General features: G+C 35.7%; 4 protein-coding genes and 1 non-coding gene across 5 annotated transcripts; 3 read left to right on the plus strand and 2 right to left on the minus strand.

The window, feature by feature from the left end:
• Positions 1-802: 802 nt before the first annotated feature.
• On the plus strand, positions 803-3235 carry LOC112749713 (protein SEH1). The gene is made up of 8 exons (XM_025798075.2): positions 803-1028; positions 1116-1227; positions 1336-1436; positions 1654-1731; positions 1851-2006; positions 2217-2329; positions 2498-2624; positions 2778-3235. Exons 1-8 carry the CDS (start codon positions 867-869, stop codon positions 2907-2909), a joined length of 981 nt encoding a protein of 326 aa, XP_025653860.1. The 5' UTR covers positions 803-866; the 3' UTR covers positions 2910-3235.
• LOC112749715 (probable WRKY transcription factor 41) lies at positions 3178-4731 on the minus strand. The gene is made up of 3 exons (XM_025798076.3): positions 4296-4731; positions 4053-4181; positions 3178-3950 (listed from the first exon to the last, which is right to left on the minus strand). The coding sequence occupies exons 1-3, from the start codon at positions 4583-4585 to the stop codon at positions 3365-3367; spliced, it is 1005 nt and encodes a 334-aa protein (XP_025653861.1). The 5' UTR covers positions 4586-4731; the 3' UTR covers positions 3178-3364.
• Positions 4732-6361: 1630 nt separating this feature from the next.
• LOC112748006 (uncharacterized) lies at positions 6362-7084 on the plus strand. Its single transcript, XM_025796214.1, has one exon. It carries the CDS (start codon positions 6362-6364, stop codon positions 7082-7084), a length of 723 nt encoding a protein of 240 aa, XP_025651999.1.
• Positions 7085-12260: 5176 nt separating this feature from the next.
• On the minus strand, positions 12261-14306 carry LOC112746910 (MYB-like transcription factor ETC3). The gene is made up of 3 exons (XM_025795025.3): positions 14137-14306; positions 13952-14039; positions 12261-12574 (listed from the first exon to the last, which is right to left on the minus strand). The coding sequence occupies exons 1-3, from the start codon at positions 14201-14203 to the stop codon at positions 12433-12435; spliced, it is 297 nt and encodes a 98-aa protein (XP_025650810.1). The 5' UTR covers positions 14204-14306; the 3' UTR covers positions 12261-12432.
• Positions 14307-67766: 53460 nt separating this feature from the next.
• On the plus strand, positions 67767-67870 carry LOC112753750 (small nucleolar RNA R71). The gene has a single exon (XR_003178119.1). It is a non-coding gene; the product is annotated as a small nucleolar RNA R71 (small nucleolar RNA).
• Positions 67871-72089: the final 4219 nt, after the last annotated feature.

Raw genomic sequence — 72089 nt, forward strand, 5'->3', positions numbered from 1 at the left:
GGTGGAGACTGGATGTAGGTTGCATTGCACAAGGCAACTGAACCAGGATATATGGCTGTGTCATCTTCTTTCTCCCTGTTCTGACTCTGTTTTTCACGATTCATGAGATAAAACCAAATTGTTTCCTGCATAATCTATCTCGCAGACAAAACAGAAGCTAAGTTTCAAGTTTTAATTCGAGGATTTATTAATCAAGTTAAAAGAAAGCCATAGATTCAACCCCTTCTCTAGACCATTAAGAACCTTTAATTATCATAGTTGAATTTATTGTTGTAAGATTCGATTTGATTCTTACATAGATAGTATTCTTACATAGATAGTATTGGTCAAGCTTTAAATTTGTCTAATAAAGATATTGATGTCGACTTTAAGATCATTCATTGGACTAAATTTATTTATTTTGTACTAGTAATTAGTTTATTATCTATTTTTGTATCATTAATTATGTTTAAGATTTTTTTGTGACAGTTATGTTTCAGAATTAATACTTGATTGTTATTAATATATTTGTGAAGATATACTTTTGAACTTTTATTTTAACTTTTTAAATTTATTTTTTATAATTTTATATTTATATTTAATTGTGACCAAATTAACTGATTCAAGTAATAATCTACTTATTGAACTAGTGATCCAATAACTCAGTTGTAGACCAAGTTGATTACCACCAAGAATTTTTAAAGACCTAGTCCTAAACATTAAAAGAACAAACTTATGCAAAACTACAGTCCGTGAAAACTAAAAAATTTACAAGGGAGTGAAAATTTGTTTAATGGCAGTTATTATTTGGCAGTGACGGGTTCCTACGAATTAGTGATTAAAAGAGGGTAGGGCTTGGCAAAGTGTGGTGTGAGAGTTAGAGTTTTATGGCGAAGGAGCTGTTGATCCTCGACAATGGCACAACTTGCTCTTGTTGGAACTACTGTGGCGCTCGACTCGCTGCTGGCTCCGCCGATGGCACCGTTTCCATCTTCGATTTCTGTGACTCCGCTTCTTCTTCCTCTCTTCGCTCCTCTTTCAAATTCAGGGTTCCTCCCTCTTCCTTCCCCCTTTTCACTCCTTTCTTTTTTTCTTTCTTTCTTTCTAATTTTAATATCTCTCATCAAAATGCGTAGGCTCACGAAGGAAATGTCGTGAAGGTTGTTTGGGTTCCTCCTGAATATGGTGATGCGGTTGCTTCTGTTTCTGCTGATGGAGTTGTATCGTTGTGGGAAGAAGTTGCTCAAGGTGTCGTTCATTTCCTTTCTTCCTAAAGTTGGAAATTTTCAATGCTCATAACCTCAAGCATTTTACTTTTTTATATATAATATGTTGTTTTCTTTGTCGTTAATGTAGATTCACAACCTACTCAATGGAAATTTTGCAAAAGCTTCGGGAGTAGTTCAAGCAAAGTCCTTGATGTTCAATTTGGGACCTCTTTGAATAGTTTGAAAATGGTTACTTTTGTAGTTATTCATGATTTCCTTATTATTTATTTTGGAACCATATATATATATTTTTTTCTGAGCCTATCTCAACTCTTACATTTTCTTTGTTGCCTTGATTGGTCTCTGTTTGCATGCTTTTGAAATGAAATCCTTCAATAATGTATAAAAACTAATATACTAATGATGATCTTATGCTAATTCATTTGCAATTTTGTGAACCGTGCAGGTTGTTGCATGCTCAGATGGTCATGTGAGAGTTTATGAGCTATTGGATCCATTGGAACTGAGAAATTGGCAGCTTCAGGTGAAGATGGTTCTTAACCCATCATCCAGTTTATACCATAATCTCGAGTCATTAAATACGACACTTGATGTTTTTATTACTTGATACTAACTTATCATTCTTTTATTATTTCTCTGTAGGCTGAATTCCAGAATGTCATCGAGTCAGTGTCTGCATTTGGAAAGGCTTTGTGCTTCTCTGCCTCCATATCTTGGAACCCGCAAAAAGGTGGAAGCCAAGAATCCAGCTTCCTTATAGGTTTTAATTCCAATACATCCGAGCTTAATTCTTCTAAGGTAACACAAGTCCACACTTTTTCCTTTATTTCATTTTGCTTTCAGATGCATTATCTTAATTTTCCTTAGCATGGTTATTGCTTTATAATGTTTCTTTCTGAATTGACTATTAGCCTCGCAAATTTTACAATCTATGACAAGGGGAAAGATATAAGTAACTTAACATCTTTCTTTGCCTGGGATTATTATAGTTAATATTTTTGTCAACAGGTTTGGGAATTTGATCAGGCTCACCAGAGATGGTTGCCAGTGGCAGAATTGGCACTGCCAGAGGAAAAGGGTGATCGGGTTTATGCTGCAGCATGGGCACCAAATATTGGCAGGTACACGTTATATTTACATGATTAAGAGATTTACAGCATGTAGCATAGGCATCAAAATACTGGGTTGCTATGAAAGCCTGATTCATTGTTGGTCAACTAATGTGGGAAATTTTCAAAACTTATATCATGTTGTAGCTATCTTGAATATTATTGTTTCTTGTACTATAGGCCATATGAAACTATTGCTGTTGCAACTCAAAAGGGACTTTCAATATGGCACCTTGGATTAAACCCTGATCATAATGGGACACTTCCAGTGGAAAGAGTTGCACTATTGCCAGGACATGAAGGCATGGTAATATGATTATAGAATTGACTCTGTTTTTTCTATGTTCAAATCTACTTTTACTTTATCTTTCCAACATCATATGACTGTTTGAGCTTAGTCTTTGGTGGATTATATTGAAGGCATTGTTCACTGATTGTGTTTTGGTAATTTTTTTTTCAGGTGTGGCAGATGGAATGGGATATGAGCGGAATGACGTTGGCTACTACAGGTCACGATGGAATGGTCAGATTATGGCAATCTAACCTCCACGGCGTTTGGCATCAGCAAGCTGTGATGGAACCCACTGCTTAGCAAATAGCCTCCTGTAATAGCCAGCCGTCTTTATGTTGAGAATAATATCATATATTTTAACTTAAAAAGTTGGTTTTTAGGTCAATTTTTAAATCAGCTTTATACCGATCCCTGATATCTAAACCTCTTCAGTAACTTGTAAGTATTGAGACGAGTGGATTTTTTTAAGTATTATTTGTTGAATATTGAATAGGATGAAGTGCATCTGTTGTAGATTTGGTGGACAAGATTCCTGTGTTACACGAAAGCTATGATGGAAGATGGATCATGATTGTACAAACCTTACTGACTTTTCAACAATTAGTATTGCTATTATTGCTGGTTCATTGTTCTACTGTCTGAAGCCCTCCTGATTAATAATACATGCTATGGTTAACAGATAACCAATGCTTTCTTAAAAAAATCCTCATCTTAAATTTCTAAACATAGTATGTGATTTTTAATCTTTAGATCTATTAGTGAGAAAATCTGGAGGCATTGAAACGGAAATTTTGGCCAAGTTCCAGTGGATCAAGCGAGAAATCAAAATCGAAAATTGGAGGATTGGTGGCTGATGTATGGGCGGAAATGATCTCAGAAACATCGAATTCCGAGCATCGATTGCTGTAGATCCCATCAAGCTCATTTGCGCAGAAAGGAGATGGAAAATAGTTTGATTCTGGTGTGTTTGGTAATAACAAATGTGTTTGTGAAAGACTGCCCAAGAAGGGATTATTCTCTAGAATTGAAGGAAGCAAGTTCTGGTTTTCTTGTGTCCTGCATCCAGAGGAGGTCGATGGGGAAGTGAAAGAACATGCCATTTCTTCGTTTCCCGGCTTAGCCGCAGTGACTGACAACATGTTTTGGAAGTTTGTATGGTGTTCTTGTGGTTCTTGTATGTCTGGTGACTTTGCTGACATAGCAGCATTCTTCTTCCCCTTGGAACAGGTATGGCTTCCTTTATAAGTTATTTCAAATATATTGGGATTATCCTCTGATCTCTGCACTTGCTTGGTTGCCCAGCAATCCTTAGTGTTGCGGAAGGTGCACCTATAGTAACTTCTGCAAATTAAATGTTAACAACCTACAGTTAGTTTGATAGAAGAGAAATCATGTGATTATCTTATGGAGCATGATTGGGAAAAAAGGGTTCTGCATTTGCACCTTGGATATTTGGAACCAAGGATGTCTTTCTGTCCATATTTTCTCCAGCTGTACCCATCTTCATGGGATCCTTCAAAGCCATTCTCAGAATTCACCTTAACCTGATTCACCCATTTAGAAATCATTTTTCTGCAACCAATTTTCACAAACAAATTGATTGTACCGTTAGTCATTCATCCATTTATTATATGGTTACCAATAACAATAATGATTTGTGTCTAGTATTCTTCCAAGTAAACTAACCTTTTCTGTGAAGAGTGTTTAAGTTCCTGTTGATGATTGTGGGGTAGAGGGGAGTGTGGTGGGGAGGTTTTAGTTGATTGATGCAATGTGTGGGGCTTGGAAACTGATCCACTCCATCTTAGGATCAATAGAGCTTTGTCATAAGAAGATAATATTTTGTCCACCAGCAAGTCCCTATTGTCAGCACTAGATTCTAACTCTAACTCTGCCTTAAGCTTTCTTGCTACCTCCATCCCTTGAACAAGCTCACTTTTCAATTCGCTCTTCTCCCAACTCCCTTCACACTCCATTTGGTGATTGCTTTGTTTGGACTGAGAAGTGAAATGGAGGGAGTAAGTGACTAGTGAGGGGTGGAAATGAAGGCCCTTTGTATTTAAAGGGTAGCCCCAATGGCCAATTGGCAATAAGTCAAAGTTTGACTGAGAGAGCAACTTTTTAAGCAAAGAATGTTATTTGGTCAGTTAGTATTAGTAATAGAATGCTGACCAAGTCTAGTCCAACTATCTAGATAATTTGTTGACGAATGATTGATTCATTTGATTGGCCCTTGTTGCTCATTATTGCAACAAGATATGGTTTGGAAATTTGAACATTGTGTTCACATCCAGATAAATAATCTGTAACACACGAACCTTTCTTTATCTTAAACACTCGTATCAATTAAAAAGATTGCACACTGAGGTATTTCATTTGCAAAATAAAAAATATTTGAAAACGAGTTATTATATATTTATACATATTATTTTGCATATTTTTAATAAATAATGAATAATTAATTTTATCACAATAGAATATCAATTTTAACATAGTTAATTAATCATATTTTTTATAGCAATATAACAAAAATTTTTTATAAATATAAAATACAAATTTTTATATCTAGTTACTTTTTTTATGTACTGCAACTTTTGTGGAAAGCAGGGAGCATACAATATTCAAATTTCAAACCTCATTTCGTGTCGTCACTTTCATATGTTTTTAACGTATCCAACTTTTTTTCTTTTTTTCCTTCCTGGCTTCTAGAGAAGAGGTAGAAAGCGAGGTACTGATGGCTGCATGTTGCTGACAGCCGGTGGCGGATCCAGAAATTTTATAAGAAGGGGTAAATTAAATACAAAAATAAATTAAAATATAACGTAATAAAAAATTAATAAAATATAATTTATAATATATAGGTCAAGATTAATAATTATATTATATAAAAATTAACATTCAACTACATATTTTAGAATTTTGGTATTTTTAAATTTATTTTGTGATATTTCATATAATTAAAATTATCAATTTATTATTTGAAATAAATTTTAAAGTATTTTCTTTTTTAATATATACAATCATATAATCTGCTAAAAATTCACTTTTTATCTTGTTTTAAAGTCTTATTTTAATAATTTTTATTGTTTAAAAAGTCTATTCAATTATTACTATTGCTATAGAAAGAGTCAAAATAAAAATTTTTTTTATAGTTGTTACTTTTTTACATTAATATAAACCTATATTTTTTAATAATTTATATATATATATTTTAAACCTATTTGATAATTGCTACTAATATATTATAATACATATTATAATTTATACATATTAAGTTACTAATATGTAAATTTTTTTTGGTGTGTTAATATAATAATAATAATAATAATAATAATAATAATAATAATAATAATAATAAACTAATAGTATTAATTTTTTATTTAAAAAAAATTGGAGGAGCCATGGCCACCTAGGCCCTGTAAATACGCCATTGCTGAGGCCTGAGAGCCCTGCTCTTTTGCTTTTTTTTTTTTAATTTCACAAATTTTATGAGATATTGGAGAAAAAATAATTTGATAATTTATTTTCTAAATTTAGTACTGGTAATCATATTTTATCTGATTGTTGTATTCCATCACTTAAATTAACAGAAAAAATAAACATCTAAAAATAAATGAAACAGTGGCCTAATAGAATTTAAGATGCTCTGCTAGAGTTTGGGCGCTCTTTAGAGTTCTATCGAGGAAGCAATCCTAATTTTCACAAAAAACTCAGAGCTGATCAAGAGACTGATTGAGATTGGGTTAGAGAATATGGAAGGAAGGGAGACAAACTTGGCTAATGAGGATGATCGTAAAAGGCTTAAAGCAAAAAGGGTAATCTTCTTTGATGATGCTGACATTAAAGGAGGTTTGGAAGCATATAGAAAAAGTGTGATTGAAAGGATCCTCGCAGACAAAGCATTCATAGTTGGTACGATGAAACTAGCAATGTATGCTATATGGAGACAACCGGAGGGTTTTAGAGTCATTGATCATGGAGGTAATACATTCCAGTTCTTCTTTGAAAAACAAGATCTAATCCGGGTAGAAAAGGATATCCCATGGCTCCTCAAAAACTATATCTTGAATATTAAAAGATGGAATAAGGAGATGGAGATTGACATAGAAGAATTCTCTTATGTTCCGATATGGATTCAATTGTGGAGACTGCCAGAATATTGTAAAACATGTGAACTGGGACAAAAAATTGGAGATATAGTGAGAGAGGTCCTAGATGTTGAAAATTTTTTCATGAGGGGGAAGGAGGCAAGGGTGATGAAAGTAAAAGTTAACTTAGATGTAACACAGAAATTGAAGAAAATAGTCACCATAGTAGGTCCTAATAAGAAAATTATGGAGATCCAATTAAAATATGAACGCATAGGATGCTTTTGTTCCTGTTGCGGACATTTGGGGCACGAGGCAAGGAGTTGTAATAATTGGCTGGATAATTCAACTAGTGAAGACAGCAGAGAGAAAGAATGGAGTGACTGACTAAAATCGGACCAACCGGACAATAGAATTAATCCTATAAAGGAGAGTAACAACACCACCAATCTCTCAAATCCTAACATGTCTAAAGATAGATCAAAGAAACCTACTCCTGTTAATTTGCGGAGGAATATGGAATCCCTTTCCATGAAAGAATCATGGGAGAAGAATAAAGAAGTTCAAAAGGGAATAATAAAGGTTGGTGTTAGGGGTGGCAAAACGGGTCGAGTCCGTCGGGCCGATCTGCTAAACCCGCTAAAAAAGGCGGGTCAGGCTAGGATTTGGAGTCTGCTAAATTAAAAAAATTCGCCAAACCCGCACCGCCAAATTGGCGGGTTTTGGCGGGGCGGGACGGGCCGGTCCGCCGGGCCGAAGATTTTTATTTATCTTTTTTTTATTAAATAAAAGAGTGATTACTATTATAAAATTAATAATTATAGAATTTTTAAACACTTTTTTTATTTTTTATTTTTTATTTTTCTTTTAGTTATTAACTTTATTTATTTTATTTTACAATTTCGTATATATGCTCAAATTATGTGACTTATTTTTTAAAATAAAAATGATTCTATTGACAAATATTATTTTAAACAATTTTATTGAAGTTAAAAATTAAAAAAAATTGTAAAAAAAATATATTATAATTTGACTTTTTTTATTTGTATTTGATTTTTAAATTATTATTTTTTGGTTGATTTTAATGAATTTTATTTTTCAAAAAAAAAATCAAGCGGGCTAACCCGCCAACCCACCAACCCGCCATAAAGCGGGGCGGGTTAGCATTTTGAACCCATTTTAGTTGGCGGGATGGGTCAGTCCATCCCGTTTATGGGGCGGGCCTAGGCAGGGCGGGGCGGGTTGAGGCGGGCCAGCCCGCTTTGCCACCCCTAGTTGGGGTGGTATTGAAAGGTAGAAGAAAGGAGCTACTAAGCGAAGAAGATAGTAATAGATGAAAATCTGGCTACTAGTGGACAAAGAAAAACAACCCCTGAATTATTTTCTGTTGTCAACATAGGGAGTGTTTCGGAGAATAAACAAAATATAAACAACAACAACCAGATTCAGATTACTCAAACATACAAAAAGCTACCTAGCAATAAAAGACCCAAACTCAAACACCTAACAAGACAAGTTGTCCAGATTACAAAACAGGGCAGGATTTAAAAGAAAAAATTATGAAGTAGAGGACGAATTGTGGTGTACGGGAGTGGAAGTTAAAGGTATGGAGATCATTGAAACGGGGGAGGGTGCCTACCCAAAAGAGTACCCCAACGCCCATGAAGATGATGATGTAGAACTGGCGGAATTTGAAAAAGACTTTAGCAGTTCACAACATCCAAGAGATCAAGAGATTTCATTATTCCGAAGTCTTGTTTTTATATGAAATAAAAACAACTCTTCGTACGTGAAGATTTAGTGTGAGAAGATGGATTCTGGGGATTGGTATTGTGTGAAACCATAGGGATTTGCTAGAGGATTGGCATTAGCATGGCAAATTGGGACTCAGATTAAGGTGCTAGAATCAAAGAGTTTCTTCATCTACTTTAATTGGATAAATTAAACCCTATTAATAATAAAACCTGGTCTGTTATATCTATCCACTTGCATAGTGAAGAACATCACAGAAACAACTAATACACTAAGATTCTTGAGCTGCTGAATTGGATTGATGGAATGAAATTGATAATAGAAAATTTCAATGCGATTTTAACTCGACATGAGAAGGAAAGAGGCAGATCGAAGACTACAAGCTCACTAGAAGGGTTTAATGTTTTATGAATGAAGGAAGACTGAGAGACATTGACTTTAAGGGAAGTAAATACACCTAGTGCAACAGACAGTACGGTGAGAATCTCATAAGAGAGAGGCTAGATAGATGCTTTGTTTCAAATGATTAGTATGTGAAGTATCCGAGAGCCAAACTGTTGCATTTAGAAGACTCGGGATCATATCATAAACCGATTAATTGACTCAGATCAGCAATATAGGAAAGCAAAGCGGAGGTTTAGATTCCAAAAAAGATGATGTGAGAGTAAAGAAGTCTCAAAGATTGTTCAAGATGCCTGGCAAATCTCATGCTCCGGTTTAGCAATATTTATCCTTTTCACCAAGCTTAAGCACTGTCGGCATAAGCTTGTTGAATGGCAAACTTCTAAACTGAGTAATTCAGCTAGGACTATTTAGATCACAAAGCAGAAAATTGAGGAAGAAAAAGAAAAAGGCTAAGAAGCTGATAAACGCCTAATTCTCTTGTTAGAAGACGAATTGCATGATGCTTATGAGAAGAAAGAAAGGTACTGGAAAGAAAATCAAGGGTGAAATAGCTGAAATGAGGAGATCAAAACACAATTTTTTTACTCTAAATTTTAGTCGAGGAATAAGCATAATAGTTTGACACAGTTGAGAGATGAACAAGGACAATCCAGATCAGATCCAAAAGGTATTTCTGAGGTAGCTCAAAACCTTTTTACTCAATTGTTAATTATTTTCTGCCCAAAAGACCCAAGAGATGATTTAGAAGGACTGAAGAAAAAGGTAGATAATCAGATGAATAATAGGCTGACCAGACCAGTGGATAAAAAGGAAATTAAAAGAGCTGTCTTTTCCATCAACCCCTTCTCTGCCTCGGAGGAGGATGGTTTCACAACAAAGCTCTACCAATTCTACTGGAACACCATAAAAAAAGAAGTAATTCAAGTTGTCCTAAATTTTTTCTCAGGTGGTAAAATGATGAAATCCCTAAATCACACACAAATATACCTAATTCCAAAGGTTCAAAGTGCATAGACAATGAATCAAATCCGACCTATTAGCTTGAGTTCTGTCTTTTATAAAACATTTCAAAGATCCTGGTGCACAAAATGCAATTTTTAATGGACAACATCATAAGCGAAAATCAGAGTCTGTTTATTAAAAGAAATTTAATTAGTGATAATGTACTGATTGTCCACGAATTCATGCACTTTCTGAAGAATAAAAAGGTATGGTGGTTACTATGACCTAACCCTGAAGCTTGACATGAGTAAAGTTTATGATCGGGTTGAGTGGAGTTTTGTTTGGGATGTGCTACAGTAATTAGGTTTTTGTCAAAAGTGGATTGGTTGAATGAAGGAATGTATCACTACGATATTCTATTCTATTACTGTGGAAGGTTTTTCACATGGTTTGTTTAAACCATCAAGGGGTCTCCTTTTTTCCTATCTATTCCTACTTTGTGTACAAGAATTATGTCATCTGCTCCACAAAAGAGAACAAAGACATGATTTCACTGGCCTGAGAAAAAAAATTAACGAAAAAATAACTAATATTAAATATTTAGAATATGTTTAGTTTAGGGTTTGAAATATATAAAATATCTACAAATTTTTTGAATGCTTTAATTTTTGTTTGGCCATTTTTTTTCAAAGTATTATCGCTCACTTTTATCTTAAGTAAAAAATTTTAGGTTTTATGTTCACATATTAGCGTTGGATCGTTAATTAAGAGAATTTATTTTTTTTCTATCAATTTTATCCTTCATGCGTATTATTGTTTTTTTTATAGAATTTTTATTGTTTATATTTATGAGTCTTTTTTTATTATTTATTATTTTTATCTTTTAAATTTTTTTTGGCTTTGTGCAATATTATAATTATAGTTCTTGTATATTATGTTTATTGTTGTAATTTTTTATAATATGAATTATTGATCCATTAGATAGATAAAATTAAACAAAATAATAATAATAATAATAATAATAATAATAATAATAATAATAATAATAATAATAATAATAAAGTTATAAGTAGTAAAAAATTATATTACACTAAAACACACAAACAAGTAAATATAATATTAAAAAATATATATTTATTTATTTTTAATTATTATTGTGCGGATCTGCGGATGCACAGATCGAATATGCGGATGTAGAGCAAATATCCGTGATCTGATTAATATGCAGATCGGATTGTATTCACAATTTTCAAATCGGATATTTACCGCAAATCTGGGGATATAATCCGATCCATGAATATCCCTACAAATTTGCTTCCACCTGTATGAATTTTTTAGAACCCGTTTTCAACTTATTCACGTTTATGCGCTATATAGCATTGATTCATTGTTCTGGCTTCTTTTTTTCAAAAATAATATCTTTTACTTTTAACTTGATGGATATAGCTCAATTTAGAGAGATAGTTTTACGTTGTTAAAAAATTAATTAAATTTTGTCATTTTATATAAAATTTAAATTAAATTGAAATCATATTTTAGAGTGACAAATTTAATATTTAATCTCAAATCACTATTTATAACATATAATTTACAAATATTGATATAACATTTTATAAAATCTAAAATAAAATTAAATTAAAACTAAGTATTGCTTGCTGGCATTACATATGAGCTAACCAACTTTTTTTTACACTGAAAATATTGCTTGCTGGCATTTTCTGTGGAATTTTGGATAGGAATGCATTTTGGTTATATACAAATTAAAATGTATCTTGCACGAGTAGTATTTATTATTTTTATTAAGAAAATATAGGAAACTTGTTTGTGCATGTGTGACAACCCCTAAAACATTTAAACAGATTGTCCAAGCGTCATAACTACGCCAAGGAATACAAACAAATTTGGGCAAGCAACACAAATTAACAGTTACTTTAAACATCTATCTGATCTATAGTAACTAGAGAACAAAGCTGATGCATGTTTACTTGTTTAGCGAGTATAGATAATCTCATACACTCCTAAAATATGGATGGCAACTCGAGAGGGAGCAGGTGGACCATGACCCGGTTACCGGCAGCAAAATATGGGAAATAATGAAGGCTAACATGCATATAAACAGTCGTAGTCACCATTTAATTTATTGTGAGGATATAAATACTATATATAAATCAAATTCGGTACGTTACCAATAACATTTCTGTCAACTTCTGCCAACTCTTGTTTACGACTGTGTTTAATGAAAGTGTTTTTGTGGATGTGTTTAATCAAAATGTCTTTTTTATGATTGTGTTTAATGAAAATGTCTTTACATATGTATTTCCTAGATGGATGTGTCTCCTTATACATATGTTTAAAATATAATAATTAATTATTATTAACAATAAGTTAGCAGATAGTATATTAATACTCTATACTTTTTCTATATAAAATAACAAATTAGATGAACTTGGCAGTTGGCAAATAATTAAGAATGAAAGTAAACTAATGCAACGTTAATTAACTAACTCATTCCATAGTTTCTGCGTGGCACATATGTATATATATGACGAATTGAGGCAAGTGTTCAACTAATAACGCACGAGAAGGAATACAATAAACGAACGTAACAAATACAAAATTTATATACGGGGAGAAAATCACGAGTTATTGGGTTTACGTTGTTGTTGTTGTTGATTATTTGTTCTTCTAAGAGAAAAAGCATCGCCATGTCTCATAATCCAGAATCTCTCAATTTCTTCTGCTTTACGACCTGGAATGCGCCCGGCTATCAAATCCCACCTGTTTGTCATCGTAACAACGTACTAACTACTAAGTACTAAGCTATTAGCTACTTAATTAATTCAATAATAAGTTCCATAAATTAATCACATCTATATATGTATAATTCTAAAGAGGTATCATGATGAGTTATTAAACTACAACTAACAAACCCAACTCCCGTTCCATTATATTGCATGCAGGTACATACATATTATATATTATAATAAAAAATATTATTTGTACACTAAAATCAACTACTAAAATCAGCTACTAATATATTTGTATATATAAATATATGTATAGTTTAATTTATTTTTAATACGTATTTATATTTTAGTATGTATTTTATACTGATAGCTAATTTTGGTGACTGATTTTAATATATACGTAGTATAACTCTATTATAATATATGATAATATACAAAAATAATATTTGTATACTAAAATCAATAACTAAAATTAGTTACTAATGTATTGTGTATAAATATATGTGATTTAATTTATTTTTAATATATATTTATATTTTAATATATATTTTATATTAATAATAAATTTTATGGACTAATTTTAAGGTAGACGTAGCATAATCGGTTAATATATTCATCCGCGGTTGTTGAAATTAGATAGCTGCTTAGGTAAATAAAATGTAAAACAAAGATAGCTAGTAAGGACGTGGGGTGTCTGTGTTAGAAGAGAATAATGTAAGATTGCAACAAACGATGAACTGGGCTATAATACATTTTATCAAAAATATTATTTGTAAGCTAATATCAGGCATTAAAATTAGTTATTATATATTTATATATAAATATATATTATTTAATTTATTTTTAATATATATTTTATATTATAATTTATATTTTATACCAATAAATAATTATTAATTTTAATGTAATATTATTTCATATTCATACACTAAATTAAGGATAAGTAGCTAGGAAGAGAGTAAAATGAACCGGCATATGTATCAAAATAATTTTGTTTATATCAGCTGGTTCATTTTGTTCTTAAGATCAAAATTAACCAAATATATCATTCATTAAATATTAAGTGAAAGCGTAAAAACTAAATTTACCATGAATTATTAACGAAAAAATAGGATTTAACTACTTTGTGTTTTAAAAATATATTTTAAAAATATAATAATAAAATTTTTTAATATTTTTGATGTATTTAATATATTAAAAATGTAAAAGAAAAAATATTTTTTATAAAACATTTTTTTATAGTTTAATCTATGTCTTTAAAAGACAATTTAGGAAAATTCAAAAGAATAAAGAAAATAAAATCTGGATGGTTGTTTGTGACGTTGTGCGTGCCCTACCTACCCACTAACTAAAAAGAAGGAAGATTATTAAAAAATAAAAAAATAAAAATGAAGAAAGATGCATATACCTATCGCCAACAAGGCCATACATCCTGCGAATAAGATCCTCCTCTTGCTCGCTCATTTCTATAAATTCCCACTCATTACTACTCACTTCTGCATCCATTAACATATAAATTAACAAAAAGAAGTGTATGTGTGTATGTGTGTGTGTGGAATGAGATGAGAAGAGAGCGATGAAAATTAAACAAACCTTCAGAGTTAGTACTTGCAGTTGTAGAGAGCTTTGCCTTATTCTTCTGGGAACGGCGCTCCTCCATTATATTTTATGAGAGCCCACAACAGAGCAAATATAATTCTCTTTCTTTTCAAACTGCTGCGAAACAAAACAAAACACATGCCACTTATTATATAGCTTTGGCCATTATTCTTCAGTCAAACTAACTAACACGTAGCTTCAAATATATATAATAAATTTTTTTTCCCCCGATCCCCTAATGTTCAAAGGTACTTCGAATATAATTTTTTTTATATTATAACTTTCAAGTGTGTACCCCGTTGAAGACTAAAATAAAAACAAAAGAGCAAAGTAAAAGTTTAATAATTTTAATTTATATTGGTCAATATTTTTAATTAATAATTTAATTATTTTTAGTTTAATAATTTAATATTATATTTAATAATTAATAAAAAAATAATAAATTATATAGTTTTATAATATTACTCAAAACAAAAAAATTTTATAAATAAATTTAAAATTTAATTTTGATACATTGATTATAATATAAAATATTTTATATGGTTACTTAATCATATTTAATTTTTTAAATAAATATTTACATAATTAAAGTAAAAATTATTTTTTTGTGATGTAATAATATATAAAATTAAAAATACATGTAATTTTTTTTATATTTATCATGTATCGAAATTAAATTCATTAATTTATAAAATAATACCCTTGATTTTTTCCTCTCAAATCCTACTCTCTTTGATATCTTATTACTTTGGGATATATGTATAGTTGTAATAATTTATTTATTAACAACTAACAGTGTCATCCTCTCTTGTCTGTTTAATATTATATTCGACAGTGATATTTTCTGCTTATGTACATATTTCAAGTTTTTATTAATCTTTCCGCTTTAATTTAGAGAAGGGCCATGGTTGAAAATATTAAATATCTCTTACAAGGCAAATCGTTGACAATAATCACAATATCTAGAGAGATCCCAAGATTACCCTCTCAAATCTTCAAGAAGGAAATTAAATAACTTCTTGTGTCCCGGACAGCAGAGGATATAAACGCCATACAACGTCGTCAACTTAATTATAAAAATAAAAAAATAATGATGACCGCTTGGTGAATGCATCATATAGTATAGGAAGGGCTGGTACAAATGCAAAGCAATCTATCTCACTTCATAAAAAGAGAATATACAATGAGTTTGACTAGTAGATATTTCTTTTTCTGTGCTCCAATAAAGTAAGGAAGCAAAGTATTTTAAATAGAACTTGTTTTATAATTAATGTGACTATTCTTTTATAATTAAGTTGCGGTAACGATATAGATAAAAAGATGGATTTAGGTTGAATATTTTATTGCCTTATCTTAGCTATTATGCAACATATCTAGAAACTTGTTTTAATAATACGAATTGGAAAAGTATAGGGTACCAACATATTATCTGCCAACTTCTGCCGACTCTTATTTATAATTGTGTTTTATGGAAGTGTGTTCATGGATGTGTCTAATAATTAATATATTTTAAATACATATATAAAGAGACACATCCAAAATATATATCTATAAAGACACTTTTATTAAACACAGCTATAAAAAACACATTTTTATTAGACACATCCACGAACACACTTCTATGAAACACAATTATAAATAAGAGTTGGCAGAAGTTGGCAGATATGCTGTTGGTAACGTAGCGGAACCGATACGAATTATAATGGATCGGCATTCTAGAATGCACGTCGCTTTCTCGATCACCTTCATTTTCCTATTAATTAACGGCCTTTTATATAAAATCATCATTGATTCTAGAAGACTAGGGATTAGGCAATTTGACTAATGGATCATGAAAGGTACACGTTAGATGGAAAAAAAAAAAAATCAACCACTAAATTAATAATAAATATAATAAAATATCAAATATATATTAAAAATAAATTAAATATTATATATTTATATGATGATTAATTTGATAATTATTTTTGTATATGTTTAATATTTTTATATTATAACAAATTAGAACATAATAAATAAATATATTTTATCTAAAAAAATAAATTTGAATAACAAACACCACTGTTAATATAAAGTTTATATAAAATATTTAATGCTAATAACTTTATTAAATTCAGTAAAAAAATTTACTTTGATAAATTACATTGTATGAGTATAAATTAAATAAATCATTTAATAAATATTTATTGACTTGTGAATCGAGATATAAGACTTACATAATTTTAGCACGTACACTAACGTAAACATATATGGATATTTAATTATACATTATTATTACATTACCCTACCAATTATTTAACTTATATATATAATTTTAAATTGTTTAATATAACTTCACATTAATAAAATTCACATATGATGATAATATATATAATCAAACAATAGTATAAATTTTTCTAGGCTCTTGACATATGGCAATTTGTTTGGTTATACCATTAGCTAGTTTGATAAGAAGTAAAGAAGGATAGATATATTAACTATCAAAAAGCTTTTGAATATTACAAAGATATTTTGAAAAATCCATAATAAAAGTTGCACTTTTCATAATTTAGTAAATATAAAGTTATCCATAGTGTAAGGCATTTTCGTAGTAATAAAAGCCTTTTTCCAAAAGCTACTTTAATTCTTTTTTTTCTTTTTCTTTTTCTTTGACGAAGCGTATTAATTACAGTAGATGTCAGCTTGTAACTTTGACCAATCATGTAACAAACGGAGCTAACTTTGAATGTTGAAGAGAAGCTTCCCCATGGAAACTTGTGGTATTTAAGTGGGAATCGTACGAAGCTTCTATTCGTTCAAGGATGTGGACCTAACCTACCTTATTGTTTGTTTTTTTGTTTTTGTTTGATTATTTATTTACCCCTGTTCAGTATTCAGTATTCACTATTCACCGCTGCCTCGTTCCATATTCATTCATTGATACATGACGATGCATCCAAAATTACACGGCAATTCACATGTTTAAATCAAATAGAGATGAGAATTATCCAAATATAATATTTTTAAACTGTTTAAATTTGAATTCTAATTTATATAATATAATCTGCTATAGTGTGCAGGATTTTAGGAATTATCACGCAAAGTCTCACAGCGAGTCGCGAATTAGGTGTGAAAACTACCAAAGCTTATACCATCTTGGCCTACAGCAGATTACGTTAAATCATTGGAAACCTAAACGAAAAAAAAAAAAATATATCTAAAAGGACAATATTTTTATTAAAATTTGATCAACATTCAATTAATAAAAAAAAATGAATAATCTCATATTATTAAATAAAATTTTATAATATTAAAAATATTAATGATAATTAATTAATTATTACAAATCACAAAACTTGCTAATCTCCCCTAACACTGATCAACCTATAAATTGGAGTGAAAATAGGTCATATGGCGTGTTAAGAATCTGCAACCTAATCTATATTTGGCCTTATTTAATATAAAATAATTTTAAATTCAGACTAATTTAAAAGTTTGATTTTGTTATTAGACTAAACTGAAGTTCACAAAATAACTTAATAGTTTTAATTTATAGCCTGTTTTTATTTTGTTTTTTTTTTCGAGTTTCTTATTTTAATAATGGTGTTGAATTTTCTTACTCAATTGTTGAGAATTTCTCGCATGATTTTGGTACCTTTTGACTTGTTGATATTATTGGGTGATAAAACTTCTAAAATCAATACTTCATCTTGTATGACTCTTGTGTCTTTGTGCATTGATATGACCTCATATTGTCTTTTATGACCCACTTCTTCCTATTTGAACTTGATGCTCCATATGCTCTTCATGCTTTAACTGTGCTCTTGCATCAAGTAATAATTGATATGCCCTTTGCCTATATTGTTTTCTCAGTTACGTGCGTAGCTAACATGTAGTGAGAACCTTATTCTTATTTGGCATTAGCCCCCGCCTATGTTCTACTTGCTTTGATATCTTTGATGTAGGCTTAATTATCCTTCTTTATCTTTCTTTTTAGGTTAGCCACCAAGAAGGAAAGGATTGGAAAGGCTTCTAAATGGGGCAACAAACAAGTTCACTCGCACAACCTTTTGAAAGAGCTCATCAATTGTAGCAATCCGTCCACCTTGTTATTTTTTGCATGCACCGAGGACGGTGCAAATTTCTAAGTGTGGAGAGATCGTCCGACCGACCTTCATGGGTAACAACTTCCTTTTTCAATACCAATTTTTAATTTTTGTCTTTGTTAGATTAGTTGTTGCATTGCATGATAGGTTGCATGTTAGTTAGAATTTGTACATATTTCACCATTTCTTTTATGTTAGGACTACTTGGTTAGGGTGATGATTTCTTTTCCAAAAAAAAAATTATTTTTAGGGCACCCTACCAATTTGAAAATTTTTTTTTTCTTGTTGAACTTGTTGGAAGAATTTATTTTGGAACATGATTTTTGAGCTAAGAACACAAGCATGTAAGTTTTGAGCCTAATTGTGTGGTTACATCTTATAACCACTTATTTCTATTCTTGTATGTATTATTCTCTTTCTATGATTGTAATCTTTGATTTGTTTGATTTTTTATGTCCATTATTCCATGTATACATGCATTTATATGATTGAGGCCATCATTTCATTTAGCTCACTTACCCAAATAGCCTTCCTTTCATCAACTATTGTTAGCCAATTTTGAGCCTATTTAATCCATTTTGTTCTTAATGTTAGCACATCACTACCCATAAGCGAAAAACAATAAATGTCCTTAATTTGGATCTTTGATTAGTTTAGGCTAGTGAAGGTGTGTATCATTTAGGAATGGGAAACTTGGGACATTGGTTGAGGTAAAAGTGTAATTTTTATTTTTGTTAAAAATATTGGAAATTGGGTACATATTCATGCACTATATGTAAAATCATATGTATTGATACATTTATATATACTTTAGAAAAAAAATGATGATAAAGAAAAAGAAAAAGAACATATATATATATAAAAGAAAAAAAATATAGAAAAAGAAAAAAAAAATAAAAAGGGGACAAAAATGCCCCAAAATAAAGTTCAATAAAAATCAATGCATATGGAATGTTAATTAAAGAGAATGCATGAGTATGTGAAAAAGTGGGAATCATGGGTAGCTGATTTGTATTAGAATTGCATAGGTTGTTGTATGTGTTTGGTGAGAACTTAGGTTAATCAAAGATTCAAATTTCAAGCTCACTTGACCATATGCATCCTACCTTGACCCTAGCCCCATTACAACCTATGAATAAGTCCTCATGATGAATGTATGCATGTATTGAATAATTGTTGATTGTTAGAAGAAAAACAAATCTTGGAAAGCATGAGTAGAAGAGAATTTAGTGATCGACCTTATACACTTGAGCGACTAGAGCGGATACACTTCCGGTGAGGGTTCGATGCTCAATTCCTTGTTCCCGGCATTCATGAGCTTTCTTCTTGCAAGTCTATTTGAACTTCATTTTGATATTTGAATTGGTAGGATTCATGAATCGTCATATGATCTTAGCCCTACTTGTTCATATATGTTCTTGGGGATTGATTTATTTTTAACCAAGTAGGTAGAATCATATTGCATTTAGTTGCATGCATGTAGATAGGTTTATATAGTTTCTTTGCATTGAATAAGTGTTCATACCCTTTTTCTTGTCCTTCTTTATTCTTAGCATGAGGACATGCTTGGTTTAAGTGTGGAGAAATTTGATAAATCCCGATTTTGTGGTTTATCTTGTGCTTAATTTAGGAGATTTTATCACCTTTTTCCACATTTATTCAATGAAATAGCATGGTTTTGTAATTCTCCCTTGATTTGTGCTTAAATGTGAAAACATATTTTTTAGGCCTTAAAATAGCTAAATTCAATTCACTTTAATGCCATTCGATACCTTGATGTGTTTGTTGAGTGATTTTAGGTTCATAAGGCAAGTATTGGATGGAAGAAGTGAGGAGAAAAGCATGCAAAGTGGGAGAACTCACGAAGAAATGAAGGAACCGTAAAGCTGTCAAGTCTAACCTCTTCGCACTCAATCGATCATAACTTGAGTTATAGATGTCCAAATGAGGCGGTTCTAGTTGCGTTGGAAAGCTAACATCCACGGCTTCAAAAATGATATAAAATTTACCATAGTTGCCTGACTTCTAGGGACGCGCACGTGCACTGTACGCGTGCGCACCGATGGAGCAGCGTGGGTCCACTTTGGGCAACTCGTTGGGGGCGATTTCTAGCTCATTTTGGACCCAATCCAACTCATTTCTAATGCTATTGAACCCAAGGATTGAAGGGGGAATGAACCAAGTAGTCATAGTTTAGTTTTCATCATGTTTTAGGGTAGAATTCTAGAGAGAGAAGCTCTTCCTTCTCTCTAGAATTTAGGGTAGTTTAGGTTAATTTCTCTCAATTTTCTCTTTCAATTCTTGTTTTGATTTCAATTCTCTTTATGTTTTAGTGTTCTATTGTCTTTATCTTCTTAGTTTCTCTTGTTAATTTCTTAATTTACTCTCTTTTATGTTGATGAACATTGTTGGATCTTGATTTCTTCGAATGCAATCTTATGTTTCCATGCTCTTTTATGTTTATCTTAGTTGTTATTGTTGATTTCTTGCTTTTGGTAGTTATGAGTTTCCTTTAATTCTTGCATTTTATGATGTTTATTTTTCTTACATACTAGGTGTTTGATAAAATGTTTCCTCTAGTTTTTGAGTAGTTTTCTTTACTCTTGGCCTAGGCTAAGGGAATTGAGTGACCTTGAGTCATTGGGTCTCATTGAATTGATGATTTGAGAACCCTCGATGATCAATTTGATACCCATTGACACTAACCCACTACTAATCTAATTAGTAGATAGGTTGGGACTTATGGGTTGATGTTGATTAAGCCATTTGATATACTTCAAGTATAGAAGTAAACTTAATGAGCTTGGTTCCTCATAATTGTTAATATATGGTTTGTAGACAAGGATGGTGATCTCAATTACCTATGTCTAGCCAAGAGTTCTTTTGCTTTATTTCATTAGTTTTTATCATTTACTTTCTTGTTGTTTACTTTCTTGCAAAAATATAAAATCAAACCCCCTTAAATCTTCATAGCCAATAATTAAACACTTCATTGCAATTCCTTGTGAGACGACCCGAGGTCTAAATACTTCGATTAATTCTTATTTGGGGTTTGTTACTTGTGACAACTCAAATTTTTTATTGGGAGGATTGTTTGTTGGTGTAGAACTATACTTGCAACGAGAATTAATTTTGAGAAATTCTATACCATCACAATAATTCGCTCATCAAAATGACGCCGTTGTCGGGAAATTGCAATGGTGTTATATTATTGGCTATTGTGAATATGTGAATATGTTTGCCTTTTGCTTATTTGTTAGTTTTTGTTAGCTTTAGGACTTTGTTGCTTATTTTTGTTAGCTTTTGCTTTTATTTGTTACTATGAATTTTCACCCCTTTGGCTATGAGTTTGGCTCAAATCATGTTGTAGGGAATGGGAACTATAATGACAATATGCATCAAGGATGGAACAATCAAGGATGGAGGGAACCTCAAGGGATTGATCACCCTTCTTGGCAACAACAACCTCCGGATTCTTATGGGTATAACTCTCATCCCAATGCATATCAATCTAATGGATGTGGTGACCCTTATTGTTATTGTCAACAACCACCACCACATGCCTATGAACCACCCCCTCAACATGATTTTAAACCACCTTACTCACAAGCCCCATACCACCAAACACCTCCATATGGCCCTAATCCTTATCCACCATACCAACCACCTTATGAGCCATATGAACCATACACAGAACCACCACAATTCCAATATAACTACTCCCAAGAACCACCTCCATATACACAATCTCCATACCCTTACTAATATGAGCCACCTTCTAACTACAACGCCTTTTCCTCAAACAATGAACCCTCTCTTCCACCACCTCCTGATGAAGCCCCCGCGCAGGAATTGAGAGATCTTGAATCTCATATCCTAAGGCGACACGAGGAGGATGAAAAAAGTTTGCGGAGTTAAGAGAAAAAATGGCTATCATGGTAGAAGCCGTTAGCAACATGGTCTCCTCCCGACTAAGCCTAAGCAACCAAGGCACTCCCATTGACGAATGTTGAGAAGCAACTAAGGAGCATAGTGAGGGAGTGAGTTTAGAGCTTCAAGGTGAAGAAGAGGAGTTGAAGAAAGAATTGCCACAAGGGGAGGAAGATGAGACAATTGAGCCGGAAGGAGTGGTTGAAGACCTAGGAGATGTTGGAAGTCCATGGGAATGTAGAATTAGAGAGCCCTCTTCCAAGATGCTTGATGTTGATGTTGAGGAGAGTGTACAACCTCTAAAGCATATTATGATTGAAAACTTTGAAGAGGTTGATCAAGAGATGGATTCAATCATTGAGGAGTTCCTATCTACAATTGAATCCTCCCATTGGGCTTGAAATTGAGGTCAAAGAAGAAGATGAACAATCTCTCATGCCCTTGGTGAGCAATGAAGAAGAGATTGAATTGGAAGAGAGCCACCAAGAGGAAGAGGTCGAAGTTGAGGAAAGTTGTAAAGAGGTGGAGATAGTCAAGAAAGTGCACAAGGGAGTAGACCTCGCATTGTCTAAGTGTGGGGAGGTCCCCCTTCCTAAGTCACCATCATCCAACACAACATTCAAGTGGGTAAAATTTCTATCCCTAAGCTTCACTTTCTCACTTGAATATGGTTTGATTGAAAATGATGGTCAACTTAGAGCCCTTTGTGGAGTTAAGAGTAAGAGAGAATTGTGTAGTGGTTGGAAACATCACTCTAGGTTCATGATGGTTGCATGCTCAAAGTTGAATGGCAATGGTTGGTGTAAAATCCAATTGCATGGGTCTAGGGGAATGTTTGGATGCTTAATTGAGAATTCACAAGCCTTGTCACCCAAATTTAACTATGGTAGTCAACGAGAAGATGGGTGTAAGAACAAGGTTTGGGACCCCGGAATCTATTTCAACGTTCAACACTCTTAGGGCCTTGTCATCTACCTAAGCTTACTTGAAGGCCTTGTGCGCCTAGTTTGGGATCCCGATGGACATTGGAGATACAAACAATGGTGGGGATTCAAGGATGAATTCAAGCATAAACCACTCTAGCAAGGACCCCCACCAAATGTCCAACTTAAGAACTTAAACTAAAAGTGCTAGGTGGGAGACATCCCACCATGGTAAACTCTTTTCATTTTTTCTTTTGTAAATATTGGTAGAATAGGTTTGATTTCATATTTTGTTTAGTTTGTTGAGTATATTTGGTAGTATAATATGTTAAATAAGGTTTTAGGGTGTTTTGGTAGCTGTTTGGAGGTTTGGAAGGCTTGGTTTGGTACAAGAACTTAAAAAATTTTTTGAAAAACAGAGCACCAACCCGCGCATGCGCGCACCTGGATTTCTTTTTCGTGTTTGACTGAACAACCATTGGTTCAGACTGGATAAGCCTACATTTAGCGTACTTATTGAGAGGTGGTGTCCTGAGACGCATACCTTCTATATGTCGTTCGGAAAGTACACCATCATGCTGCAGGATGTGACATATTAGCTAGGGTTGCCTGTTGATGGTGAAACCGTTAGTATATATCTCACGGACTTCCCGTAGTTCATGGCTAACGGGAAGCCAATGTGAGAGTGGTTTGAGGAGCTATTTGGTGAGCTGCCGCCGTCGAATAAGGTCAAGCAGATGATAATATACTTCACATGGTTCCGTGAGAAGTTCAAGGTGCTCCCAGCATTGGACAAGAAAAAACTTTAGGGTTTAATGTAGATTGGACAAGAAAAAACTTTAGGACTCTGCATTTTCTCCCTCAACAAGTGTAAATGCAATCGAGATGATGTCCGAGTTTCCATCATGCACAATCGCCAAAAACAAAGTACCACCGTACTTGTCATAATATTGAGTTCTATCGATGCTCACAAGTGGCTTGCCACGTCGAAAAGCCTCAATACACAGAGAAAATGTCTAGAAAAAGGGGTAAAAGTATACTATGAATTCATCAACCTACTCCTTAACTCTAACAGGAGATGTCTTTAAAATGAGAATACTTCCGACCATAGTTGACTACATACCAAGAATCCAATGTGGCAACTCGCCATAGGACTCCTCCCAATCACTATATATCTATACTATTGCCTTCTGATTAGCCAACCAAACCTTCATATATAGTAACCGCAACATCAACCCTGACCAACAGAAAGATGAAAGCACATATCACGTGATAATCAAGCTGACTGTGATCGCTTGATATCGACATAGCCAAACAAGTGTGGGGTTCATTACATCTTCTGACCTCTCAGGTACCCTTTTGTTGCTAGAGTGAGATTCGAATCGACCAATTTCATCCTTTTCCAAATTTCTTGCGTTTTTCGTGGTACTTAAGATGGTCTAACTCTAATATTCTGTACTCAACTCCACGGCGGATGCTATAACTCTTGACACTCAACACAACTTTCTCTTTATTCTGGAATGATTGCCCAATCTAAAATTCTGTACGGACAATTGTATCATGCAACTGTCGGCCACCAAAAGAAGACTGAAAGTCCGACTGTTATCCCATAGCTTCCAAGTTTAGGGTGAAAAAGTGTGGAGGATATTGTTGTTTGCTTGAACTTGAAGGACCATGCTGTGTATGTGGATTGCACCTTGTATTCTTATCACTGTCTCCAACTATGTCGACAAGATCCTCGTCCATATCATCCTCTCACATTGCATTTTCAACTCAATCTAGTTTTCCGTTGTCTACACCATCAAAAACCACGCGAAGATAACCAGCCATCGCAACCGCCAGCTCGCATAAGGAACGATTGTCTCCTACAACACAGGCATCTCCATCCTCGCAGTTTAAATCAACTGCAAAAGTCAGAGATGGAGCCACTAATGCGGCCGGTACAACCACAGGAATAGAACTCGAAGCTCCCCCTAAGGCAATCGATTGAGGATTAGGAGCTGATGCCCCAGAACCTGCAGGTCTTCATCATACCCTACCATAAACGTATCATACTTCACACTAATTGAGACAACTGCAATCGGGATCTTGTAGAATAACTTCTCCACCCATTTAGTTCCACACACGCAAGCTTTTCCAATATACTGGTTTGTAATCCGAAAAACTATTTAATGAATGGATAAAAACACTTAAAGGCGCTTTGTCATCAGTAAATTTTACACCCTTTTTTTTTTTTTTGAATTTTTCCTTTGTAGTGCACAAGCACTAAGATACTATTTTGACTAGACATTGTGTATTTGGCACTCTACTTCATATTCACGTTCATTTGGTATTTATAACGGGGATCTTAGTTTTTCATAATTTGCTATAGGACATCAAAGATTGTTACAATGTATCTCCTCATAATCCGCTACACCTAAATGGATATTAACCCACCTTATTCGAATATAATCAGCTACATCTAACAGAATATTATGTCACCTACTTCATGCATAATCTGCTGTGACCTATCACGGTTTGTGGAGCTTCAGATCTACAGTATATATAATTCTTTTTCTGCTGTCACAGATTATATCTTATGCATATTCATTCATACTCCGTAATGATTTGTAGCTTTTTACGTGAATATTTTTAAAATTCTCTTGGTTATAGTAGATTACATAGAATAAGTTTAAGACAAAAATATAAGCATTTTATGAATGTTGCATTTGTGTAATTAATTTTGATCTTCATTTGTTTTAAACATGTGAATTGTCCAAAATATAAGTACTTATTTTGGTTTTAAATTAGTATATACTTTACTTTATTTTTATTTTTAAAAACCTAATTAAGCAGCATTGATAAACTTTTTATTTGTAAATCTAAAATTAAAATATCTTCAATGTATTTTTTTTTGAGTCGGTCTCTTCTTTTTCTCCCTTTCTAGGTTCATTTAAGAGAAAAAAAAATACTAGAGGACCAATATTTTTAGTATAAAAAATAGAAAATTGCTTAGTGTTAGTTCATCCTTAAAACAAAAATAAAGAAAAAAGGGTTGATTATTTATTTTTAAAATTTTTAATTTTCTTTTATTTCTTAATCGTATGAAACTTAATGTTTATATAGACGCTACTACTTTATAAGCAGATTCACAAAGTAGTATCCTGTATCCCTAATTAGTATCGCACCAAAGAAGCTCGATGTTGAAACTTGAAAGATTGTCTTTGAACAATTCATCGAAAGATTGTCTTATAATGAAAGAATATCTCATGACATATTTTTTTTGTCAAATTAGAAATTAAAATATAAATTATAAGTTATATATAGAGTGAAAATGATAGAGAGAAATAGAGAAAGAGAGAGAGGTAGATAAGAGAATAAAAGAAGAGAGTTTATTAATTTTGAAAAAACATATTTCATTTCAGTTTTAATAAGAGAGTGTCATGTGACACATTTTGGTTGTTAAATTAGTAATATAATATAATTATATTTTAATTTTAATTTTTATATTTTAATTTAATTATAATTAGAGAATATCATGTTGCACGTTTTGATTGTCAAATTTATAATTAGTTATTGATAATGATATATAAGAGAGATAAAGTAGGTGAAAGAATGAGTGAGATAGAAAAAGAGAGAAAAAAAGAAAACTTGTTAATTTTTGAAGAAAAGATTTGATTTTAATTGCAATGAAGAAATGATATGTGATATATTTTGGTTATAAAATTAGTAATATATAATATATATGATTTCTAAACACATCGTTTGCCCATATTATTGAAAATTCTAGAATTTCTCAAATCCAATATATTCATGTTAAAATATTAAGAAAGAGAGCTGAGAGTACAGAAGCGTACTTGAATTCGTGAACATGATTGAAAGAATTTAATTATTTGATTTTTCTCAATCAAAACCTTCTGTATCCATGATAGAGCTGCATTGCAACTCCTTTGATGGTAAAAGAACTATGGAGGCAGCTTTGATGTGTTGGGACTAAAACTCTAAAATCTCTATTTATATTTGAGTGTGACACCTATTAAACCCTAAAAATTTAAAAACATATCTCTAGTTTATTCTTATTTAATTCCAAATCAAAAGTAATAATGACTTATTTAATTCAGCATTTATAATAATAAATGAGATCACCGTTATATAAGTCATTTAATGTGAAATAGTTTGATTTGTGATTATAACTAATATATGTATTGCCCATAAATAGATTAAGAAATAATAATTTCTTAACAATCTCCCACTTGAGCTATACGTATATATTTTCCTGAGATAATCACATCTTATAAACTTTATACGCACATCTGAATGGTATTTTCCTGATTATTTTAACAATTTGACATGTCTCATATATCAGTTATGAAATTATCGCAGCTTTTCATCACATTAGTATCGTGACGAAAATAAATGATCACCATACTCAAACACATAGATCAAATTTAAATAAAAACATTTAGAAATTACATGCGAAAATGATCTCATGCTTGCCTATTTTCAACTGGTCTAACTTTAATAAACTTTATGAGATCACAAGTCAAAGTAAAAATAAAACTAAATACTTTATTTCTGCAGAAATATCTATTTTCATAAATTTGTCTAAATTATATGAGCATCCAAATACACACTTTCATTAAAATAATATATCATAAAATGATGATACCTATATGAATAGTATCCACATGAAAGATCTTGAATGTTTCTTATAAACCAAATATGCATGCATTTATGAGATAATTGCTAATATACTCATTAGACATTTAAATACTCTGAAATCTCTTGTTTAATAATAATAATATAAAATATTATATTAGTAACACATTATCACAAAATAATTCAAGTGATTTTTTAAATATATATTCATAATTTATGACATATATTTATAGTCACTTAATTGGACGTATTCAAAAGGTGTTTCATATTCAAGTGCTTTAGTGAAAAGAATAATAAGTATTTGAGAAAAGGACAAAGCGATGCTTGACTTTTTGGTTCAGACATTTAAGTCTCTAACCTCTTCAAAATATGGACATATCGATTCCTGAGTCTAATTTGTCTAATTTTAAAAACTCTCTTATATATATGCATCCATATCAACTAGATCAGTACAACGGGAGTTACGTTTGATTTTTTCGTTAAATCTGACAGACCCAAGTGATCATGAGAAATCGATATGTCCAAATTTTGAAAAGGTCAGTAACTTAAATGTATTTTAAAATCCTTAAGGACGCAGATCAAAAGATTAAGGACTTATTTGTCTTTTTCTCTAAGTATTTTCTTAACACTTTTCTAAAGAACTCTTCTAATGAGCATATAAGTATACCTACAATGGATCAAAATTGTCTTGACATCGAACAAAGTCAGAATTTGAACATCAATTATCTCTAACTTTAATTTCTGACTTCATATGTGTGAACATATAGGTAGCGTTTGTTTTGAGGTACTGAGACAGAGATTAGGAGACTGAGACTCAGTATTATGTTTGTTAGTTCAGAGACTGGTACTAAAATTTCTGTCTCTGTCTCTAAAATTTCAGTATTTCAGTACCTCCAAAAAGTGGAGACCCAAGGGACTAAAATTTTTAGAGATAGAGATTAAAACTTTAATAACATTTTATACCTAAAATACCTTCATTTCAATTAATTCATTCCAATTATACCCTTTGTACAAATTAAATTAGAATTTCATTCTTGTTTTAATTTCTGTCTCCTACTTTGCACCAAACAGAATACTGAGATTTATTTCAATCTCTGTCTCTTAGTCTCTGTCTCTCAGTCTCAGTCTTTCCGTCTCTGTCTCTCCAGCAAACGCTACCATAATGTTTTGCTATAACAAAATTTGTTTGTCTACTATCTAGTAATACATTGTTAATTGACTGAAATATCTGCCAAAGATACCAATAAAGTATACAATAAATATATGCCAAAGGTACCTTATGCACTTTTGAGCTTTATAACTTTCTTGAGGTACCTAATGAGACTATACTTGTCTTTCTTAGAGTTGAGTATACAACCTTATTTATAATTCTATATGATGCTGACATACAAGAATAGTAAGATATACTTACTCCCAGTAAACTGATATAAGTCATCAACCACATTTATCTCAAAAGGTCATATGAGATAATAATTTGATGAAATATATATAAGTTACTAATGACAAAAAGTCTTTTTTCTTTAATTTTAATTTAAAAAAAATCTATTTAAAAATAGACTAACATTGTGAGATATAACTTTAAAGTAAAATATATATATTCATACAAGTTATATATCATATGCATAAAATTTATATAATGTTGGGCCCATCACAAATACCTAGTACAAAATTAATATTTAGTTTTTGGACAGAAATATTAATTTGTAAGCGATATTTTAATACAGTAATCAAATATTGATAATAAATTCTGCCAAACAATAAGTATATCTTTGGACAAACTTATTGTTCACATGGAATCAAATAAGTATCACATATTTATTACCATAAATGTGCATGTAATTTGACCATGTACAGAACTTCCTTTGGGCCGTTCTGTGTAAGACCCGGTCAATTAACGGCTAACTAACCCATAAAATAAGAATTTATTCTAGAAAGTCAAAAAATGTTATTTTTATGGCTAAATGTGATAGAGGAAATTGAGACGAGAATTTCGGTACCAATTTTATAGAAATCGGACCAAGATTGGACCGAACGGGCCAAATCGGTCCAACCGGACCCAAAGTGGGCCCTTGGCCCAACATAACTAAACCCTAAAATCCTCATTTCAGCACTCTCTCTCCTCATTTGAGACAATAAACACGCTGAAATGGAGGCCATGGAGGGAAGAACACTCTCTCAAGTTCTATCTCTCACTTGATCTTCAAACCACCATAACTTTTGATCTAGAGCTTCGATTGCCGCTCCGTTTGCGGCCACGCGTTCACCACGGAGAGCTCTACAAAACCCATACAATTAATCTTGAGGTAAGCCACGTTTTACTGTTCAAAATTCCAGTCCTTGATTTCGAGTTTCATGAGTAAAAATGTTGAGATTTTGGGTTCTTTGATGTTATAGGACCCAACTCTCTTGAAGGAGAAGGTTAATCTTGTCTCTTTGGACCTTGGGTGTGGTAAGATTCTCAACCCTAGTGTAATTTGTTGTTCTATGAGGTTTGGGCATTGAGATGTTGTGTATGGGTATGATGATTGTGGCTTAGGTTGTGTATATGTGAATATTGGAGCTTGATTGGTGATTTTGGAAAGCTTGGAAGAGGGTTTTGTGTGATAAAATCTGTTCTTGGAGGTGTTGATACCTTGAGAGCTTGTGGACAAGTGGTTTGGAAGTGCTCCGGTTGAGCTTGGGAAATTGGCTAAGGTATGGTTTCGGTTTCCCGTATCTAATATGTAATGTGGTAGGAAATACTTAGGCTAGAGGCCCTAAGATAGGCATTGAATTGATGATGTTGTGGAATGGTTGAGATATATGATGTGATCATATGTGTGATTATGAATATTGATGCCTTGATTGTGTGATATGTGAGAAAATGCATGTTGTGATATATGCTTGATGAATGATTGAGGTTGAATTGATGGGTGGTGCCATATTGTTGGTGAGTATGATGATTATGTATAATGATGGTTGATTGGAAATTGATATTGTTAGAAATTGGGATGAGAAGGATGTATGACATAATATTGTGTTTATCCTTTGGCCTTTTGATTGAGAAGTGTTAAAATGGTTGGAGGTAGTTTTGAGAATTTTGGTAAAATGTCAATGCGTGAGTTGAGGATGGCTTGTTGTTGAATTTGGTACACTTTGATTGATTTCAAAGAAAAGGGATGAAATTGGCATGTTTTAATTGATTTTGAAAAGAGTTGAAAGTGGCTTGTTTTGAAAATGGCACTTTGTGGTTTTGAATGAAAATATGGTTTTTGGGCATACTTTGACGGGACATAATTTGGACTACGGATCTTTGATTTGTGCCAAATCTATTTAGAAATGAAATTGGATCCGGGATGTCCACGCCGTTCGAAGAACGGGTGAAAAATGATTTAAAATGAGAGAGTTATGACCGTCGGAAGATTGGGGGTTGAATGTGTGAATTCTGCAGCTTTTAACTTAGAAAATTTTTAGCAGAATGACCCCTCGCGCGTAGGCGCACTTGGCGCGTATGCGCTGTTCTTCGAGAAAGCATCATCCACGCGTGCGCGTGGAGTGCGCGTACGCGTGGCCCTGTTTTCATCCCAAAGTTGATTTTTGAGTTTTAAAAGCCAAACTTCATACTTCTAAGCCTCCAATCTCACCACTTATGTCTTAAATCATTATGATATGCCTGGCATGAGGAAAAGGGCTAGTGAATGTGGTAACTTGCGAGTGAAGCAAGGGAAAAATGAATGATCCATGAGGATCAAAGATGATTATGTGAGATGTGGAGGATGGCGGTGGAAGTACTTGTTATGCCATGGGCCGAATGGCCGTAATTGTTAATGAATTGGCTGGTTATGGATTTAACCGTGAGCCGGATGGCTGGATTATGCCGTGTGGCGGCGGAGCCATGTTTATGGCTAAGTATAAATGCATATATGCTGTTGAATGAATTGTGAATGTTGGCACTTCCACCATTGGAGATGAGGGTTTTCCTGGGTAGTAGCAATGGCTAGCCACCATGTGCTCCAGGTTGAGACTCGAAGCTCTGTTAACCCAATGTCGTAAGTGTGGCCGGGCACTGTGAAAGGCCCGGATGAGCTCGCCCCCGTAAATATTCACCAGTGATGGTGATGGATAAATATTCACCAGTGAGGGTGATGGATATGGATCATGATTATGATCAAGTTTATGATGAGTATAACTCGAGTTGGGGATGCACGACAGAGGGACAGTCCAATAGTTAGCTACCAGGACTTGTCGGGTTGGCTCTATAACCGACAGATGATATCATCAGCCACTAGGGACAGGCATGCATCATAAGCATACTACATGAATTGTTTGAGATTGCCTATTTGACTGCATATTACTTGCTAATTGTCTAAATGCCTTATCTGTTCCTATTTGTAAATCTCTTGTCTGATATAACTGTGTTTGCTATATTATACTCCTGCTGGTGGTTGGGAGGTCTGAAGGAATTGGAAAGGGAAGTATTAGTTAGACTGAAGAATCTTTAGTCAGTTGCCACTTACGGTTTAGCTTGTTTATAAGCTTTGATATTATCTGGAGGAAGCTCTAGGATTGCCTTCGGCTTTCCTCTATTATTATGTATTATATATGTGGAAGCTGTTACTGTGCTGGGGACCTCTGGTTCTCACCCATGCGGATTTTGTGGTTTTCAGATGCAGGACGCGAGGCTTCTCGTTGAGGCATGCTAGAGACTTCTGGATTAGCGAAGATCCTTTGTTCTCGGGACTCTGTTTTGGGTTATATATCTTGTTTAGATACTTTTATCTCCATTAAATAATACAAACTGTGATGATTCCTTCTAGAGGGGATTTTTGGAGAATAGGTTTTCTGTATTTGTGTCCCTTTGGGTTTCCTTTGGGGTTTCCTTATTTTATCATATGTATATATTGCTATGCTCGGACCGGTTCTCTTCGCAGCTGGGTTTTGAGTCTTGATATTATTGTTTTTGACACTCTTTATATATATGATCTCGCGTTAGCTTATCCCGGTTCGTTACGTTATCGATCGGAGTGTTGCCCGTTCGAGTTACGGTTTTTGTTTACCCCCTTTTTCTACAAAGGCTCCTAGTTATAATCAATTATTCATACTACTATACATACTAAATTTTTGTTTTAGAGGTCGTAATACCTTGCCATCTCTGAATTATGACTTAAGCATAAGACTTTGTATGGTAGGGTGTTACATTATGGTATCAGAGCAGTTCGTTCCTGTAGAGCCTGAGGAATGGACTGACTATGCTTCTTTGCATTCTCTGTATGTGTGTTATGTGCTGTTAGTATATCTACTTGATATAGTTGGCATAAACGTTCATGAGCATGCATTTGGGACTTTGAAGCACTAAACTTCCGATATTGAGACTGATCAACTTAATATCGATTGTTTGGTGTGTATAGGAACCAGATAGCGCCTCGTGGACGCGGTAGAGGTCGTGGGAGAGGTCGTACTAATGCTCGTGCGTCGGAGACTAACCCTAATGATCTGGTGAACTTTATGACTGCGTTGGAGAACATGACTGCTGCTATGCAAGCCACTGCTGAGGCTCTTGGCCAACAGATGAACAACCATGGTAATGACGGAGGTGGAGTTCAGGGCCCGATGACACTGGCAAACTTTTTGAAGGTTAATCCCCCGAAGTTCAAGGGAACTACTAGCCCGACTGAGGCCGATACATGGTTTCAGGCCATGGAACGAGCACTGCAAGCGCAGGTGGTACCTGAAGGGTAGCGTGTAGAGTTCGCTACCTATTTGCTCACTGGGGAAGCGTCGCATTGGTGGCAAGGAATCCGACGCCTCCTGCAGCAGGGTGATGATTATATCACCTGGAATGTCTTCCAAGAGGAGTTCTATAAGAAGTACTTTCCGACTTCTGCTAGGACGGCCAAGGAGCTTGAATTGTGGCAGCTGAAGCAGGGTACTATGTCCGTATCTGAGTATACTGACAAGTTTGAGGAGCTGTTCAGATTCTCTCGTATGTGTCAAGGGACTCCGGTGGAATATGAGGAATGGAAGTGTGTTAAGTACGAAGGAGGACTCCGGAGCGATATTTTCAGTTCAGTGGGACCAATGGAGATTAGGACTTTCTCCGAGTTGGTGAACAAGTGTAGGGTTGCTGAAGAGTGTGTGAAGAGGGCAACCGCTGAGAAAGGAAGTCACAAAGGATCATTTTTACAGAACCGAGGGAAGAGCTTTGCACCTAGAGGTCCGCCTTTCAAGAGGGGAGGTTCTTTTAGGAGGCCCAACAACAATTACTCCCAAGGAAAAAGGTTTGGGAAGCAGCCTCAGAATGATCAAGCTTGTACTAGGTGTGGGAGTCACCATCCGGGAGTACCATGCAAGGCCGGATGGGGTTTGTGCTACAATTGTGGAAAGGCGGGGCATAAATCCGCAAGTTGTCCGGAGAAGCAAAAGCAAGGTGCTGGGAAAGCACAACAGACTGGTCGGGTATTCACCACCTCAGCTGTGGGTGCAGAGGGATCCGAGACACTCATTCGAGGTAACTGTGAAATGGCTGGTCAAACTTTAAATGCTTTATTTGATTCGGGAGCATCGCATTCATTCATTGCATTTGAGAAAGCCCATGAGTTAGGGTTGAAGATCGTAACCTTAGGTTATGATTTAAAAGTGTATAATGCTACCCATGAAGCCATGGTAACTAGACTAGGATGCCCGAAAGTTTCGTTTAGGTTCAAGCAGCGTGATTTTGTCCATAATCTAATCTGCTTACCGATGATCGGTCTTGATCTTATCTTGGGATTGGACTGGTTATCCGAAAACCATGTCCTGCTTGATTGTTCTACCAAGTTGGTGTACTTTATGCCGGAGGATACAGAAGGGCCGGTTATGGTGAATAATTATTACTTGAATTCAATGATGGTGAACTGTTCTGGAATCAAATGTCAGGGTATCCTGTTGTTAACCGCTGGTGTTTCGGGTGATGATCAAAGGTTGGATCAGATTTCGGTAGTGTGTGAGTTTCCGGAAGTGTTTCCCGATGATATTGAGGAATTTCCACCTAACCGAGAGGTCGAGTTTGCTATTGAATTGGTGCCTGGGGCGGGACCAATCTCAAGTGCTCCTTATAGGATGTCACTGTTAGAGATGGCCGAGCTAAAGTCTCAGTTAGAGGAATTGTTGGGTAAGAACTTTATCCGACCAAGTGTTTCCCCGTGGGGTGCTCCAGTGTTACTGGTAAAGAAGAAAGATGGAAGTATGCGGCTCTGTGTGGATTACAGGCAGCTGAACAAGGTCACAATAAAGAATAAGTACCCATTGCCGAGAATTGATGATCTCATGGATCAGTTACAAGGGGCTGGAGTTTTCTCCAAGATCAATTTGCGATTCGGTTATCACCAGATAAGGGTGAGGGGTGAGGATATCCCTAAGACCGCTTTCAGGACTCGTTATGGTCATTACAAGTACACTGTAATGTCCTTTGGATTGACGAACGCTCCTGCGGTATTCATGGATTACGTGAATAGAGTTTTCCGTCCGTTTCTGGATAAATTTGTTGTTGTCTTCATTGACGACATACTAATTTATTCCAAAACTAAAGAAGAGCATGCGGAACACTTGCGGACCGTGTTGCAGATTTTAAAGGAGAAGAAACTCTATGCGAAACTGTCTAAGTGTGAGTTCTGGAAGAGTGAGGTGAAGTTTTTGGGTCACGTGGTGAGTAAGAAGGGAATAGCCGTAGATCCAACCAAGGTAGAAGCTGTGATGGATTGGAAGCAACCAACCACAGTAACTGAGATAAGGAGTTTTCTGGGTTTAGCTGGCTATTACCGAAGGTTCATCAAAGGCTTTTCGCAATTAGCTTTGCCGTTGACAAAGTTAACTCGCAAAGACACTCCGTTTGTTTGGACTTTTGAGTGCGAGGAGAGCTTTCAGACATTGAAGAAAAAGTTGACCACTTCACCTGTGTTAGTGTTACCTGAGCCGAACGAGCATTTTGAGGTGTACTGTGATGCATCGTTAAAGGGCCTAGGGTGCGTGCTGATGCAGCATCATAATGTGGTGGCGTATGCCTCATGACAGTTGAGACCTCACGAAGTTAGTTATCCTACGCACGATTTGGAACTCGCTGCGGTTGTGTTTGCCTTGAAGGTGTGGAGGCATTATCTCTATGGGGTTAAGTTCCAAGTCTTCTCCGATCACAAGAGCTTGAAATACCTCTTTGATCAGAAAGAGCTTAATATGAGGCAAAGGAGGTGGATGGAATTGTTGAAAGACTATGACTTTGAGTTAAATTACCATCCTGGAAAGGCGAATATAGTGGCGGATGCGTTAAGTCGAAAGTCGTTATATGCGTCTTGGATGATGCTTCAAGAGGAGAAGTTGCTCAAGGGATTCGAGAGTCTAAAAATTGGTGCTCGAGAAGTATCTGGAACCTTGTGTTTGAGCCGATTAGAAATCTCGAGTGACTTTAAGTCCGAACTCCTAAAGGCTCATGAAAATGATGAAGCGTTATGGAAGGTGTTACCGGCTATCGAGCAAGGAAAACAGTGGAGAGTGTCGGAAGAAAAAGATGGGTTATGGAGATTCAAGGGTAGGATCATTGTGCCGGATGTTGGCACTTTGAGGCAAGATATCTTAAAGGAGGCACACAAAAGCGGATTCTCCATTCACCCGGGAAGTACTAAGATGTACCATGATTTAAAGGCGATGTTTTGGTGGCCGGGTATGAAGAATGATGTGGCGGAATATGTTTCAAAGTGCTTAACTTGTCAAAAGGTAAAGATTGAACATCAAAGACCTTCCGGGATGTTGCAACCTTTAGAGGTTCCGCAATGGAAGTGGGAAAGTATTGCAATGGACTTTGTGTCGGGATTGCCAAGGACTAGGACTGGTTTTGATGCTATCTGGGTGATTGTGGACCGACTGATGAAGTCAGCTCACTTTCTGCCCATTCGGATGACTTACACCCTTGAGGAGCTAGCACGGTTATACATAAAGGAAATTGTGAGACTTCATGGTGTACCTGCTACTATAATTTCTGATAGAGATCCTCGTTTCACTTCGAGATTCTGGGGTGCATTTCAGAAAGCTTTTGGAACCCGATTAAGATTGAGTACAACTTACCATCCTCAGACAGATGGTCAATCCGAGAGGACGATCCAAACACTAGAGGATATGTTGAGAGCTTGTGTTTTGGACCAACCGGTGAGTTGGGATCGGTATATGCCGTTAGTGGAGTTTGCATATAATAATAGTTACCATGCGAGCATCGGAATGGCTCCGTATGAGGCATTGTATGGGAGGAAATGTCAATCTCCGCTATGTTGGTATGAAGCTGGAGAGAAAGGCTTGTTGGGGCCAGAGATGATAGCTGAGACCATTGAACAAGTCAAGAAAATCCGAGATAGGATGCTTACGGCGCAGAGTTGCCAAAAGAGTTACGCCGATCAGAGGCGGAAGCCCTTGGAATTTGAGGAAGGAGATCATGTTTTCCTTAAGGTTACTCCGACCACAGGAGTAGGTAGAGCGATTAAAGCGAAGAAGTTGAATCCTCGATACATTGGTCCATTTCAGATCCTGGAGAGGATTGGACCGGTGGCATATCGGATGGCTCTACCACCTCATCTTTCGAACCTGCACAACGTGTTTCACGTGTCGCAGCTTCGGAAGTACACTCCTGATGCTAGCCATGTGTTAGAACCCGAATCGGTTCAGTTAAGAGAAGATTTGACGCTTCCAGTGGCTCTAGTCAAAATTGATGATACTAGTATCAAACGGTTGCGTGGAAAAGAGGTTTCATTAGTCAAAGTGGCTTGGAGTCGAGGCGGTGTTGAGGAACACACTTGGGAACTTGAGTCGGAGATGCGAACGGATTATCCGCACTTATTCTCAGGTAATTGAATTTGAATTTGAATTTTGTGGGCAAAATTCCCAATTTGGTGGGTAGAATGTAAGACCCGGTCAATTAACGGCTAACTAACCCATAAAATAAGAATTTATTCTAGAAAGTCAAAAAATGTTATTTTTATGGCTAAATGTGATAGAGGAAATTGAGACGAGAATTTCGGTACCAATTTTATAGAAATCGGACCAAGATTGGACCGAACGGGCCAAATCGGTCCAACCGGACCCAAAGTGGGCCCTTGGCCCAACATAACTAAACCCTAAAATCCTCATTTCAGCACTCTCTCTCCTCATTTGAGACAATAAACACGCTGAAATGGAGGCCATGGAGGGAAGAACACTCTCTCAAGTTCTATCTCTCACTTGATCTTCAAACCACCATAACTTTTGATCTAGAGCTCCGATTGCCGCTCCGTTTGCGGCCACGTGTTCACCACGGAGAGCTCTACAAAACCCATACAATTAATCTTGAGGTAAGCCACGTTTTACTGTTCAAAATTCCAGTCCTTGATTTCGAGTTTCATGAGTAAAAATGTTGAGATTTTGGGTTCTTTGATGTTATAGGACCCAACTCTCTTGAAGGAGAAGGTTAATCTTGTCTCTTTGGACCTTGGGTGTGGTAAGATTCTCAACCCTAGTGTAATTTGTTGTTCTATGAGGTTTGGGCATTGAGATGTTGTGTATGGGTATGATGATTGTGGCTTAGGTTGTGTATATGTGAATATTGGAGCTTGATTGGTGATTTTGGAAAGCTTGGAAGAGGGTTTTGTGTGATAAAATCTGTTCTTGGAGGTGTTGATACCTTGAGAGCTTGTGGACAAGTGGTTTGGAAGTGCTCCGGTTGAGCTTGGGAAATTGGCTAAGGTATGGTTTCGGTTTCCCGTATCTAATATGTAATGTGGTAGGAAATACTTAGGCTAGAGGCCCTAAGATAGGCATTGAATTGATGATGTTGTGGAATGGTTGAGATATATGATGTGATCATATGTGTGATTATGAATATTGATGCCTTGATTGTGTGATATGTGAGAAAATGCATGTTGTGATATATGCTTGATGAATGATTGAGGTTGAATTGATGGGTGGTGCCATATTGTTGGTGAGTATGATGATTATGTATAATGATGGTTGATTGGAAATTGATATTGTTAGAAATTGGGATGAGAAGGATGTATGACATAATATTGTGTTTATCCTTTGGCCTTTTGATTGAGAAGTGTTAAAATGGTTGGAGGTAGTTTTGAGAATTTTGGTAAAATGTCAATGCGTGAGTTGAGGATGGCTTGTTGTTGAATTTGGTACACTTTGATTGATTTCAAAGAAAAGGGATGAAATTGGCATGTTTTAATTGATTTTGAAAAGAGTTGAAAGTGGCTTGTTTTGAAAATGGCACTTTGTGGTTTTGAATGAAAATATGGTTTTTGGGCATACTTTGACGGGACATAATTTGGACTACGGATCTTTGATTTGTGCCAAATCTATTTAGAAATGAAATTGGATCCGGGATGTCCACGCCGTTCGAAGAACGGGTGAAAAATGATTTAAAATGAGAGAGTTATGACCGTCGGAAGATTGGGGGTTGAATGTGTGAATTCTGCAGCTTTTAACTTAGAAAATTTTTAGCAGAATGACCCCTCGCGCGTAGGCGCACTTGGCGCGTATGCGCTGTTCTTCGAGAAAGCATCATCCACGCGTGCGCGTGGAGTGCGCGTACGCGTGGCCCTGTTTTCATCCCAAAGTTGATTTTTGAGTTTTAAAAGCCAAACTTCATACTTCTAAGCCTCCAATCTCACCACTTATGTCTTAAATCATTATGATATGCCTGGCATGAGGAAAAGGGCTAGTGAATGTGGTAACTTGCGAGTGAAGCAAGGGAAAAATGAATGATCCATGAGGATCAAAGATGATTATGTGAGATGTGGAGGATGGCGGTGGAAGTACTTGTTATGCCATGGGCCGAATGGCCGTAATTGTTAATGAATTGGCTGGTTATGGATTTAACCGTGAGCCGGATGGCTGGATTATGCCGTGTGGCGGCGGAGCCATGTTTATGGCTAAGTATAAATGCATATATGCTGTTGAATGAATTGTGAATGTTGGCACTTCCACCATTGGAGATGAGGGTTTTCCTGGGTAGTAGCAATGGCTAGCCACCATGTGCTCCAGGTTGAGACTCGAAGCTCTGTTAACCCAATGTCGTAAGTGTGGCCGGGCACTGTGAAAGGCCCGGATGAGCTCGCCCCCGTAAATATTCACCAGTGATGGTGATGGATAAATATTCACCAGTGAGGGTGATGGATATGGATCATGATTATGATCAAGTTTATGATGAGTATAACTCGAGTTGGGGATGCACGACAGAGGGACAGTCCAATAGTTAGCTACCAGGACTTGTCGGGTTGGCTCTATAACCGACAGATGATATCATCAGCCACTAGGGACAGGCATGCATCATAAGCATACTACATGAATTGTTTGAGATTGCCTATTTGACTGCATATTACTTGCTAATTGTCTAAATGCCTTATCTGTTCCTATTTGTAAATCTCTTGTCTGATATAACTGTGTTTGCTATATTATACTCCTGCTGGTGGTTGGGAGGTCTGAAGGAATTGGAAAGGGAAGTATTAGTTAGACTGAAGAATCTTTAGTCAGTTGCCACTTACGGTTTAGCTTGTTTATAAGCTTTGATATTATCTGGAGGAAGCTCTAGGATTGCCTTCGGCTTTCCTCTATTATTATGTATTATATATGTGGAAGCTGTTACTGTGCTGGGGACCTCTGGTTCTCACCCATGCGGATTTTGTGGTTTTCAGATGCAGGACGCGAGGCTTCTCGTTGAGGCATGCTGGAGACTTCTGGATTAGCGAAGATCCTTTGTTCTCGGGACTCTGTTTTGGGTTATATATCTTGTTTAGATACTTTTATCTCCATTAAATAATACAAACTGTGATGATTCCTTCTAGAGGGGATTTTTGGAGAATAGGTTTTCTGTATTTGTGTCCCTTTGGGTTTCCTTTGGGGTTTCCTTATTTTATCATATGTATATATTGCTATGCTCGGACCGGTTCTCTTCGCAGCTGGGTTTTGAGTCTTGATATTATTGTTTTTGACACTCTTTATATATATGATCTCGCGTTAGCTTATCCCGGTTCGTTACGTTATCGATCGGAGTGTTGCCCGTTCGAGTTACGGTTTTTGTTTACCCCCTTTTTCTACAAAGGCTCCTAGTTATAATCAATTATTCATACTACTATACGTACTAAATTTTTGTTTTAGAGGTCGTAATACCTTGCCATCTCTGAATTATGACTTAAGCATAAGACTTTGTATGGTAGGGTGTTACATTCTGTACTCGCATAAACTACGCACACATAAATTCATTTAGTGCGGCTTACCAAATATTCTCAACAAAATTCTATCAAACAATAAGCCTATCTTTGGATCGATTCATTATTCATATGAAAATTTGAGAATTATACATATTTATTATCGCATATATTTTCTATCAATTGACCAAACATCAACCTTTCTTTTGACGAATTATTAATTACATAATTAAATAAAAAAAATAAACACAAGGTTCAATGTTTATTATTTGGCCAAACAATAAACTTTTTTTGAGTCTATTATTATTCGTATAAATAGTAAGCATTAATTTATTCTAAATCAGTTACCAAATATATAAATATCATTGATATTTATATGTAACTCTGTCAAGTATAGATCTTTTGGCCGACTAAAATTCATATGAATTACATATCATTATATTTTTAATGTTTCAAAATAAATTAATTTTCACAAAAGAAAGAAACTATTTTGATAGCTTAATATTCAACTAATTTATTCTAAAACCAAATTTTATGAAATAGATAGGTATAATAATCTAAATTGTTACTAATTTTCTTATGTAACGAAACCAAATGCTTATATAGCACAAAAGTAATAAAATAATATGTTGATTTTGAAAAAATAAAAACCATAATTTGGTGATGACTAAACATTATAATCTTGGACCAAAAGTTTAATTGTATGTATAATTTGTTTAGCTAGTGTGTAGGCTAAAATAAAATGATATTACAACAAAAATGCTCAACAGCAAATAATACATTCTCTTGTGGCCCATAACAATTATTGCTGATCACTAACTAAGATGAAAAGATGCAACACTCTCCTCTGGTCTATTACCAAGCAATCGAGCTCTCATTCTCTCCTTTTAATCCAGGTGATTAGTTCCAAAAATAAGCAAGAAAAAGAAGTTTAGATTATGCTTCAAATAAAAAAGAAAAATGTGTTTATAAAATTAAGCAATAAAGAAAAAAGAAGAAGAAAAGTCATAGGTTAGGGCACAAAAATAAATACCATATCAAATGTTGAATCAGAAAATTATTTCCATCTTTCGGCTTCCATTGTAGCTGGTTGAAAATTCTTTTCTCCTGCATGCACCATTCGAATAAGTTCGAGAAAATAGAGGTTATGAATTTTTGTAATAAATCAAAGGTCAAGAACAAAACTTGAAGCCAAAGAATTGATGAATGACTCAAATTCTTGAAGCCAAATGAAAAAGGAAGAAAGAAACAGCTAGGTAAGGATACATGTCAACTTTAATCACTGCTGTTGTTCCGTCTCTTCTCTACATTACTACTCTGTTATTTGGAGAAGAAGAATAAGTTAAAAATGTTCAAACCAAGTTTAAGTTTTAGAAACTTTACTCCTCTTTAAAAAGGAATAAACAACCAAAAATTGAAATAAGGAGTAAGCACACAGTTTGGGTTCTCATAGCTTACAAGCTACCCTTCTCCTTCATGGTTTCGTATTAAATTTTCTATTCTTCAGTGTTCATCTTTCTTTGTTTTCTTTAATGAAAAAAAGGCATTATGTGAGGTATTAGTAAAATCCATTGAGAGAAAAGACAAAGAGAGTTATCTTAAAAAAGTCAAAAAATGATGTCAAACTATTTTATTTGTATTTCTATTTTGTATTCATGTTCTTGAGCGGATTTCCTTGCTAAGTTGGGTAAGCACTTAGTGGTTGAAAGTTTAGGGAGTGAATCTAACCAAATCAAATTTGGGTAGAAATTTGGTTTATTTCGGATAGGATTAGGTAGAATCCTAGAAAATTGTTGATTGTAATCTTTGTTAAAGATAGTGAAAATTTCACCACAATTATTGTGAAAATTGGATGTAGGCCACATTGCAAATAGTGGTTAAACCATAATATATGGCTATGTCATTCTCTCTTCTCTGTTCTGATTCTGGTTTTATTCGATAAGAGACAAAACAAAAGTGTCTCCTACATAATCAATCCAGTAGACATCACATCAACTCAGTACACTAAAAAATTTTATGTTTGCTCTGTTTCTAAAAAATTGTTAACAGACAAAATAAAAATGCCTTCTACATAATCAACATTACAAACTCAACAACAACACCGAGTTAAATCTAGTTTAAAGTCAAAGTACACAAATTTAAAAGAGGCCATAGATTCAACCTCCTTTTTTTAGGTCATTGATAACCTTCACAATAGGTTACAATATATAACAACCACTTAATATCGTGTGACCTCCTTAGTTATACATATATTTGCATATGAAAAATGCAAATTTCTTTGTTTAATAAAAAATTGAATCCTTGAAAAGATTCAAATAACAAAGAGGACATAAAAATTCTCAATGATTTAATTATGAATGACTCTGATACAACTTGTTGAAAATTCTAAGATTCCTCAACTCCAAGATCATCCATGTTAAATCATTAAGAAAGAGAGTTGAGAGCGCAAAAGCGTACATAAATTTGTGAACATGATTAAAAGAATTTGGACAATGCTATGATGTGGAAGAGCCTTTTTTTTTCAGCAGGTGCTGAAGAGACGTGGCATAATTGAAGTTTGACGTGTGTTGAAGTTGTTTGAGCACGCGCGGATAGCATTTGCTGGGACATCTACGGAAACATAGAAAATGCAGACTTTGTCGCAAGTATGTGGCTTAATTACCAGGGATTAATGTGTTGTTAATGATAATAATTATGGTGTTGGATTTTTTTGTTGTCCATGCACGTTTTGCTCCTTTGACATACATATTTTTGATTTGGGCTATTTTTTTGTGGATGTTAGTTGTGGATATAACTCTCATTTTTTGTTTTGCAAAAATAACAAAAAAATTTCATGTTCTTTATTACTAGAAAAAAGAATTATTTTTTATTATTTTATAGAGTTTTGACATAGCAATGCCCAATTTATGAAGAAAGTTTTAATTTTAAATTTAATTTTTGAAGAATGAAGATGTTTAAAAAATCTAATAGCATTAAACCCTATAATCATGTTATGTTTAAATAATAACAATAAATGCAGTTCATGATAAATATAATAATATTAATAATTTAACTTATGATGAAGGTTTAGGTTGATTTAGATGTGGTTTAGTAAAATTTTTATTTTTTAAAAATAACTTATAAAATGTTTTTAAAAAGTAATTTAATAAATACAAATAATAATAATTGTGTTTAGTAAAATAATTTTTAAAATTTAAAAATACTATAATAAATATAAATGTAAAAGTTAAACTTAAAAATTAATTAGTGTATGAGGTTATAGTAAATTTTTTATTTTTGATAAATACAAGCTAGTTTTAAAAAATGAATAAATTGAGAAGTTGTAAAAAAGGATTTGTGAATGTTTTAGATTTATTAAAATGCAAGAATGAAAGTGTAATAACCTAAAAGCTTTTAATTGAATAAATGAGTTATTTTTATAGCAAAGGAAGAAAAAAAAAATCAATATGCTAGGGTTTTACATTGTAGGATTTAGATTTTAGAATTTTCAATTTAGGGTATACGATTTACGTCAAAACTTATGTAAATAAGGATTTTTGGAAAAAACGAGGGCTAAATTATCATTCATCGAGTGCCCTTTACTCAATTAAAATTATATTTAGCCCCGAAATTTACGTAAGAAGTCGTTCTTAACCAAAGCAAGATATTATAAGTCTCGAAACACACTCACTTTTCATCGGAGGTTGTATCCTACACCAAAACTCATGTAAATAATAATTTTCGTTCAAAATGAGGGCTAAAATATCATTTATTATGTGTCCTTCATTCGATTGAAATTATATTTATCTTCAAATTTTTGTAGCTGGATGTGTTGAATTTAATTTTTAGTGATTTTCTAAAAAAAAGCATGGAAGATTATCTTGCTATCAGAAATTTTTGTGGTTGGATGTGTTGAATTGGTTTAGTAATAAGGATTTTATAATAGAAAAAAAATTCTTACACTAATATTTTCATCATTTAACTGCATTTATTATTTCAACAATAAACAACTATACGATTTATTCTTCACAACTTCTTCTTCTTTATTATTTTTTCCTCTTCAACATCAACTTCTTCTTAAGATCTTAATTAATTTTAAAATCCTAAACATCTATCAGAACTTCTATTCTATTATTTTAATGTCATAAGACTAAGGTTGTAAGAACCGAATCGGTCAATAAACTGATAGAATGACTGGTTCAATGATTTAAAGGTTCAACTAGAATTTAACTGGGTTCAACCAGTTTAATTAAATATATGATAAAATTATAAAAAATTTAATATATAATTTTAAATATTTAAATTTAATAATTTTTAAGCTGATAAATTTTAAAATTTTATAATTTTTTATAATTTATTATTAAAACTTCACAAATAATCAACAACAAAATATAAAAAAATAGCATAAACAAAAAAATTCCAGCATAAACACAATGCGACAAAGCAGTCAGAATCAAACCATAAACATCTCAAAATCAGAAAAATTTCAGCAATCCAGCACAATGCAATGAAGCATGCACTATAGCACCATTAACAATTCAGAATCAGAAAATCAGCAACCAGAATCACTAATCCAAAATCAGAAAAAATCAGCATAAACAATCCAAGGTAGAATTGTGGCAATGTTTCTATTTTTGAATCAATAACAACAAAACAATTCACCAAAATAACAAGTACAACATATTAGATTTAAAAATCAATCTCAGCAAAATTAATAAATTAAATAATTGAATTTATAACTCTTCAACAACAGAAATCAAATGAAAATTCAAAAATTAATATCTCAAAACTCAGAATCATCAATAATACATAATATGCATATTCAAAATAAATTTAAAATTTCAGAGGAATAGAGTTAGAGAGAGTTAGTCTGAGACTTGAGACCTGAGAACTTGAAAAATTTGACCGGAGATAAACTGTGACTGCAGGACACCACATGGAAAAGAGAAGCAACAACGGCGAGACACGGTATGGAGAAGAGAAGTAGAAATGATGGCAAGGAAGGGAGAAGCAGAAACGACGTATGGGAGGAAGGGAGAAGCAACGACGACCCATGACTAAGAGCGAAGAAGCGGCGATGCCAACCCACGGCGAGGAGAGGAGAAGCGGCGACGACGACCCACAGCGAGGAGCAGAGAAACGGCGACGACGACCCACGGCGAGGAGCAGCGACAAAGAGACAAAGAGGGCGGCAGAGAGAGAGAGGGAAGGGAGAGAAGGGTTCGGCGATGACAACGATGTGGAGCTGTGGGGGGTTGCGGTGGCTACGGGCTGGGTGGCTGTGGGTGGCTAGGGTTTTTTCCTTCAATTTCAAACTTTCTTCAGTTTCAGAGAGGAGGGGACGAGGAAGAGGGAGTGGGAGTGGGTTGCGGGTCTTGAGTAGCCATTTAGGGTTTTTTTTTAATAAACTATAAAGCAGCACCATTTTGGAGGATTACAATGATGAACCAAAAAATCTTTAAAATCGGCCGATTCCGACGATTTACCGGTTAACCGCCAGTTCGACCGGTTTTTTGTTGAGCGATTTATGAACCTAATTGAACCAGCCTAATGACCGGTTCCTGATTAATCCAGTTGAATCGACCGGTCCGGTTTGATTTTCAAAACTATGCATAAGACTATAAATTTAGAAACTTGAAAATTGTGTCATAGAATATAAAATTTTAATAGGTAATAAAATTGACTATATTGTTTTAACTTTAAGAATAAATATGATACTAACCAATAAATTTATCACAAATAAATTTTAACAAACATAAATCTTCATAAGTATTGCTATTAATGAAAAATTATTCTACTTAAAGACAAATATATACTATTTTTTTCCATAGTATTTTCTATTTCGGTGGGCTGAATATTAATCCACCATTGATTGAAGCTCTATTTATTAAGAGTATGCTGTTAGCCAATGAGATACTACATACACAACACGAAATTTAAATTTCTAATACTCACTTAAGTGAACAAACTCAATCAACACAAATTAGTTAAGACAAATACTAATTATTTTTAATTTAATATTTTTAATATTAAAAGTTATTAAAATTTAATTTTAATTATAACTTTATAAAATATTTATAGTCATAGTTATTATATATATTTTTATTTAATTTTTTAATAAAAAATTTATATATTCTTATATGTATACTGTACGGAAATATACACTAATCCATCATAAAAATAAAATTATTTGCATAAAAAAAATTCAGGGATCACATTTTTTTTTAAATAAATAATTAACAACTTAATTAATATCATTAATCATGCGTTAATCTAACATAATTTAAATTTGTGTTGATACAACTTGTATCTTTTGTGTCTCCAACTTTAAACAAGATAAACACGCTTCGCAAAAAAGCTACTCCACGTCTCTTCATCACATGAGGAAGGAAAAAGTATTTAGTATCGTAGTATTGACTCAAGAATTTTGTTATTTGATCTTTTTCAACCAAAACTTTATGTATTCTTAATAGAGTTGAATCGCAACTCTTTTGATAAGAAAAAAATTGTGAAGACAGTTTTGTTGTGTTAGGGATAAAAATCCTGAAGTCACTATTTATATTTGAGTGTAATATCCATTAAACTCTAAATCCAAAAAAAAAATATAGTATTTAAATAAAAAATAATAATATCTTATTTAATTCAGTATTTATGACAATAAATAAAATTATTATTATATAAATTATTTAATATAAAATCATTTAATTTATAATTATAATTAATATATATTATTTATAAATAGATTAAAAAATAATAATTTCCTAACAAATATAACAAGTTTCTTCAAGTTTTGGTTACTATATATGTGCTAATTTGTCGTGCCATTAGTGGAGATAGAGCAACAAAGCTTTTCCTACTTTCAAGAAAATAATTTTATCTTGGTTTCCATTATATGTATTCAATATTAGGAAAACAGTCAAGTGGTTAAGTATATCTAAATTCAAATTAGTTTTCACGGAAACTAAATTAAGCAACTTATGACAACTCCAATTGGACTATAGAAAATGGTTTTCTAAAGTAAGGAGTTGATAAAATGATAAAATTATAGTGAAAAAGAGAAAAAAAAAATGATGGTTGTACTACTATTTTTTTATATATAGTTTTTGTATACGGTTTTATGACATAGAAACTTTTTTATTTTTTCTTAACTTTATTTCTGAACAATAATTTTAATATCAAAAATAGAAAATATAAAAAAATGTGCACGAAATTAAAATAGTGCATATGATATATTTATATATATATATATATATATATATATATATATATATATATATATATATATATATATATATATATATATATATATATATGTGCACCACTTTAAAAGATAGATACTCCATCGGCCTGAGTATAAAGGAATATGTATATGTATTATATATAAACACTGTATATTATAGCTCGAAGCAGTGAAGAAAGGTGTCAATACAATGTGGTCCATTCTGGAGACCCAACAACGATATTACATTTATATTATGTATGTTACTTGTCTCATTATTTGAACACTTGCATATCACGAGATATATATGTTGCATATTAATTTGCATATCTTATCTCGTGATGGATATGATGCAAATAATGTATATATATGTATGTATGTTTGTGTTTGCTTAATCATGTGTGGTACAGAAATGTGCAGTTTTTAAGGTAATAATTATTAAAACTCAAGAAAAAAGACTAAGAAAATAGTTTTCTGTATTTAATTTGTATATCATATAATACAAGCTAATATATATATATATATATATATATCCTTAAGCTCAAACGATGACACTTTGAATTTGAAATTTATTAAAATAATGGAATAAAAAAAACTGCAAAAAACAAGGAATGGACGCAGATAGAACCGCTAAAAAATAATGTAGATGAAATTGTTAAAATAGGACAAAGTATTTATTTAAGTACCATTAAATCGATAAAAAATGTATTTTTTAATGAAAAAGATATTTTTTATTTTTTAGAGTTTTTGGATAAATTTTTAATAGTAAAATTAAAAGCACTAGAAAAATAAAAAAAAACATCCTTTTTGAGAAGCTATAATTTACATCTTTTTTAAAAAAAATTTTTTAAAAAAAATATATTTTTCACATAATAAATAAACAAAAAAGTACTTTTATCTTATTTTACCCAAATATAATTGATAGATAAAAAGATCTTTTTACATGAGATATCCAAACATAAAATCACTTTTACTTTTGTAAAAGATCTTTTAAAAAAATATCATTTAAAAAAAAAGATCTTTTTCGAAAATAGTACCCAAACAAGCCCAAACTGCTAAAATAAGACACATACAGATCAAACTGCTGAAATAAAACACAGAAAGAACTGCCAGAAAGTGGCAAACTGTTAAAGCCAAGTTGCACCGAATTATCAACCATATTCTCTTGCCTCAAAGGTAGGTTATATCAAAAGGTTACTCTCTGCGACACCTTAGTTCTTTATGCCATACTTAACAAAGTCAAAATATCTTTGCATACTTAATGATGTATCACATGCATAATTGCATCCGTAGTGACAAAAATGTTTTTCTATCATATGGCATGTTTTTAAGCTGTTTTTTCGAATATTTTGGTGTTAATCTGTGTAACACCCTAATATTCAAATCCTTATGTTTGAGTCATAAGTCAATGATAATAAGGTGGTACGACTCTCAAGGTGGATTTTTAATACATAAATATAAGTATAATTGAAAGGAGTATTAAACGAGAAGCCTGAAAAGGAGTAAAATAAAATCGCGAAGTCATATCACTCACGCATCGACCACTAAAAGATAAAGCGTGAAGCCGGAAGCGATATATAGATAAAGGCATAAAGGAGAGTAAGAGAAGGATAGTATATAAATACATAATATAAGTAAATAGTCACTAGTCGCGACCCGCGAAGTTTAGGCCGGCTAGGGTATAGTATGAAAGTAATTGACAACAGCATCTCCTAGTCTCTCCCAAAAGAAACATAAGAGCCTCTATAGGCAAATTCAAAAGAGTTCAATACATAATAAAGCTTTCCCAAAATAACGGTGAAGAGATTCTAAGCAAAATACAAAGTAGAGAATATAAAGATCTTCGCCATCTTTCAGATGAACCACCGCTCACTTCTGAGCACCTGGACCTGTATCTGAAAAATAAGAGATATATACGGAATGAGAACCCCCGATCCATAGATTCCCAGTACGGTAAAAGTGCCAAATAAATACAATGCATTGTAATAAAAACTCACTAAGCATCCTAAACTTCCTTTCACCAAATATTCACCCTATGTTCTCGCTAACCCATGAGTAGGCAACTGTCATAAGGGAATGCTAAATCTAATTCCTCTTCCTCATGCTTCCCAACTTATAACTCTCCAACAAATCAGAATCAAAATCATAAGCCAAACCATCACAGTTATTTCATCTCAGCAATTCTATATCGTTATCTCATATCCTCACCTGGAGCAAGTGAAATCACTTCACTGCGTCTACCCAGAGAGCTCAAATTATCTCATTCAATAATCGTCATCATTATCCAATCACATCATCAATTCATCTCATCAAGAACAGCGCTCAGCGTCCATCGACACTAGCATGAAGGACCTCTCAGTTGTACAAACACAAGCAATACAGGCAAGTAATACACAATTAAAGTACAAGTAGAACAAGTAGCATATAATTAGGTAACATAGCATATATGATATAGCAATCCAAAACAAATAGACAAACACAAACAATTCAAACATATGCAAATAATGTATGCCTGCACTATGGCTGATGATATCATCTGTCGGTTATATAGCCAACCCGACACGTTCTGGTAGCTAACCATGGACAGAAACACCCATCGCGGAGCAAGTAGGTTTGAGCTACAACCCCCTTGCTACTACCCGCTTAACCCAGAGCCAGTGGAACAACCACTACTGTGGCTACTACCCAGGCGGGTGTTTAAAAGCTCAACCTGTAACACCTTAATATTCAAATCCTTATACTCGAGTCATAAGTCAATGATAATAAGGTGGTACGACTCTCAAGGTGGATTTTTATTACATAAGTATAAGTAAAATAGAAAGGGGTATTAATCGAGAAGCCTGAAAAGAGTAAAAATAAAATCGCGAAGACGTATCACTCATGTTTCGACGACTAAAAGATAAGGCGTGAAGGCAAAAGCGATATACATATGAAGTCATAAAGGAGAGTAAGAGAAGGACAGTATATATATATATATATATATATATATATATATATATATATATATATATATATATATATATATATATATATATATATATATATATATATATATATAAGTACATAGTCACTAGTCACGACCTGCGAAGTTATAGGGTACAGTATAACAGTAGTTGACAACAGAACCTCCTAATCTCTCCAAAAGAAACATAAGAGCCTCTATATGCAAGTTCAAAAGAGTTCAATACATAATATAAGTTCTTCAAAATAAAGGTGAAGAGATTCTAAGCAAAATATTAAGTGGAGAATGTAAAGATCTTCGCCATCTTTCAGATGAACCACAGCTCACTTCTGAGCACCTGGACCTGGACCTGTATCTGAAAAACAAGAGATATATACGGAATGAGAACCCCCGACCCATGGGTTCCCAGTACGGTAAAAGTGCCAAATAAATACAATGCACTGCAATAAAAACTCACTAAGCATCCTAAACTTCTTTTCATCAAATATCCATCCTAGGTTCTCGCTAATCCATGAATAGGCAACTGTCATAAGAAAAAGCTAAATCTAATTCATATTTCTCATGCTTCCCAACTTTCTAACTCTCCCACGAATCAGAATCAGAATCATAAACAAAACCATCATCAGTTGTTTTGTCTCAACAATTCTATATCAATACATTATATCCTCACTTGGAGCAAGTGAATTCACTTCACTGCGTCTACTCAGGGAGCTTAAATTATCTCATTCAATAATCATCATTATTGGATCACATCATTAACTCATCTCACAAGAACAGCCCTCAGCGTCCACCGACACTAGTATGAGGGACCTCTCAGTTGTACAAACACAGGCAATATAGGCAAGTAATACACAATTAAAGTACAAGTAGAGCAAGTAGCACAAAATCAGGTAACATAGCATATATGATATAGCAATCCAAAACAAATAGGTAAACCTAAACAATTCAAACATATGCAAATGATGAATGCCTGCCCTATGGCTGATGATATCATCTGTCAGTTATATAACCAACCCGACAAGTCTTGATAGCTAACCATTGGACTGTCTCTCTGTCGTGCATCCCCAACTCGAGTTATTCTCAATCATAAACATGATCATAATCATAATCGTAACACCTACACTGGTGTTTATTCACAGGGGCGAGCTCATCCGGTACTTTCACAATGTCCGGCCACACTTACGACATAGGGTCAACAGAACCTCGGATCTCAACTTGGAGCTAGTGGAGCTGACCTACTGCATCAACCTAAGAAAATCCGAGACTCTGATAGTTTCAATGTCAAATCATACTCGACTGGGAGCAAGTGGGGGCTAACCACTGCATCTACCCCAGGAGTCTTAAAGGCTCAACCTGGAGCGAGTGGAATCACCACTACTACCGCTACTACCCGGGCGCCATCATCTCTGACCCGGAGCAAGTGGGACGAACCACAACCCTCACTACTACCTAGACATCACAATCTCTGACCCAAAGCAAGTGAGACGAACTACAACCGTTGCTGTAAGACCCGGTTAATTAATGGCTAATTAACCCATAAATGAGAATTTATTCTAGAAAGCCAAAAATATTATTCTTATGGCTAAATATGATAGAGGAGATTGAGACGAGAATTTCGGTACCAATTTTATAGAAATCAGACCAAGATTGGACCGAACGGGCCAAACCGGGCCAACCGGACCCAAAGTGGGCCCTTGGCCCAACATAACTAAACCCTAAAACACTCATTTCAGCACTCTCTCTCCTCACTTATCACTCAAACACGCTGAAAGGGGGAAGAATGGGGGAAGAACACTCTCTCAAACTTCTATCTCTCACTTGATCTTCAAACTACCATAACTTTTGATCTAGAGCTCCGATTACCGCACCGTTTATGGCCACGCGTTCACCGCGGAGAGTTTTAAAAACCCATACAATAAATTTTGAGGTAAGCCATGTTTTGCTCTTCGAATTTCCAGCTTTGATTTCGAGTTTTATGAGCAAAAATGTTGAGATTTTGGGCTCTTTGATGTTATAGGACCCAACTCTCTTGAAGGAGAAGGTTAATCTTGTTTTCTTGGACCTTCGGTGTGGTAAGATTCTCAACTCTAGTGTAATTTGTTGTTCTATGATGTTTGAGTATTGAGATGTTGTGTATGGGTATGATGATTGTGGCTTAGGTTGTGTATATGTGAATGTTGGGGCTTGATTGAGATCTTGGAAAGCTTGAAAAGGGATTTTTGGTGGTAAAAATCTGTTCTTGGAGGGGTTGAGACCTAGAGGACTTGTGGACAAGTGATTTGGAAGTGCTCCGGTTGAGCTTGGAAAATCGGCTAAGGTATGGTCTCGATTTCTCGTATCTAATATGTAATGTGGTAGGAAATACTTAGGCTAGAGGCCCTAAGATAGGCATTGAATTATTGATGTTGTTGAATGGTTGAGATATATGATGTGGTCATATATTTGATGATGATTATTGATGCCTTGATGGTATGATGTATGAGAAATATGCATGTTGTGATATATGCTTGATGAGTAATTGAGGTTGAATTGTGGGTGACACCATGTTGGTGGTGAGTATGATATTGAGTATGTGTAATGATGGTTAATTGAAAGTGGTATCATGGGAGATTGGGATGAGAAAGTATGTATGACATGTTTATGTGTTGTCTCTTAGCCATTTGATTGAGAAGTGTTAAATTAGTGGGATGATGTTTTGCAAATTGCGGTGAAGTATTGATGTGTGAGTTGAGGAGGCTTGATGTTGATTTTGGTACATTTTGATTGATTTCAAAAATGGTTGAAATTGGCATGTTTTGGTTGATTTTGAAAAGAGTTGAAAATGGCACCTTGTGGTTTTGTATGAAAACATGGTTTTTGGGCATATTTTGACGAGACATAACTTGGACTACGGATCCCCGTTTTGTACCAAACTTATTTAGAAATAAAATTGGATCCGGGATGTCCATGCCGTTGAAAGAACGGGCGGAAAACGATTTAAAATGAGAAAGTTATGTCCGTCAGAAGATTGGGGGTTGAATCTGTAAATTATGCAGCTTTTAACTTAGAAAATTTTTAGCAGAACGACCCTCCGCGCGTAGGCGCACTTGGCGCATACGCGCCGTTCTTCAAGAAAGCACTATCCACGCGTGCGCGTGGTGTGCGCGGGCGCGTCGATGCGCTGCACCAAATGCCCAGCTATTTTCCCGAGAGTTGTGCCAGAATTGTGCCAGTTTTGTGCCTGGGGCGCAAGAGCACCCACGCGTACGCGTAACTGACGCGTGCGCGTCGTTTGGCTATTTTTCAACCCGCGCGTCCACGCGTATGATGCTTGTGCGTCGATGAATTTTGTGGCCATCCACGCGTGCGCGCAGAGTGCGCGTACGCGTGGCCCTGTTTTCATCCCAAAGTTGATTTTTGAGTTTTAAAAGCCAAATTTCATACTTTTAAGCCTCCGATCTCACCACTTATGTCTTAAATCATTATGATATGCCTAGCAATGAGACAAGGAGCTAGTGAATATGGTAACTTACGAGTGAAGCAAAGGAAAAATGAATGATCAATGAGGATCAAAGATGATTATGTGAGATGCGGAGGATGGCGGTGGAAGTGCTTGTTATGCCAGGGGCCGAAGGGCTATAATTGTTAATGAATTGGCTGGTTATGGATTTAACTGTGAGCCGGATGGCTGGATTATTGCCGTGTTACGACGGAGCCATGATTATGGCTAAGTATAAATGCATATATGCTATTGAATGAATTGTGAATGTTTGCACTTCCACTATCGGAGATGAGGGTTTCCCTGGGAAGAAGCAGTGGCTAGCCACCACGTGCTCCAGGTTTAGACTCGAAGCTCTTGTGACTCTATGTCGTCAGGGTGGTCGGGCACTGTGAAAGCCCCGGATGAGCTCACCCCCATGAATATTCACCAGTGAGGGTGATGGATATGGATCATGATTATGATCAAATTTATATTGAGTATAACTCGAGTTGGGGAGACACGACAGAGGGATAGTCCAATGGTTAGCTACCAGGACTTGTCGGGTTGGCTCTATAACCGACAGATGATATCATCAGCCACTAGGGACAGGCATTCATCATATGCATACTACATGAATTGTTTGAGATTGTCTATTTGACTGCATATTACTTGCTAATTGTCTAAATGCCTTATCTGTTCCTATTTGTATATCTCTTGTTTGATTTAGCTGTGTTTGCTACATTATACTCCTGCTGGTGGTTGAGAGGTCTGAAGGAATTGGAAAGGGAAGTATTAGTTAGACTGAAAGATCTTTAGTCAGTTGCCACATATGGTTTAGCTTGTTTATAAGCTTTGATATTATCTGGAGGAAGTTCTAGGATTGTCTTCAGCTTTCCTCTATTATTACATGTTATATATGGGAACTGTTACCATGCTGAGGACCTCTGGTTCTTACCCATGCGGATTTTGTGGTTTTCAGATGCAGGACGTGAGGTTTCTCGCTGAAGCATGCTGGAGACTTCTGGATTAGCGAAGATCCTTTGTTCTCGGGACTCTGTTTTGGTTTTATGATTTCTCTTAGATACTTTTATCTCCATTAAATAATATAAACTGTGATGACTCCTCTTATAGGAGATTTTGGAGAATAGGTTCCTGTATTTGTGTCCCTTTGGATTTCCTTTGAGGTTTCCTTATTTTATTATATGTATATATTGCTATGCTCGGACCAGTTATCTTCGCAACCGGATTTTGAGTTTTGATATTCCCATTTTTGACACTCTTTCGTATATATATAATCTCGCGTTGGTTTATTTTTGTTCGCTACGTTATCGATCAAAGTGTTGCACTTTTCGAGTTATGATTTTTGTTTTACCCCTTTTTCTTATAAAGGCTCCTAGTTATAATCATATTTCACAATACTATTCGTACTAAATTTTTGTTTTAGAGCTCGTAATACCTTACCATCTCTGAATTATGACTTAAGCATAAGACTCTGTGTGGTAGGGTGTTACATTATGGTATCAGAGCAGTTCGTTCCTGTAGAGCCTGAGGGATGGACTGATTATGCTTCTGTGCATTCTCTGTGTGTGTGTTATGTGCTATTAGTATATCTACTTGATATAGTTGGCATAAACGTTCATGAGCATGCATTTGAGACTTGAAGCACTAAACTTCCGATATTGAGACTGATCAACTTAATATCGATTGTTTGGTGTGTATAGGAACCATATGGTGCCTCGTGGACGCGGTAGAGGCCGTGGTAGAGGTCGTACTAATGCTCGTGCACCAGAGGTTAACCCTAATGACCTGGTGAACTTTATGACTGCGTTGGAGAACATGGCTGCTGCTATGCAAGCCACTGCTGAAGCTTTTGGGCAACAGATGGACAACCGTGGCAACGACAGAAATAGAGCTCAAGGACCAATAGAGATCAGAACTTTCTCTGTGTTGGTGTACAAGTGTAGGGTTACTGAAGGGTGTGTGCAGAAGGCAGCCACTGAGAGAGGAAGTCACAAGGGACCATTCCCACAGAATCGAGGGAAGAGCTTTGCTCCTAGAGATCTGCCTTTTAGGCAGGGAGGTTTTTTCCGGAGGCCCAACAACAACAACTCCCGAGGGAAAAGGTTTGGAAAGCAGCCTCAGAATGAGCAAGCTTGTGCTAGGTGTGGAAGTCACCATCCGGGAGCCCCGTGCAAGGCTGGGTGGGGCTTGTGCTATTACTGTGGTAAGGCGGGACATAAGGTCCCAAACTGTCCGGAGAAGAAAAAACAAGGTGCAGGAAAAGCACAGCAGACTGGTCGGGTGTTCACCACCTCAGTTATAGGTGCCAAGGGATCCGAGACACTTATCCGAGGTAACTGTGAAATGGCTGGTCAAACTTTAAATGCTTTATTTGATTCGGGAGCATCGCATTCATTCATTGCATTTGAGAAAGCCCATGAGTTAGGATTGAAGATCGTAACCTTAGGTTATGACCTAAAAGTGTATAATGCTACCCATGAAGCCATGGTAACTATGCTAGGATGCCCGAAAGTTTCGTTTAGGGTCAAGCAGCGTGATTTTGTCCATAACTTAATCTGCTTGCTGATGATCGGTTTTGATCTTATCTTAGAATTGGACTGGTTATCTGAGAACCATGTCCTGCTCGACTGTTCTACAAAAACAGTGTGCTTCATGCCGGAAGATACAGAAGGGCCGGTGGTGGTGAATAGTTACTACTTAAATTCTATGATGGTGAATTACTCTGGGACCAAATGTCAGGGTATCTTGTTGCTAACCGCGGGTGTTTCGGGCGATGATCAAAGATTAGAGCGAATTCCGGTTGTACGTGAGTTTCCGGAAGTGTTTCCCGATGATATTGATAAATTTCCACCTAACCGAGAGGTCGAGTTTGCTATCGAGTTGGTGCCTGGGGCTGGACCAATCTCGAGTGCTCCATATAGGATGTCACCACTGAAAATGGTTGAGTTAAAGTCTCAGTTAAAGGATCTGTTGGGTAAGAATTTTATTCGACCAAGTGTTTCACCGTGGGGTGCGCTAGTGTTACTGGTAAAGAAGAAGAACGGGAGTATGCGGCTCTGTGTGGATTACAGGCAGCTGAACAAGGTCACGATAAAGAATAAGTACCCGTTGCCGAGGATTGATGATCTCATGGATCAGTTACAAGGAGCTGGGGTTTTCTCCAAGATCGATTTGCGATCCGGTTATCACCAGATAAGGGTAAGGGGAGAGGATATCCCTAAGACCGCTTTCAGAACTTGTTATGGTCATTACGGTTACACTGTAATGTCTTTTGGGTTGACAAACACTCCTGCAGTATTCATGGATTATATGAACAGAGTGTTCCGTCCGTTTCTGGATAAATTCATTGTTGTCTTCATTGACGACATACTGATTTACTCCAAGACTGAAGAAGAGCATGCGGAACCCTTGAAGACCGTGTTGCAGATTCTAAAGGAGAAGAAAATCTATGCGAAATTGTGTAAGTGTGAGTTTTGGAAGAGTGAGGTGAAGTTTTTGGGTCACGTGGTGAGTAAGAAGGGAATAGTCGTAGATCCAGCTAAGGTGGAGGCTGTGGTGGATTGGAAGCAACCAACCACAGTAACTGAGATAAGGAGTTTTCTGGGCTTAGCTGGCTATTACCGAAGGTTCATCAAAGGCTTTCCACAATTAGCCTTGCCGTTGACAAAGTTAACCCGCAAAGACACACCATTGGTTTGGACTCCTGAGTGCGAGGAGAGCTTTCAGGCATTGAAGAAAAAGTTGACCATTGCACCTGTGTTGGTGTTACCCGAGCCGAACGAACCATTTGAGGTGTACTGTGATGCCTCACTAAAGGGCCTAGGGTGCGTGCTGATGCAGCATCATAATGTGGTGGCGTATGCCTCACGCCAGTTGAGACCTCATGAAGTTAGTTACCCTACGCACGATTTGGAACTCACTGCGGTTGTGTTTGCCTTGAAAGTGTGGAGGCATTACCTCTATGGGGTTAAGTTCCAAGTCTTCTCTGATCACAAGAGCTTGAAATATCTCTTTGATCAGAAAGAGCTTAATGTGAGGCAGAGAAGGTGGATGGAATTATTGAAGGACTACAACTTTGAGTTGAATTACCATCCGAGAAAGGCGAATGTAGTGGCGGATGCGTTAAGTCGGAAAGTCGTTATATGCGGCTTGGATGATGCTTCAAGAGGAGAAGTTGCTCAAGGGATTCGAGAGTCTACAAATTGGTGCCCAAGAAGTATCTGGAACTTTGTGTTTGAGCCGATTAGAAATCTCGAGTAATTTTAAGTCCGAACTCCTAAAGGCTCATGAAAATGATGAAGCGTTATGGAAGGTGTTACCGGCTATCGAGCAAGAAAAACAGTGGAGAGTGTCGGAAGAAAAAGATGGGTTATGGAGATTCAAGGGTAGAATCATTGTGCCGGATGTTGGCACTTTGAGGCAAGATATCTTAAAGGAGGCATACAAAAGCGGATTCTCCATTCACCCGGGAAGTACTAAAATGTACCATGCTTTAAAGGCGATGTTTTGGTGGCTAGGCATGAAGAATGATGTGGCGGAATATGTTTCAAAGTGCTTAACTTGTCAAAAGGTGAAGATTGAACATCAAAGACCTTCCGGGATGTTGCAACCTTTAGAGGTTCCGCAATGGAAGTGGGAAAGTATTGCAATGGACTTTGTGTCGGGATTGCCAAGGACTAGGACTGGTTTTGATACTGTCTGGGTGATTATGGACCGACTGACGAAGTCAGCTCACTTTTTGCCCATTCGGATGACTTACACCCTTGAGGATCTAGCACGGTTATACATAAAGGAGATTGTGAGACTCCATGGTGTACCTGCTACTATAATCTCTGATAGAGATCCTCGTTTTACTTCGAGGTTCTGGGGTGCATTTCAGAAAGCTTTTGGAACCCGATTAAGCTTGAGTACAGCTTACCATCCTCAAATAGATGGTCAATCCGAGAGGACGATCCAAACACTAGAGGATATATTGAGAGCTTGTGTTTTGGACCAACCGGCGAGTTGGGATTGGTATATGCCGTTAGTGGAGTTTGCATACAATAATAGTTACCATGCGAGCATCGGAATGGCTCCGTATGAGGCCTTGTATGGGAGAAAATGTCAATCTCCGTTATGTTGGTATGAAGCTGGAGAGAAAGGCTTGTTGGAGCCGGAGATGATAGCTGAGACCACTGAACAAGTCAAGAAAATTCGAGATAGGATGCTTACGGCGCAGAGTCGCCAGAAGAGTTACACCGATCAGAGGCGGAAGCCCTTGGAATTTGAGGAAGGAGATCATGTTTTCCTTAAGGTTACTCCAACCACAGGAGTAGGTAGGGCAATTAAAGCAAAGAAGTTGAATCCTCGGTACATCGGTCCATTTCAGATCCTGGAAAGGGTTGGACCGGTGGCATATCGGATGGCTCTACCACTTCATCTTTCGAACCTGCACGACATGTTTCACGTGTCACAGCTTCGAAAGTATACTCCTGATGCTAGCCATGTGTTAGAACCTGAATCGGTTCAGTTAAGAGAAGATTTGACGCTTCCAGTAGCTCCAATCAGAATTGATGATACTAGTATCAAACGGTTGCGTGGAAAAGAGGTTTCATTAGTCAAAGTGGCTTGGAGTCGAGGCAGTGTTGAGGAACACACTTGGGAACTTGAGTCGGAGATGCAAACGGATTATCCGCACTTATTCTCAGGTAATTGAATTTGAATTTTGTGGGCAAAATTTTCAATTAGGTGGGTAGAATGTAAGATCCGGTTAATTAATGGCTAACTAACCCATAAATGAGAATTTATTCTAGAAAGCTAACAATATGATTTTTATGGCTAAATATGATAGAGGAGATTGAGACGAGAATTTCGGTATCAATTTTATAGAAATCGGACCAAGATTGGACCGAACGGGCCAAACCGGGCCAACTGGACCCAAAGTGGGCCCTTGGCCCAACATAACTAAACCCTAAAACACTCATTTCAGAACTCTCTCTCCTCACTTATCACTCAAACACGCTGAAAGGGGGAAGAATGGGGGAAGAACACTGTCTCAAACTTCTATCTCTCACTTGATCTTCAAACCACCATAACTTTTGATCTAGAGCTCCGATTGCCGCACCGTTTGCGGCCACGCGTTCACCACGAAAAGTTATAAAAAACCCATTCAATCAATCTTGAGGTAAGCCACGTTTTGCTCTTCGAATTTCCAGCTTTGATTTCGAGTTTCATGCGCAAATATGTTGAGATTTTGGGCTCTTTGATGTTATAGGACCCAACTCTCTTGAAGGAGAAGGTTAATATTGTCTCCTTGGACCTTGGGTGTGGTAAGATTTTCAACCCTAGTGTAATTTGTTGTTCTATGATGTTTGGGTATTGAGATGTTGTGAATGGGTATGATGAATGTGGCTTAGGTTGTGTATATGTGAATGTTGGGGCTTGATTGAGACCTTGAAAAGCTTGAAAAGGGATTTTTGGTGGTAAAAATCTGTTCTTGGAGGGGTTGAGACCTAGAGGACTTGTGGACAAGTGGTTTGGAAGTGCTCCGGTTGAGCTTGGAAAATCGGCTAAGGTATGATCTCGGTTTCTCGTATCTAATATGTAATGTGGTAGGAAATACTTAGGTGGTATACGAAATTGTTACTCAGATTAGGTTGTAAAATTATTTGTTCGTTCTCTCCCTGGCAATGGCGCCAATAACTGGTGCACAATACCATGGTCCAAACATAACTTCACAACTTCGCACAACTAACCAGCAAGTGCACTGGGTCGTCCAAGTAATAAACCTTACGTGAGTAAGGGTCGATCCCACGGAGATTGTTGGTATGAAGCAAGCTATGGTCATCTTGTAAATCTCAGTCAGGCGGATATCAAATGGTTATGGAGTTTTCGAATAATAATAATAAATAAACAGAAAATAAAGATAGAAATACTTATGTAATTCATTGGTAAGAATTTCAGATAAGCGTATAGAGATGCTTTCGTTCCTCTGAACCTCTGCTTTCCTGCTATCTTCATCCAACCAGTCCTACTCCTTTCCATGGCAAGCTTTCTGTAAGGGCATCACCGTTGTCAATGGCTACATCCCATTCTCTCTGTGAAAATGGTCCAAATGCTCTGTCACGGCATGGCTAATCATCTGGAGGTTCTCGATCATGCTGGAATAGGATTCACCCTCCTTTTGCGTCTGTCACTACGCCCAGCACTAGCGAGTTTGAAGTTCGTCATAGCCATCTCTTCCCAGATCCTACTCGGAATACCACAGACAAGGTTTAGACTTTTCGGATCTCAGGAATGGCCATCCATGGGTTCTAACTTATACCACGAAGATACTAATAACTCGGACTTGGTCCCCTGTATTAGATATCCAAGAGATATTCATTCTAGCTTGTTTGCATGTAGAACGGAAGTGTTTGTCAGGCACGCGTTCATAAGTGAGAATGATGATGAGTGTCACATAATCATCACATTCATCATGTTCTTGGGAACGAATGGATATCTTAGAAGCGGAATAAGTTGAATTGAATAGAAAAACAGTAGTACTTTGCATTAAATCATGAGGAACAACAGAGCTCCACACCTTAATCTATGGAGTGTAGAAACTCTACCGTTGAAAATACATAAGTGATGAAGGTCCAAGCATGGCCGAATGGCCAGCCCCCATGATCTAAGAACTAGACGTCCCAAGATGTCTAATACAATAGTAAAAAGTCCTATTTATACTAAACTAGTTATTAGGGTTTACAGAAGTAAGTAATTGATGCATAAATCCACTTCTGGGGCCCACTTGGTGTGTGCTTGGGCTGAGCTTGAAGTTTACACGTGCAGAGGCTCTTTCTGGAGTTGAACGCCAGGTTGTAACGTGTTTTTGGCGTTCAACTCTGGTTCGTGACGTGTTTCTGGCGTTTAACTCCAGACTGCAGCGTAGAACTGGCGTTCAACGCCCTTTTGCGTCATCTAAACTCGGCCAAAGTATGAACTATTATATATTTCTGGAAAGCCCTGGATGTCTACTTTCTAACGCAATTCGAAGCGCGCCATTTTGAGTTTTGTAGCTCCAGAAAATCCATTTTGAGTGCAGGGAGGTCAGAATCCAATAGCATCAGTAGTCCTTCTTCAACCTCTGAATCTGATTTTTGCTCAAGTCCCTCAATTTCAGCCAGAAAATACCTGAAATCACAGAAAAATACACAAACTCATAGTAAAGTCTAGAAATGTGAATTTAACATAAAAAACTAATAAAAACATTCCTAAAAGTAACTAGATCCTACTAAAAACATACTAAAAACAATGCCAAAAAGTGTATAAATTATCTGCTCATCACAACACCAAACTTAAATTGTTGCTTGTCCCCAAGCAACTAAAAATCAAATAGGATAAAAAGAAGAGAATATACTATAAATTTCAAACTATCAATGAAACATAGCTCCAATCAGATGAGCGGGACTTGTAGCTTTTTGCCTCTTGAATAGTTTTGGCATCTCACTTTATCCATTGAGGTTCAGAATGATTGGCATCTATAGGAACTCAGAGTTCAGATAGTGTTATTGATTCTCCTAGTTCAGTATGTTGATTCTTGAACACAGCTACTTTATGAGTCTTGGCCGTGGCCCTAAGCACTTTGTTTTCCAGTATTACCACCGGATACATAAATGCCACAGACACATAATTGGGTGAACCTTTTCAGATTGTGACTCAGCTTTGCTAAAGTCCCCAATTAGAGGTGTCCAGGGTTCTTAAGCACACTCTTCTTTTGCTTTGGACCTTGACTTTAACTACTCAGTCTCAAGTTTTCACTTGACACCTTCACGCCACAAGCACATGGTTAGGGACAGCTTGGTTTAGCCGCTTAGGCCATGATTTTATTCCTTTAGGCCCTCCTATCCACTGATGCTCAAAGCCTTGGGATCCTTTTTATTACCATTGCCTTTTGGTTTTAAGGGTTATTGGCTTTTTGCTCTTGCCTCTTGGTTTTAAGAGCTTTTGGCTTTTTCTGCTTGCTTTTTCTCTTTTTTTTTCTAATTTTTTTTCGCTATTTTTTTTCTGCAAGCTTTTGTATTTACTGCTTTTTCTTGCTTCAAGAATTATTTTTATGATTTTTCAGATTATCAAATAACATGTCTCCTTGTCATCATTCTTTCAAGAGCCAACATATTTAACATTCTTAAACAACAACTTCAAAATACATATGCACTGTTCAAGCATTCATTCAGAAAACAAGAAGCATTGTCACCACATCAATATAATTAAACTAAGTTCAAGGATAATTTCGAAACTCATGTACTTCTTGTTCTTTTGAGTTAAAACATTTTTCATTTAAGAGAGGTGATGGATTCATATTCACTACTTTAAGGCATAGACACTTAGAAACTAATAATCATGTAATAAAGACATAAACATAGATAAACATTTAACATAAGAAAATGAAAAACAAAAAGTTTAAGAACAAGGAATGAGTCCACCTTAGTGATGGTGGCGTTTCCTTCTTGAGGAACCAATGATGTCCTTGAGCTCTTCTATGTCTCTTCCTTGTCTTTGTTGCTCCTCCCTCATTGCTTTTGGATCTTCTCTAATTTCATGGAGTATGATGGAGTGCTCTTGATGTTCCACCCTTAGTTGTCCCATGTTGGAACTTAATTCTCCTAGGGAGGTGTTGATTTGCTCCCAAAAATTCAGTGGAGGAAAGTGCATCCCTTGAGGTATCTCAGGGATTTCTTGATGTTGAGCTTCCTCATGCATTTCTTGAGCTCCATGAGTGGGCTCTCTTGTTTGCTCCATCCTTTTCTTAGTGATGGGCTTCTCTTCCTCAATGGGAATGTCTCCTTCTATGAAAGCTCCAGCTGAGTAACATAGATGGCAAATAAGATGAGGGAAAGCTAGCCTTGCCAAGGGGGAGGACTTTTCGGCTATTTTGTAGAGTTCAAGGGAGATGACTTCATGAACTTCTACTTCCTCACCAATCATGATGCTATGAATCATGATGGCCCGATCCACAGTAACTTCAGATCGGTTGCTAGTGGAGATGATGGAGCGTTGGATGAACTCCAACCATCCTCTAGCCACAGGCTTGAGGTCCAGTCTTCTAAGTTGAACCAGTTTGCCTTTTGAGTCAATCTTCCATTGAGCTCCTTCTACACATATGTCCATGAGGACTTGGTCCAACCTTTGATCAAAGTTGACCCTTCTAGTGTAGGGGCGTGCATCTCCTTGCATCATAGGCAAGTCAAACGCCAACCTCACATTTTCCGGACTAAAATCTAAGTATTTCTCCCGAACCATGGTGAGATAATTCTTTGGGTTCGGGTTCTTACTTTGATCATGGTTCCTAGTGATCCATGCATTGGCATAGAACTATTGAACCATTAGGATGCCGACTTGTTGGATGGGGTTTGTTAGAACTTCCCAACCTCTTCTTTGGATTTCATGTCGGATCTCCGGATACTCATTTCTCTTGAGTTTGAAAGGGACCTTGGGGATCACCTTCTTCTTGGCCACAACATTATAGAAGTGGTCTTGATGAGCTTTGGAGATGAATCTTTCCATCTCCCATGACTCGGAGGTGGAAGCTTTTGTCTTCCCTTTCCCTTTTCTAGAGGATTCTCCGGTCTTAGGTGCCATCAATGGTAATGGAAAAAAAACAAAAAGCTTATGCTTTTACCACACCAAACTTAAATTATTGCTCGCCCTCGAGCAAGAGAAGAAAGAATAAATGAAGAAGAAGAAGAAAATATGGAGGAGAGGAGGGAGAGGTGTATTCGGCCATATAGGGTGGGTTTTGGTGGGAAATTGATTTTGAATTTTGAAGGTAGGTGGAGTTTATGAGGTAGGTTTATGGGGAAGAGTGGATAGATGTGAGTGGTGAAGTGGTGATAGGGAAGAGAGATTGAGGTGATTGGTGAAGAGTTTTGGGGAAGAGTGTTTATTGGGAAGAGAGGATGAACATTGAGAAGAGGGAAGAGAGTGAGTGGTGGTAGGTGGGGATCCTGTGGGGTCCACAGATGCTGAGTTGATCCTGTGGGGTCCACAGATCCTGAGGTGTCAAGGATTTGCATCCCTGCACCCATTAGGCATGTAAAATGCCTTTGCATGCAATTCTGGCGTTTAAACACCGAATTGATGCTTGTTCTGGGCGTTCAGCGCCCAGATGCAGCATATTTCTGGTGTTGAACGCCAGCCAGATGCTTGTTTCTGGCGTTCAGCGCCAGCTCTTCTTCACTGTGCATTTCTGGCGTCTGAACGCCAGGATGCTGCTTGTTTCTGGCGTTCAACGCCAGATCCATGCTCTGTTCTGGCGTTGAACACCAGCTAGATGCTCCTTTCTGGCGTTTAAACGCCAGTAAGATCCTCCTCCAGGGTGTGATTTTTCTTCTGCTGTTTTTGATTCCGCTTTCAATTTTTATATTTATTTTGTGACTCCACATGATCATGAACCTAATAAAACATGAAATAACAATAAAAATAAATTAAAATTAGATAAATAAAAATTGGGTTGCCTCCCAACAAGCGCTTCTTTAATGTCAATAGCTTGACAGTGGGCTCTCATGGAGCCTCACAGATGTTCAGAGCATTGTTGAGACTTCCCAACACCAAACTTAGAGTTTGGATATGGGAGTTCAACACCAAACTTAGAGTTTGGTTGTGGCCTCCCAACACCAAACTTAGAGTTTGACTGTGGGGGCTCTGGTTGACTCTGCAGTAGGAGAAGTTTACTGTACCTCTTTTCCATGTTTACAGAAGGATAACCTTGAGTTGTAAACACAAGGGAGTCCTCATTCAATTGAAGGACTAATTCACCTCTGTCAACATCAATCACAGCTCTTGCTGTGGCTAGGAAGGGTCTTCCAAGGATGATGGATTCATCCTCATCTTTCCTAGTATCTAGGATTATGAAATTAGCAGGGATGTAAAGGCCTTCAAACTTTACTAACATGTCCTCTACTTGTCCATAAGCCTGTTTTCTGGAATTGTCTGCCATCTCTAATGAGATTTTAGCAGCTTGTACCTCAAAGATTCCCAATTTCTCCATTACAGAGAGTGGCATGAGGTTTATTCCTGACCCAAGGTCACATAGGGCCTTCTCAAAGGTCATGGTGCCTATGGTACAAGGTATTAGGAACTTTCCAGGATCCTATTTCTTCTGAGGCAATCTCAGTTGATCCAATGCATTTAGTTCATTGGTGAACAGGGGAGGTTCATCTCCCCAAGTCTCATTACCAAATAAATTGGCATTCAGCTTCATGATTGCACCAAGGAACTTGGCAACTTGTTCTTCAGTGACATCCTCATTCTCTTCAGAAGAAGAATACTCATCAGAACTCATGAATGGCATAAGGAGGTTCAATGGAATCTCTATGGTCTCTAGATGAGTCTCAGATTCCTTTGGTTCCTCAAAGGGAAACTCCTTATTGATCATTGGACGTCCTAGGAGGTCTTTCTCCTTGGGATTCACGTCCTCCCCTTCCTCTTTGGATTCGGCCATGATGGTTATATCAATGGCCTTGTACTCTCCTTTTGGATTTTCTTCTGTATTGCTTGGGAGAGTACTATGAGGGGTTTCAGTGATTCTTTTACTCAGCTGGCCCACTTGTGCTTCCAAATTTCTAATGGAGGACCTTGTTTTATTCATAAAACTCACAGTGACCTTAGATAGATCAGAGACTAAGTTTGCTAAATTAGAGGTATTTTGTTCAGAGTTCTCTGTCTGTTGCTGAGTGGATGATGGAAGAGGCTTGCTATTGCTAAACCTGTTTCTTCCACCATTATTAAAGCCTTGTTGAGGCTTTTGTTGATCCTTCCATGAGAGATTTGGGTGATTTCTCCATGAGGGGTTATAGGTGTTTCCATAAGGTTCACCCATGTAATTCACCTCTGCTATTGCAGGGTTCTCAGGATCATAAGCTTCTTCTTCAGAAGATGCCTCTTGAGTACTGTTGGATGCAGCTTGCATTCCATTCAGACTCTGAGAAATCATATTGACTTGCTGAGTCAATATTTTATTCTGGGCTAATATGGCATTCAGAGTATCAATTTCAAGAACTCCCTTCTTCTGAGGTGTCCCATTACTCACAGGATTCCTCGCAGAAGTGTACATGAACTGGTTATTAGCAACCATGTCAATGAGTTCTTGAGCTTCTGCAGGCGTTTTCTTTAGGTGAATGGATCCACCTGCAGAAGTATCCAATGACATCTTAGTTAATTCAGACAGACCATCATAGAATATATCCAGGATGGTCCATTCTGAAAGCATGTCAGAAGGACACTTTTTGGTCAGTTCCTTATATCTCTCCCAAGCTTCATAGAGGGATTCACCTTCTTTCTGTCTGAAGGTTTGAACATCCACTCTAAACTTTCTCAGCTTTTGAGGAGGAAAGAACTTGGCTAAGAAAGCCTTGACCAGCTTATCCCAAGAGTTCAGGCTATCCTTAGGTTGAGAGTCTAACCATATTCTAGCTCTGTCTCTCACAGCAAACGGGAAAAGCATGAGCCTGTAGACTTCAGGATCTACTCCATTAGTCTTAACAGTGTCACAGATCTGCAAGAATTCAGTTAAGAACTGAAAAGGATCTTCAGATGGAAGTCCATGAAACTTGCAGTTCTGCTGCATCAGAGAAACTAATTGAGGTTTCAGCTCAAAATTGTTTGCTCCAATGGTAGGGATGGAGATGCTTCTTCCATGTAAATTGGAATTAGGTGCAGTGAAGTCACCAAGCATCCTCCTTGCATTATTATTATTTTCGGCTGCCATCTCCTTTTCCTGTTCAAAAATTTCTGTAAGGTTATCTCTGGATTGTTGTATTTTAGCTTCGCTTAGTTTCCTCTTCAGAGTCCTTTCAGGTTCAAGGTCTGCTTCAACAAGAATGTTCTTGTCCTTGCTCCTGCTCATATGAAAAAGTGGGAACAGAAAAATAATAATAATAGGGATCCTTTTTGCCCAGGTATAGAGGTTCCCCTGTGTGAGTAAAAGAAGAAAAGAATGTAATGTAAAGAAGAGAAGAGGAAAAACTCGAACACAGAGAGGGAGGTAGTGTTCGAATTTTTGGATGGGAGAGAAGTGTTAGTAGATGAATAAATAAATAGAAGGAGACGAGAGAGAGAGAGAATTTTCGAAAATAAAATTTTGAAAAGGGGTTAGTGATTTTCGAAAATTAGGAATGAAATCAAGTTAAAATTAAAAATTGAAACAATTAGTTAATTAAAAAGAATTTTTTTTTAAAAAAAAGAGGGAGATATTTTCGAAAATTAGAGAGAGAGAGTTAGTTAGGTAGTTTTGAAAAAGATAAGAAACAAACAAAAAGTTAGTTAGTTAGTTGAAACAAATTTTGAAAATCAATTTTTTGAAAAGATAAAAAGATAAGAAGTTAGAACAGATATTTGAAAATCAAATTTTTGAAAAAGGTAAGATTTAAAAAAAAAAGATATGATAGGAAGATATGATTAGAATTAGTTTTGAAAAAGATTTGATTTTTAAAATCATAATTAATGACTTGACTCACAAGAAATCACAAGATATGATTCTAGAATTTAAAGTTTGAATCTTTCTTAACAAGTAAGTAACAAACTCGAAATTTTTGAATCAAAACATTAATTATTGATAATATTTTCGAAAATTATGAGATAAAATTAAGAAAAAGATTTTTGAAAAATATTTTAAAATATTTTCGAAAATGACTAAGAAAAATGAAAAAGATATGATTTTTGAAAAAGATTTTGAAAAAGATAAGATTTTTAAATTGAAAATTTGATTTGACTCATAAGAAACAACTAAATTTTAAAAAGTTTTGAAAAAGTCAACTCAAATTTTCGAAAATTTATGAGTGAAAAAGGGAAAGATATTTTTTTTATTTTTGAATTTTTAACGACGAGAGAGAAAAACACAAAAAAAATGACTCACAATATGAAAATTATGAATCAAAACACATGATGCATGCAAGAACACTATGAATGTCAAGATGAACACCAAGAACACTTTGAAGATCATGATGAACATCAAGAACATAATTTTGAAAAATTTTTGATGCAAAGAAAACATGCAAGACACCAAACTTAGAAATTTTTCATGTATAGACACTATGAATGCAATAATGCATATGAAAAATAAGAAAAGACACAAAACAAGAAAATATGAAGATCAAACAAGAAGACTGGCCAAGAACAACTTGAAGATCATGAAGAACACTATGAATGCATGAATTTTCGAAAAATGCAAAGAATTTTTAGAAAAAATGCAATTGACACCAAACTTGAAATTGACTCAAGACTCAAACAAGAAACACAAAATATTTTTGATTTTTATGATTTTTTTTGGATTTTTCGAAAATTAATGTGAAAAAGAAAAATAAGGATTTCAAAATTTTTAAGAAGAATTCCAGGAATCTTGCACTCTTAGTCTAAAGCTCCAATCTGAGGGTTAGACATGGCTTAATAGCCAGTCAAGCTTTAGCATGTAAATCAGGTGGATCAGGAACAGCAGCAGGTGGATTAGCAACAACTAGCTTGCTCTTGATAATGTTGGGTTTGGAAGCCCCAGTCCAAATGGATTTAGACATGGCTTTACAGCCAGTCAGGCTTCAACATGCTTCATGAAACACTAGAATTCATTCTTAAAAATTCTGAAATAATTTTCGAAAACAAAGGGAAAATTTTTTTGAAAGATTTTTGAAAAATTTTTTTTTGAAAACTTTTTGAAAATAAAATAAGAAGAAAATTACCCAATCTGAGCAACACGATGAACCGTCAGTTGTCCAAACTCGAACAATCCCCGGCAACAGCGCCAAAAACTTGGTATGCGAAATTGTTACTCAGATTAGGTTGTAAAATTATTTGTTCGTTCTCTCCCTGGCAATGGTGCCAATAACTGGTGCACAATACCATGGTCCAAACATAACTTCACAACTTCGCAAAACTAACCAGCAAGAGCACTTGGTCGTCCAAGTAATAAACCTTACGTGAGTAAGGGTCGATCCCACGGAGATTGTTGGTATGAAGCAAGCTATGGTCATCTTGTAAATCTCAGTCAGGCGGATATCAAATGGTTATGGAGTTTTCGAATAATAATAATAAATAAACAGAAAATAAAGATAGAAATACTTATGTAATTCATTGGTAAGAATTTCAGATAAGCGTATAGAGATGCTTTCGTTCCTCTGAACCTCTGCTTTCCTGCTGTCTTCATCCAACCAGTCCTACTCCTTTCCATGGCAAGCTTTCTGTAAGGGCATCACCGTTGTCAATGGCTACATCCCATCCTCTCTGTGAAAATGGTCCAAATGCTCTGTCATGGCATGGCTAATCATCTGGAGGTTCTCGATCATGCTGGAATAGGATTCACCCTCTTTTTGCATCTGTCATTACGCACAGCACTCGCGAGTTTGAAGTTCGTCACAGCCATCTCTTCCCAGATCCTACTCGGAATACCACAGACAAGGTTTAGACTTTCCGGATCTCAGGAATGGCCATCCATGGGTTCTAACTTATACCACGAAGATACTAATAACTCGGACTCGGTCCCCTATATTAGATATCCAAGAGATATTCATTCTAGCTTGTTTGCATGTAGAACGGAAGTGTTTGTCAGGCACGCGTTCATAAGTGAAAATGATGATGAGTGTCACATAATCATCACATTCATCATGTTCTTGGGAACGAATGGATATCTTAGAAGCGGAATAAGTTGAATTGAATAGAAAAACAGTAGTACTTTGCATTAAATCATGAGGAACAGCAGAGCTCCACACCTTAATCTATGGAGTGTAGAAACTCTACCGTTGAAAATACATAAGTGATGAAGGTCCAGGCATGGCCGAATGGTCAGTGATGCCAGGGCATCTTGGCCAGTTTCACTGACCTTTTCTTTACTGTTTTTAGGTTAGTTTCATGCATTTCTTTAGGAAATAAGCTAGTTTTGGGTAGATATTCACTTATGCCTTGATTCAAGCATACATTGTGCATTTTACATAATTTCATGAGGATTTTGCATAAGTTTAGTGACAATTATTATGTTGCATTACTCATGACTTGGACTAGAGCTTTGATGCACTTTATTGCTTGATTTCAGGACCAAAAGGAAGCAAGAAAAGGGGAGGTAACTTGCAAGATTAATGAGAAAAGTGATTGCCAATAACACTCTCAAAAAGCCATCAATGCCCACGTTAGAGAGTCACGTTAACTAAGTTAACGTGAACTCTAACGTGGAGAAGAGAAGTTGAGCCAACGTTAGTGACACTTAACATTGTCACTAACGTTGGCAATTACTCATAAGTGGCCACGTTAGAAGCCACATTAACTTAGTTAACGTGGCCTCTAACGTTAAGGGGGGAAGAGAAGCCAATGTTAGTGACACTCAACATTGTCACTAACGTTGGCCTATGGTGCAAAGTACCACGTTAACTCCCACGTTAACTTGGTTAACGTGGGAACTAACGTAAGGGATGAAGAGTTGTCGACAACGTTAGTGACACTCAACATTGTCACTAACGTTGAAGCAACCACACAACCCCCAAGAGTCACGTTAACTTCCACGTTAACTTGGTTAACGTGGAAGCTAACGATGAGGAATGAAGGATGAGCCA

This window comes from Arachis hypogaea, chromosome 15 (assembly GCF_003086295.3).
Source record: "Arachis hypogaea cultivar Tifrunner chromosome 15, arahy.Tifrunner.gnm2.J5K5, whole genome shotgun sequence".
Taxonomy (NCBI): domain Eukaryota; kingdom Viridiplantae; phylum Streptophyta; class Magnoliopsida; order Fabales; family Fabaceae; genus Arachis; species Arachis hypogaea.

Bases quoted from the DNA above. Each gene is read 5' to 3' on its own strand.
- LOC112749713 (XM_025798075.2), top strand. From the start codon at position 867: ATGGCGAAGGAGCTGTTGATCCTCGACAATGGCACAACTTGCTCTTGT. The intron at 2,007-2,216 runs GTAACACAAGTC...TTTTGTCAACAG, and splicing joins CCGAGCTTAATTCTTCTAAG to GTTTGGGAATTTGATCAGGC. The intron at 2,330-2,497 runs GTACACGTTATA...CTTGTACTATAG, and splicing joins TGGGCACCAAATATTGGCAG to GCCATATGAAACTATTGCTG.
- LOC112749715 (XM_025798076.3), bottom strand. From the start codon at position 4,585: ATGGAGTGTGAAGGGAGTTGGGAGAAGAGCGAATTGAAAAGTGAGCTT. The intron at 4,182-4,295 runs GTTAGTTTACTT...AATTGGTTGCAG, and splicing joins AAACACTCTTCACAGAAAAG to AAAAATGATTTCTAAATGGG. The intron at 3,951-4,052 runs GTGCAAATGCAG...TTTAATTTGCAG, and splicing joins CTTGGTTCCAAATATCCAAG to AAGTTACTATAGGTGCACCT.
- LOC112748006 (XM_025796214.1), top strand. From the start codon at position 6,362: ATGGAAGGAAGGGAGACAAACTTGGCTAATGAGGATGATCGTAAAAGG.
- LOC112746910 (XM_025795025.3), bottom strand. From the start codon at position 14,203: ATGGAGGAGCGCCGTTCCCAGAAGAATAAGGCAAAGCTCTCTACAACT. The intron at 14,040-14,136 runs GTTTGTTTAATT...TAATGGATGCAG, and splicing joins TGCAAGTACTAACTCTGAAG to AAGTGAGTAGTAATGAGTGG. The intron at 12,575-13,951 runs GTATATGCATCT...GATGACAAACAG, and splicing joins TATGGCCTTGTTGGCGATAG to GTGGGATTTGATAGCCGGGC.